The sequence below is a fragment of the Theobroma cacao genome, chromosome 10 (assembly GCF_053813885.1).
Source record: "Theobroma cacao isolate CCN51 chromosome 10, ASM5381388v1, whole genome shotgun sequence".
Classification (NCBI taxonomy): domain Eukaryota; kingdom Viridiplantae; phylum Streptophyta; class Magnoliopsida; order Malvales; family Malvaceae; genus Theobroma; species Theobroma cacao.
This window is the reverse complement of record NC_142648.1, coordinates 21,973,752-22,045,840: the sequence shown is the minus strand read 5'-3', so window position 1 is coordinate 22,045,840 and position 72,089 is coordinate 21,973,752. Positions and strand designations below refer to the sequence as shown.

General features: G+C 32.8%; 1 protein-coding gene and 2 pseudogenes across 1 annotated transcript; 2 read left to right on the top strand and 1 right to left on the bottom strand.

The window, feature by feature from the left end:
* Positions 1-39,239: 39,239 nt before the first annotated feature.
* Positions 39,240-39,485, bottom strand: LOC148760430 (protein transport protein Sec61 subunit beta pseudogene; annotated as a pseudogene).
* A 3,705-nt stretch (positions 39,486-43,190) lies between these two features.
* Positions 43,191-44,954, top strand: LOC18586906 (uncharacterized). Its single transcript, XM_007010490.3, has 2 exons — positions 43,191-43,552; positions 44,281-44,954. Exons 1-2 carry the CDS (start codon positions 43,259-43,261, stop codon positions 44,749-44,751), a joined length of 765 nt encoding a protein of 254 aa, XP_007010552.3. The 5' UTR covers positions 43,191-43,258; the 3' UTR covers positions 44,752-44,954.
* A 1,264-nt stretch (positions 44,955-46,218) lies between these two features.
* Positions 46,219-50,102, top strand: LOC148760429 (uncharacterized; annotated as a pseudogene).
* The last annotated feature ends 21,987 nt before the right edge of the window (positions 50,103-72,089 follow it).

Genomic DNA, 72,089 nt, shown 5'->3' with positions numbered 1-72,089 from the left:
CAACAAGGAGAGATATGCCTAAGGAAGAACATTTTACAGACCATCTAAGATGTATTGATTGTAAAAAGCCAAGACATATCAAGTATGGATGTCCAAGCAAGAAGAACACTTTAAGGAACATCAAGCAAAGGGCAATGATGGCACATGGACTGACAGTGATAACTCTCAAGATAAGGAAAGTGATGCAATCACCAACCTTTGTTTCATGGCAAGAGATGACTACAAAGTATATCACATTCCTCATAATCTTGACTTATGCGCTCATGAAGAGAACGTGTCAAGCCCGACTCTACAATATGTTTATTATGCCATTCCTACATAAGAATGCATGTTTGCTTACTTGGGTACTTCGAAAATCGTTAAAGGACGACTATATACCAAATGGTACAATTAAGTTGAATTAAGCCTCGAACTAGTCCAAATAGAGATTTTAAGACGAAATTAAGAATTTTAAAACCCTAGAATGACTTAAAATGGTGATACGGAGTTCGAAGATCGATTTGGAGTGAAATTGGAATTTTCATGACCTAGGGGCATAATGGTTATTTTGCCATCCGAGGTTAAGATGTGAGTGTCGGATGAAATTTTTGACTAAGATTGATCATTTGGAGTATAATTTGAGTTTGAAAAGTGAAGAATTTTAATTATGGCATTTTTTCGAGGATAAGGGCAAAATAGTCATTTTGCCACCCCAAGGGCAAAATTGTAATTTTACACCACCCAACACATGTCCAGCACATGAATTTCACCCATTATTATTATGGATAATTGAGGAATTTTAAATGGTGGAGAGAGATTGCTTAATGGGTAAGTATAACACATGGGCCAATGGAATGGTGACATGTGTCAAATTTTCATCCACTTATAATTGGCTTTAGAAATCAGCACATAAACCCTCCCAACTCATTTCTCTTGGTCAGCCAAAGGAAAAAAAGGGAAGAAAAGAAGAAGAACAAAACCCTAGCTAAGAAATTCAAGGGAAAATCACTAGATTTCAAGGAATGAAGACACTAAAGGTGAAATTTCTTAACTCTAGCTTGTGATCTATCTTTCCTATGCATTCTTTTGCATTTTCCATGGTTGAATCACAAGATATCATGAAGGATTCATGGCTGACCGAATTTAGAGAGAGAAGATTTGATGATTTATTTGGTTAGATTTTAAGATATTTTAGTGTTTTTAGTTGATTTATCATGTTTGGAACGAAAATAAGTAAGAAAAATCACATATTCTTCATGGATTCTTCATTGGCCGAATTTCATAAAGAAAATATTGAAGATGAATCTTGTGATGTCTTATGTTATTTAGTTAGAATTAATGAATTGTGGTGGTGGAAACCGAAAATGGTAATGTTTAGCATGAAAAACTGTATACCCCTCAAGAACCTCCATGGCCGAATTTTTCCAAGAGAAAATGTGAGGATGATTTTACCATATTTCAAGTTATTTAGTTTGTGTTTGATGATTTGGAGTATTGGCAGAGAAATGGAATTATTTGGAGTTGAATTGGATGTATTAGCTAATTAATCGGGTGATAGATCGAATTAGGCCAATACCATTTTATTTAGGTACATAATTAAATTTATATTGAACACTGTATTTAGATAGTTACCCGAGTATTTCACATCCCATTTCATGCATTAGTATAGAGCTTGAATTGGTTTTATAACGGTTTAATACAAATGTAGCAAATTGCTTATTGTGCATTATGTCTAGGTGGTGAGCATTCTGGCAAGAGTAAATAGGTAGTATCCGAGGATCAAGAATCAGAGTATCCCGAATTCGATTCCCATTACAGTGAGTAACCTTATCATCATCTTGATTATCTAAAGTGAATTTTAATTCGTTTTTGTGATTTTATGAAAAATTAGTTTAAATGGTAAATCTTTATGTTTTATAAGCAAAATGTGATTAAATGAAATGATTTTATAAAATTGTCTTGAAATTGAATAATGGTTTTGAAAATGGAGTAATTGGAGACTACTTGCTGTGTTGTAAATTATGTTTTGAATTGAATGGCTTATGATAATGTGGGTATGAATGGCTAGATGGGTATTTGTGTTGAAAATGTGTAAACTGTTGTTTGCCTTGATAGGCTGGATAATGATAAAATTGCCATGTCATGCTGTTGAATTTTTATTGAATTGGTGGGTTATAGATTGGTCACTGTAGTGGCGGGTTTTGTGGACCAGCTTATTAGAGGGGCATGGAATCCAGGTATATTCTTACCTCGATCGGAGAGGCGCGTAAGGTAACTCCTGAGGTAAAACTTTAGAGTTCACTTCACGCTGAACCACCATGTGAGGGTGAACTCAGCCAAAGCCAAGGAACGGTTATGTTTTCAAAATAAAAACATGATTTATGCGTACATGACTTTTTAACAACCTTGGCGGATTCGGTTGGGATAGCCCCAGGCCAAGGTATCCCTGACAACTAAGTATGAGAATGATTTTGGCATGAGCCAAGTTTTTCAGGAAATCATAAGCCTTGTTGTTTATTTGGGTGAAATGAATCTATTTTATCTGTCTCTATTTACTGAGCTTTAGATATTTTAGATGATATTTGTTTACTCACTTGGATTATATAATCTAACCGCCCTCCTTCCCACCCATTTCAAGCTCAGGATAATCAATAGATAGCTTATTTCGTTGAGGGCTATAGTTGGACTTGCATCCTCAAAAACTGTAGGTTGATAGCCTTCATTACTTTTAGTTATTCGGGGGCCGACATGTCATTGTTAAATGTTTTGAATACCTGGCTGCGTGTGCTACTGTATGTAGGAATTTATTTTACTTTTATGCCGTAAAAATTATTTACGTAGCGTTCTATAAAAATTGTTTTATGAAAAATTGAAATATTTTATTCATTATTTTTATTTTATTCCATTAGCTATAATTGCACTTTAAATGAATGTTTTAGATATCTAAAATTATTTTCGGTTATGAAATGTGTAAATTTCTCCATATATTACATTTTAGCTAGTATCGAAATTTTTGAGAAAAATGACCAAAATACCTTTGTATAGTTGAAATTTCTCTGTGACTGTTTTTGAATTGAAATTGTTTCATATCACTTTAAAACATGATTTTAGTAACTAATACTTACAGGGGAAGCAAGAAAACTAGTGTTAAGCCTTGCGAGGTTTCGATTGACATTTCGGGTAATAAATGTCTATCGGGACATCGTGGCGATTGTCACGAGCTCGATGGGAGTTTCGGGTCGTGGCAATTCAGGTGGTATCAGAGCTTTTGATTTAAAAGTATCAGAGCTTTTGGGTTTAAAGTTATTTTAAAGTTGTTTTAAAATTTACAGTGTCAGTGTTGCCCTAAGTTAAGTTAAGTTAAGTCAAGTTAGGTTGAATAGAATGCATGCGTCTGCATATAGAGCTTGAGGTTGCCTAAACTTGCCTTATTCCTTCTTATAGATTATCATGCCTCCTCAACGTGAACACCCACCTCTCACTAGATCAGCTGGGAGGGGAAAAGGTCGTTCTCAACATCGTCAGCTAGATCCTATAGAGGGGGAATCGGCTGTGTCTACTATTCGGGCAGCACCTGCTGCTGAGCAGACCGAAACTCATCCACATCCTCTATCTCCTCCGTCACCTACTAGTATTCTTGCCATGCCTCTTGAGGCAGTTTAGGCATTGGCAGCCTTCTTTACTGCTATTGCTGGTCAGGCTCAAGCTGGTCAAGCTTTTCCTATAGTTCCTCCAGTTGCTCTTTTAGTACCACCATTCCCACCTCCTGTCCCACCACCAGTGTTGGATGTTTCTATTCCTAAGAAGCTTAAAGAGGCTAGGAAACATGGTTGTGTTTCTTTTATGGGTGAGTTGGATGCAACTGTAGCTAAAGAGGTTGTGCAAATGGCTTTAAGAGCTAAAAAGCTTGCAAATGAAAATAGGAGAATGCAAGCTGAGTTAGCAAAAAAGAGAAATTTGAGAGTATATTCTAGACAGCCACCAAAACGGGGCAAAGACTCATCTGTTTCAGGAAGTACTACTACTGTTTCAATAACATTTTCCCAACCTCCATTTTCACAGACACAGCAGAGACCTCCGAGATTTAACAAATCTACGATGATTATTTTTGGGAAGAGTTTCGGAGGTTCTGATAGATGCAGAAATTGTGGGAGATATCATGTTGGGCCGTGTAGAGGGCCTGTACGATGTTTTCATTGTGGTCAGCTGAATCACATTAGGAAAGATAGCCCACAGTTAAGACGGGCTACGGTAATTGCTCCATCTCCACCAGCTCGTACAGATATGCAGAGGAGAGATTCCTATGGATTACAATTGAGACAGGGATGATTTTGACATACCACCAAGGGTAGATTAAATATGTTGAAATTAGTGTTCTAATAAAGTACATATGATATAAAGCTAGTTTTGTAAATTGTAGTTTTCATGATCCTAAAACTCTTGAACTAATAATAAGATAAGCATAAGATGTTAATTCAAGTGGATTAATTTCATGACTATTTTAAGTTAAAGTGATTAGACTATATGAGTTGTAAGACAAAGAAGACCAGTAGTTGTGAATACTAAGGAATTGTGGAACACTAGAAAACAATGAATAATTATGTGTGTGGTGTCATACATATATGGTGAAGTCACTATACAATACAAAAAGAGTATTCTCAAGTGAGATTTATTGACTGATGATAAGTGATGTGCAATCTGAGATACATGTAGTTATGAATAAATTTGGAGATTTTTGCTTAAGTAAACTTGTACTAAATGTTATGGTAAAGATATATGAATGTTAGTGGCAAACTAAATACGTTAAATCAATGTTCTGATCAAGCACTTGTGATAGAAAGTTAGTCTTGCTAATTGTGGTATAGACTCAGAGGGAAGCCACACGATTGTGAATAATTGAGGTAGTAGCTTTAAAGGTAGAAGAGTTGCTAGGATAAAGTGAATTCAAACAGTTGCAACGCCACAGTACTGACTATCAAACGCTGTCGCTTTAAGAACCCCTAGTGGCTAGAAAGCATGAGCAAACTGTGAGCGGCATAAAGATTGGACTCACGAGTTGGAAAATGGTCATTGGTTTTGATGTCGAGTTTCGTTATTGGGAGTCTTACGTGCATTGGGGGAGTGTTAAGATGAATAATATGTTGACTAAAGTCAAATCTTAAGAAATAAAGTAAACCTTGTAAAAGGTTAAAGAAGAAGTGAGGGAAAGGTTAGATGAATGTATGAGATATTAATAAGAGATGTCAATACCAAGTGATGAGAGTGAGAATGAAGATTTCAAGAATGATATAGCAAATAAGATTATATAGAATATTGTCACGAGAATTTACAAATCTTGTCTTGACTTTGTTAAAAGGAAAGGATTAGTGACAACACAACTACGTGGTATGCTAAAACCCTTGGAGATAAGTTGAAGCATGAGTAGTTAAGCATGCATTTAAATATTTTGGTGAGCAAGTGCATGCCTTTATGGAAATGATATACTTGGAGTATGAAAGAGTAAATAAGTGATCAAATGTTTCAAGAATGTTTAAACACCTTTGAGAAAGAATTATAAATTATACGAGATGATTATAAGATGTGTGATTTTGAAACTTGCTAAGGAGCCAAACGGCTAAGTCACGAGTTAAGTGATCACCTGCTATGAGACATAAGTTTAGGATAGATATCCCCAAAGAAATACTCAAGAGAAGTTCTACCATGGATCTCGTGAAAGCAAGCACTAAGTTATGTGGTTATAAAAAGGAAGCTGTAAGCTGAGAGTGATATTAGTATTAATATTGAAAAGTACTTGAGGAGAATCTAGTTTCAAGTCTTGCAATTTCAAGTACAATTTGTAAATTGGTTAAGGAAGAATGATGTTATATTCGTATGAAATAGTGGAACAAAGGATGATTGAAGTTGACCTTGATAATGAAGTCAGATAATGAAACTTTCCTAATATATTATGGAAATTGGAATTCGAAAATACTTGAGGCATACATGATTCAAATGATTCTGAGTTTTAAGTGACAAATCAATATCGGAATGCAAGAAGGATACAAGGTAATGAAAAGGCATGAAGGATAATCGAGGAAAAAGGATGACTCTTAGGAATTGTGGTATTGCATAAGATGCAATGATCAAGTTAAGATAAATCTTTGAGGCAGTAATGGGATTATAAAGCATACACGCATAATAGATTATAATTCAATGGAGATGACATTGTGATGCAATGATATATAGTACAAGGAAACTTAAGCATATAATTTGAAATGATAAGAAGAGAGTATAAGTATGTAAATGATGTGGAACTATGCACAGGCATGATGAGAATTTGTATGAATTATGAAGATTATTCTATTGAATCTTGGTTATGGATGGGAATGAATAAAGAGAAATTAGTCTGAAGGCATTTGAAAACAAAGACCCGTATACATAATGAGGAATATGGACATTTGAATGTGCGTGTATACGTATGTGTTGAGTTAGTGATGTACCCAACTAAAATGAAGAATGGTTTTAGTGGTTCGAGATTTGAACTCAATATATTTAATGAGTTGTATAGATAATGTAGCTATCAAGAATCTTATCAGAAGTCAATTTATGGCGACCTAAGGAATTTTGGGGAAATAGTTAAGGGAATGTAATCTATAGTGCGATTAGCCATATGAGATGGATTAATAGGATTAAGAAGATTGAAATTTCCTAAATGCAAGATAAACATGAAGTATGTGGAAATAATTGAAGCCATTAATCTTCCCTAACGCTAAGGATATGTACAGGAATGAGTATGGCATGTTAATGATGCCGTAAACTACACAATAGTGTATGAGGATAGGATGAATGAATGAAAGTCGAGAAGTTTAATATGGAATGAAGTAATAAGATAGTGATTGGTATACCTAAATAAGTATAAAATGCGATCAAAATTGGTATGATTGAGATGGAGTTATGGTTCAAGTTTAATGATAGTAATAGAAGCATGCTTGGTGTCTCGATATAAGAGATCATAATTGTGAAGGTTACTGTTGATTTGATTTTAAAGGATAATAATAGACACAAGTGAATTACTCGAGTTGAATTGGAGGTAAATGAGGTGAACAAATCAAAATTCCTTATAAAAAGGAGGACATAAGAAGTCGAGCATTAGATGAGAAAACAATAACCCCACATTTTCTCTGAGTTCAGTAAATGAAATTTTGTGGTCAAAATTTTATTTTAAAGGGGGTAGTGTTGTCTCGCCTAGCTTTACAATATGTTTATTATGCCATTCCTACATAAGAATGCATGTTTGCTTACTTGGGTACCTCAAAAATCGTTAAAGGGCGACAATGTACCAAATAGTACAATTAATTTGAATTAAGCCTCGAACTAGTCCAAATAGAGATTTTAAGATGAAATTGAGAATTTTAAAACCCTAGAATGACTTAAAATGGTGATACGAAATTCGAGGACCGATTTGGAGTCAAATTGGAATTTTCATGACTTAGGGGTAAAATGCTCATTTTGCCATCCGAGGTTAAGATGTGAGTGTCGGATGAAATTTTTGACTAAGATTGATTATTTGGAGTATAATTTGAGTTTGAGAAGTGAAGAATTTTGATTTTGATGTTTTTTCGAGGATAAGGGCAAAATAGTCATTTTGCTACCTCAGGGGCAAAATTGTAATTTTACACCACCCAACACCTATCCAGCACATGAATTTCACCCATTATTATTATGGATAATTAAGGATTTCTAAATGGTAGAGAGAGATTGCTTAATGGGTAAGTATAACACATGGGCCAATGGAATGGTGACATGTGTCAAATTTTCATCCATTTATAATTGGCTTTAGAAATCAGCACATAAACCCTCTCAACTCATTTCTCTTGGTCGGCCAAAGGTAGAAAAGGGAAGAAAAGAAGAGGAACAAAGCCCTAGCTAAGAAATTCAAGGGAAAATCACTAGATTTCAAGGAATCAAGACATCAAAGGTGAAATTTCTTAACTCTAGCTTGTGATCTATCTTTCCTATGCATTCTTTTGCATTTTCCATGGTTGAATCACAAGATATCATGAAGGATTCATGGCTGACCGAATTTAGAGAGAGAAGATTTGATAATTTATTTGGTTAGATTTTGAGATATTTTAGTGTTTTTAGTTGATTTATCATGTTTGGAAGGAAAACAAGTAAGAAAAATCACATATTCTTCATGGATTCTTCATTGGCCGAATTCCATAAAGAAAATATTGAAGATGAATCTTGTGATGTCTTATGTTATTTAGTTAGAATATAATGAATTGTGGTGGTGGAAACCGAAAATGGTAATGTTTAGCATGAAAAATCGTATACCCCTCAAGAACCTCCATGGCCGAATTTTTTCAAGAGAAAATGTGAGGATGATTTTACCATATTTCAAGTTATTTAGTTTGTGTTTGATGATTTGGAGTATTGGCAGAGAAATGAAATTATTTGGAGTTGAATTAGACGTATTGGCCAATTAATCGGGTGATAGATCGAATTAGGCCAATACCATTTTATTTAGGTACATAATTGAATTTATATTGAACACCATATTTAGATAGTTACCGGAGTAGTTCATATCCCATTTCATGCATTAGTATAGAGCCTAAATTTGTTTTACAATGATTTAGCACAAATGTAGCAAATTGCTTATTGTGCATTATGTCTAGGTGGTGAGCATTCTGGCAAGAGTAAAGAGGTAGTATCCGAGGATCAAGAATCAAAGTACCCCGAATTCGATTCCCATTACAGTGAGTAACCTTATCATCATCTTGATTATCTGAAGTGAATTTTAATTTGTTTTTGTGATTTTATGGAAAATGAGTTTAAATGGTAAATCTTTATGTTTTATAAGCAAAATGTGATTAAATGAAATGATTTTATAAAATTGTCTTGAAATTGAATGATGGTTTTGAAAATGGAGTAATTGGAGACTACTTGTTGTGTTGTAAATTATGTTTTGAATTGAATGGCTTATGATAATGTGGGTATGAATGGCTAGATGGGTATTTGTGTTGAAAATGTATAAATTGTTGTTTGCCTTGATAGGCTGGATGATGAGGAAGTTGCCATGTCATGCTATTGAATTTTTATTGAATTGGTGGGTTATAGATTGGTCACTGCAGTGGCGGGTTCTTTGGACCAGCCTATTGAGGGGCATGGAATCTCGGTATATTCTTACCTCAATCGGAGAGGCACGTAGGGTAACTCTTGAGGTAAAACTTTAAAGTTCACTTTACGTTGTACCACCACGTGAGGGTGAACTTAGCCAACGCTAAGGAACGACTATGTTTTCAAAATAAAAACATGATTTATGCATATAGGACTTTTTAATAGCCTTGGCAGATTCGGTTGGGATAGCCCCAGGCCAAGGTATCCCTAACCACTGAGTATGAGAATGATTTTGGCACGAGTCAAGTTTTTCAGTAAATTATAAGCCTCGTTGTTTATTTGGGTGAAATGAATCTATTTTATCTGTCTCCATTCACTCAACTTTAGATATTTTAGATGATACTTGTTTACTAATTAGGATTAGATAATCTCTCCACCCTCATTTCCACCCATTTCAGGCTCAGAATAGTCGGTAGATAGCTCATTTCGTTGAGGGCTACAGTTGGACTTGCATCCTCAAAAACTGTAGGTTCACAGCCTTTATTACTTTTAATCATTTGGGGGCCCACATGTCATTGTTAAATGTTTTGAATTCTTGGCTACGTGTGCTACTGTATGTAGGAATTTATTTTGCTTTTATGCTGTAAAAATTATTTATGTAGCGTTCTATAAAAATTGTTTTATGAAAAATTAGAATATTTTATTCATTATTTTTATTTTATTCCAGTAGCTATAATTTCACTTTAAATGAATGTTTTAGATATCTAAACTTATTTTCGGTTATGAAATGTGTAAATTTCTCTCATATACTACATTTAGCTGGTATCGAAATTTTTGGAAAAAATGACCAATATACCCCTGTGTAGTTGAAATTTCTCTTTGACTGTTTTTGAATTGAAATTGGTTCTTATCACTTTAAAATATGATTTTAGTAACTAATACTCACAGGGGAAGTGAGAAAACTGATGTTAAGCCTTGCGAGGTTTCGATTGGCATTCCGGGTAATGAATGTCTATCGGGACATCGCGGCGATTGTCACGGGCTCGATGGGAGTTCCGGGTCGTGACAGAACGATTATACATTTGACAAGTTACAAGATGCTTATGATGATCTTATGTTTGAATTTGAAGAGAGAATTTTGGAATACAAAAACATCATAAGAAAACTTAAGGTTGGAAATGAGAACCTAGTTAAGGTTAGAATAAAGCTAGAAAACAAAATGAAAGGAATGCATAATGAAATTGACTTGTTGAAAAAGAAAAATGATGATTTGCATGATACATTTTCTAAGTTTCAAGATAGCCAACAAAAATTGAATGACATGTTGGCATTGCAAAGAACTTTCTTTAACAAGGAAGGGTTAGGCTACGATTGTACAGAAAAAGAAATCCATCTTAAGAACTTCTTTGTTAAAAAAATGAAAAATATGATGGTTTCATTAGATGCACTACATGTCTCAAATTTAGACACTCTACTTTATCTTGTTCTTATAGAATTGTTACACAAAAAGCTAAAGCAGGTAGATATGTATGGGTTCCCGAGGACGCCAAACCTCCACAAGATAAGATGGTAGAGATTAACATGGTTAAAAAGACAACCAAGGTCACTAACTGTAAAGGACCTAAGAAAATTTGGGTACTAAAAATAGAAGTTTGAGTTTCTTTTTGTAGGAGGAGCATACATGGTCTAGGTCAATATCACAAGAAAGAGGTAAATTAAATCATTCATTTGTGATGAAGATCATTGAGGTATGGCATGTGCAACATTGATATCAATTCTCATACATTTAACATGATTCCTATCTTATGAAATTAAGAAAGACGCTTGCTAAGGGTACTTAATGATGATATACTCTTGTTGAAGAAATTATTTTTTGAACTATCATTAGAAAACTATTGCAAAATGATTGATTGATAGTGTTTGGACATTTTATGATGAAATTGACAATTAATGCTTGAAAATATCCTAGACATACATTGAAACCAATGTGTATATACTCTTAAAATTATGAGTATTCAAAGCATATATTGAATATTTATTTCAATACTCAAGCCTTACTAGTTCCTTGAACATATGAATATGAGATTGACATGTTGAATATTCTATTTAAATACTCATTTATCATATGATCGTTATTTATCTCCATGTTTATCACATGATCCATCTATGAAAAGGTAAGCTTATGCTTTAATGTGATTAACCATTTAACTTCTTCTCGTTGCAAGCAATTTAATGAATGATTAAAGGGGAGTTGATCATTGACATTGTCCTATGATGATTAAGCACTTGAAATCTTTAACAAATGAGCTCGGTGAGATCTCAACAAATAGTGTTCTACATTATTGGTAACATCTCTCAAATACCATATTAATCTTGTGCTTAATGATGCTACTAATTCTCTCTTAAACAATTGAAACATAGAATCATTATATGTTATTCACTATAGTTATAAAATTTTTTTATATTTGTGATTAGAATAGTTTATTAATCATTTGATTAAATATTCATGTGAATATATTTGTATGCATATATATATATGTGTGTGTTTGTTGATTTCATTCTTTGATTGATTATGTGAATGTATGATAGTACATTTAATTGTGGCACGCTGCATCACACATTGTTCATATCATACATGCATATACTATGCAAGCAAGTCATCCAACATTAGGTCCATCATCTTTTATATATACACTTTCACAAGTTCAAGAATATTATTTTCTATTTTGTTAAAAATATAAGCCTTGATTTGTGACAAATGAATTTTTGAAAATAAACTCTTGAACTAGTTCACATTTCTCCTCAAAATGTTTTCCAAGCTTTCTCACAAAGCCAAAGTTCATTTAAATATGTTTTGAAAACCAAATAAATTTTTCAAAACCAATTCAAAAGACATAGTCGACTACCCTTGTAAATGAGTCCACTAGATTCAACGTTTAAAGTGGTTAGAAATGTGCTTCAAGAAAGACATGGTTGACTATACCCTTAAGATAGTCGACTACCTTAGTGCTTTAAAATGTCAAAATGGTGTTTTTAAGATAGCCATAGTCGACTATAGAATCATATATAGTCAACTATGATCGGTGGAATTTAAATTCCATGAATCTTTCATTCTTCCAAATTCATCCAATCTCTCTCGATTTTATCTTCTCTTCCAAATTCATCTCCCTTATGATTTCAAGGTTCATTAAGCCTATAAAAAACCCCAAAATCCTTTCCACAATAAGTAGGATATTTTGGGTCAATTACAAATCACTCAAAAACCTAAAAATCTAGTTCTACAGTGCAATAGTCGACTTTCCAAGTCTCATACTTGAGTTTAGCTCCTTATAGTCAATTATCCTTCTTTCCTAGTTGATTCTCATATCAAACATCTCCTCATGGCACCACCAAAATAGTATATGCTCACTGCTACAAGGAATCAGGGAAGATCTTCAAATACAACTTGGTTTCAACCATTGAACTTTCTCACCAACAAGGCTTATGAATGCTATAAGAACTCCTTCACCTCAAGGACTATCTACCATGATCGAGTAATCGATTTAAATTTTTTAAAGACTTTGGTTTCTCATATATTGAAAATTTCAGAGTCTTGGGTTTGTACAATTATTTGAGTTTGAATATCCCAGTGTATAAGAATTTGGTCAGAGTTTTTTTATAGAAATGAAAGCACAACTTATAAAGATAAAAGTAATGCAATAAATTCCTATAAAAATGCTTTCACCACCTATATCATGGGTAAACTATTCAAGATAACTACTGAGTTAATTAGGGATGTGTTTGAACTTCATAATGCCCCTGATGTAATGACCAACACTAGTGATAATTTAGTTGTATATGATTTAGAGTGAGAGCTTAATGTGAACAATGTTGGTGCTCTTAACTCAATTACTAGACTGTCCATGATGGATGGAATTCTACACTTAATAGTTAATTGGACTTTAAAGCCTATCCCTAGTAATCATTCAAGGCACAAACTTCGATTGATCTTGCTAGTTTGATCTTTACGAATATGAAGAAAATTGTTGTTGAAACTAGAACAACTCTAATGTATGGTCAAGTCATCACTTGTCTGTTACAAGACATTAATATTGATATATTCTTGGATGATGCAATATCACAACCTAAGATCAGAAATCTGGATAGAGCAACCATTTCAAGAATGGGTTATTATGAGAATGTTGAGATAGGCACTTGGTTTCACAAGAAGGCACACCAAAGAGAGGCTGACAACAATAATGATGACAAGGACATGCCTCAAATAACTCTAGTCGAACCATTTTCAAGTGCTATGCCTTCTTGTTTTGTAGGTAACATGGGTACAGATGCAATACTTGATGCCATGATGGAAATGATTAATGAAAATACTAAACGTCTTGATCTTCTTCAAGATACTATTGAAGACAGATTTACAGAAGTTGATAATTCTATGGCTTCTCATCTTGATGATATTGATCAACATATTTGATGCATTCTCGAGCATCAAGAATCCTTAGAAGCCCACATTCTACAACTTCTTTCCAAAGGAGGACACTAGCTAGGATGACTTGCACTACACTTATTCATGCATTCCATCATCATGTTTATATTTAAGTTTTATGTAATATGGATGCTTAATTATATGTTTGTGTATATGCTTTCCAACTTCATAACTTGAAGGATGTAATGTCCACATCATTTTGCTTATATATATATATATATATATATGCGGCATCCTTGATGTTGACTTATCCAAGATATTGAATCTTGATTGCAATGGTTAAATATATTTCTTCATGCCTTGATTGAAAATCTTGCATAGAATTATATCTTGGTTGAAAATATCTATATGGTTTGATCTTTGGATATGCTAAATGAGTATATTTCCCTATACTTTGCTTGAATATATATTGATTGGAAATATATCTCAATGTTTTGATTTGATGACTAGAGATCATTATTGAACTTAATGCTTAGTTATACTTGATGAGTAGTACTAACCATTATTTCTTGAGTTTAAGTGTTTAAAGCTCTCACTTCTTATTCTTTTTGATATAACAAAAAGGGGAAAAAGGTTTATGAGTGTTTGTTGTATAAACCACACAAATGCACATATCGTAAACAAGAAATAAATATAGTAGAAAGTAGAGTTCGTTCTCATAGAGAATTGATGAAATCTTTTTGCTAAGTACTAAAATTAAAACAAGTCAATTTTATCCAAACGATCGAATTTAAAACTACTAAAAATTAAATAAACTAAAATTAAAACTAAAACTAAAAGCAAAAGTAACAATTTAACTAGAATCAATTAATCAAAAGTCTAGAATCACAATATCCCCTTAATGTTTCATTTAAATTTCTTTTATTCCCTCTTTACTTACTAGATAGGCTTGAGTTGTTAACCTAGAGTTTTAATTTATTTATAAGCCTCCATCTAGTTTCTATAAAAATATCTATCTCAACCAATTTATTATATGTCTATGTAAATTGAAATTAAGAAAGATTCATTAAGAATAGACTTTAATTTTGGCTACATATGACATGTTAGTGTATGTCTACTCTACACACGAATCAAATCAATCATCTCATGCAATTGATACTGAACATATTCTGTTTCATCCATGGCTTACTCTAACTCCCTCTCTTAGTTCCATTTATGTTTCTAAATCAATCTAATTGGTGGCCAATCAATCAGATGCATTAAGAACCGGATTGAAATAAACAACTCAAACATTATCAATCATAAGCAAGAAAAAATATTAAAAACTCTGATTACGCATTACGCTCAATTGTAATTCTAGATTAAAAACTTAGTTCAATGTAATTTATGTAAATATCATCCAAAAAAGAAATTTAACTATCAAAACTAAACAAGAAAGTATAAAGATAACAAGAAAAGAAAGAACTCTAATATTTATCAAGCTTTTGATTCGTAATCTTTCTTTCCTTGCTTCCTTGTTAACTTTAATGCTTATGTTTTTTTTTTTTCAAAAAACTTAACTTAATTCATGCCTTTTCATGCTTCTCAAAGGGGAAATAAATAGAGTTTGATTCCAACGCCAAATAGAAGTCCAACAACTCACAAATTTTTCCTTCTTCATTGGGTGCCGTGATGTTGAGCACTTTTAATGTTCTTTTCAAAGTCTTCCTCTGAGCGTCGCAACGCTAAGTGCTTGGTGGCCACGATGCTGAGTCTCATATACAACTTGAGGCATCCTTCTCAATCGAGGCACCACAGTGATGGTCCCATGGTGGTTGCGGTGCTCAAAGCTCTATAATGCTCATTCAGACTCTACTACACTACTTCAACATTGATATGATTTTGATTACCTTCCAATCTAAATTAAGCGAAGCACCAATAAAAGTTGTAGCAATGTCTCTTATCTTTCCAATGGTTTAAGAATCATATCATTTGGACTTCTATACTAAAAGATATGCTATAAAAACTACAACATGTGCAGTTAAAGCCCGCATCTCAAATGCATCTTCTTCAATCTTCACAAAATAGGCCATCTTTTCAAAGCACACTTACAAAAACAACTAACTAAATTAAATAATAAAATAAAACATCATAAAATAAATTAAAACAATTGAGCCCAATATAATTAAATTAAATTAAATTAATGGCTAAAGACTCTTAATATTTAAATTAACTCTCAAGAACTTATTAGATAAGATATATTGAAAATTAAGATCAAATAATTCTATAAAAAAAGTTATCAATGAGCACATTGAAATGCTCTTATATTAGCTGAATTTTCCTTGAAAACATTTTTGAACTTCATGCATACATTGAGGGGAGAATTTTCAAAGTTCATATTCATTTCCTATACCTATCTCATTTACACTTAAATTTTTTCTACAAGGGCATAGAGATTAATTAAGTTAAGAGGAGGTTTTGAGAAATTTCAAATGCAATATGCTTATATTTTTGTTATGCCAAAAAGTAAGAGACTGTTAGCCTTGAGTATATCATGTTTTGATTTGACAAAAATCACGCGGTTTCTTGAACTTAATGTCAAGCATTTGGAATTGTCTGAAATACAATTTTAATCCCCTAAGGTTACATATTTGTTTGAAAAGCTATGCATCATTAGGAAACACCTTATAAGCTTTCAAATAATGCATATTTAGCTAAGAATGCAAGGGAAAACATGCCTTAAAATGTTATTTAATTGTAGGAACAAGGCAAGGAGGAAACAGCTAGAGAGAAGCACCGAAAAGCTAAAAACTCTCAAAACACAAGCCAAGAGTCAATCCTAGAAAATCTCGAGTCGATCTAAAGGTTGAAAAAGTGCAAAACTTGAAGATTATAAAGCCATAGTCGACCCTGTTCTAGAAAGATCAAGAAAATCAAGTTTTAAATAGACATAGTTGACTTTGGACCAAGCATAGTTGACCCTAACAAGTCAAAAACAAAGGAAAGTCAAAAGCTTGAAAAATGGCATCAACATCAAATTTTCATACTCAATATCATGCTCAAGAAAACCTTTTCAATCAATTTTATAAAGCATAAGAGAAATACCAAGTAAAAGAAATTTGCGCAATTTATATACATATATATCAAACCAATTTCAATCAAAGAGAACAAGAGGCTTTTTAAAAAAATCATTTGACAAAGATTTAATCTCTCTTTTCAAAATATTGCACATGAAACATACAAGGTTTGAGTTAGACATGCTTTGTGCAAAATTTTAAGCTCAATGTCACTCAATTTTGTTTCATTACACTTTAAATGATTTATGAAATGTGTAATGAGTATAATGAATCATATTTATGTATGCCAAGGATAATTTTCAAATATCCAAAAATTATGTACCAAAAATGCCCTTTTGACCATTCAAACTTACAGGCATGCACATCCAATAAGTACAAGTTTGTCACGACCTAAACCTAGGGGCCATGATCGGTGCACGAGCCCAGCAGGCAAGCCCACTAGACCCAAGCAAGCCTCAGAGTTCAAAATCATATTATACATATGCAAAGGGACTTATAATCAAATAGTTATGACAAATTCAAACATAAATACATTATCCCTTGTGTACAATCCATATAAATATTCAAAAGGCCATACATTAGCCATTCAATTTAGGTTCGTACGTAACAACCTTTACATATAAGTTGAAATGGCACATTGTGACTACATACATCGAAGTTAACCATAAGCGAAAGCTCGTGACAGACTCAGCAAAGTGAGCAAAACAAAGGAACTTCTGGATGCCAAAATTGATTTGTCTAGAGATGACCTTTGCTACGCTCCTTCGTGGTTTATTTATCTGCACATGGTACACAAATGGGTGAGTACTATAATACACAGTGAGGGGTGCAGATAACAAAGTCATACATATATTAAACTCACATATAAAATATATGCACCATTCGTGCATCTAGATGTTCTACCAAACTTCTCCAAATGTAGGGCATATCATTATTCCTAAATATCTAATATGAAGGCATATCATCATCTTCAATGTCTCCAAAGATCATCACACATATCGTTAAGCTTATCCTCAAAGCTGATCAAAGTTATTCAAATCGCTTTCCATGGCACACTCTTGTTGCCATGAGTATCACATCAAAATCACATCACATTTATCTAAGTCTTTCATGACAATCTCACGTCAAATGCAGATCAAATCAATGAGTAGTCCTCCCCTGGACATAGTCAGACCATGCTCGGTGGCCAACCGACAAAGAATCAGATCACGTTCAGTGCAAAGTCACTACCGGAGAAACAGATCACGCGCATGTCGAAGCAACGAGAGGACAAATAGATCACGCACAATGCCGGGGCAGCTGACGGAGAAACATATCATTGACTTGTGTAAACTCCCGATGTCGGCATCACTCGAAGTAATCTTCACGGATGTCATCAAAGCACTGCAAGCAGGAATCACAGGTTGGATTAGTGCCACCATTCTTGCTTGCCACAATCCTTGTAAGCACACACATAGTCACAAAGGGATAGAAATCTACTCAACCATAAATCAGATCAACGTCCAAAATTCATCCCTCGAATGGAAACACAAATCGACAAATAAGGTCGTCATGCCTTTCATCAATTCACATTTCCTCAATAAACCACAAGCCACATTCATCGAGCTTTAATCATTTTAAACTCGGTTAGGGTTCTAAGTACCTCTAAGTCTCCAAGGCATCATTCAATCAAATCATTTCAACACATTCACCTAGGGTAATCTACTCCTAGGGGTTCATCATAGCCTCTAGACGTCCTAGTCTAAGCACACACACAACTTAGGTCACCCATGTGGCTCACATCACTGCACACAATCACACACAATGCACATATATACATATACACATACATTATTCTTTAACCTAGGTTCATTCGTCTAGGCATGCATATATCATTTTAATACCTGTGTAGCGCATCTTCCATGCGTCATGCATTTTTATTTAAACCCACTCATAGTGACAATTGGAGGCATTCCCTACCAAGTTTCGTCCTTAGCCTCCAATCATCGTCTATGTTGCCAATGAGTTGATTTAACTCCGTTTTCCCCTTCAAACACACCAAAACATGAAAATGTTAATTATTCTTGGCTTTCGAAAAATGCTAGCTTTTCACACAATTAACTAAATCCTAACAATCCAACTATTCAAGATCAAATCCTTCATTAATGAGCTAAACCCATACCTTAGAAGCTAGATTGCACTAGTCTTAGCTCCAAATTCTTCAATCCAAGGAAATAAGGAAAAATTACCAAATTTGGAGAAAAGTTAGATTCGAAGTTTTTAACCGATTAAATTAAAAAATAATTAGAAAAAATCTTAAATCTTACCTCCAAAATGGCTTCCCAAGCTCCAAATAGCTTTAAATCACTTCAAAAGTCTGTTTTGGGCCTTAGGGTTTCTGGTTTCTAAAGAGAGAAAGGGAGAAAAAGAGTTGAGAGAAAGAGTTGGGGTGAAATGGCCCAGCGCCCTTTTTTATTTTTGCTTTTTCTCTTTGATGTATCGATACATTTGGGTAATGTATAGATACATTTGCCCTAATTTCAAATAAATGTATCAATACCTTTGGGTAATGTATCAATACATTTCCAGTAGAATGCCCCTGTGTGCTCTCTACTTCAAATTTATCGATACATTTGGACAATGTATTGATGCATGTTCATCGTTGGTTAAATCTATCGATACATTCTCAAATGTATTGATAAAATATTCTTTTTGGGGCCTTTGTTGTTCATCCTACCATGGATGTATCGATACATTGGGGTATGTATTGATACCTTCCCTTGTAGGCAATTCTAAGCTTCCCAAGAACTCCAAAAATCCAAGTTCAACACCCCAAAGTCATTCCCTATTAGTATCACACTTCAAATAATTCATTTAAATTAATCCCATACACATAAATCTCCAAACATAACATCAAACTTAGATCAAAACCTCAAATTATAGGATTTATCACATATTTCCTCAAAGTTTTGCCTAAGTGTCAATACATACACTCTCAAACACTAAGCATACATATCATATCATCAAAGTCCTCGAGACTCCACATATTTGTAAGTCATTCTTAGTTTAATTAATGTACATTGAAAATTTGAGGGTGTTGCAAAGTTAATAAATATTTTCATCACAAAACAACATTATTCAATTCATAAATCATGATAAGCTCAAGGATGGAAAGTATTTATGATATAAGTTTGTTTTTGCCTAAAAAAAAACCAATTCAAGTAGTCACAACTTTCAAGTTCATTATCAACCATCTTGAACTATTCAAGCAAGTTCTAGAATGCAAACCAGATTGTTCAAATGGTCAACTTATCTTAGTCACAAGGAAAACAAAAAATTAACTTTGCAAACTCAATTTTCCTTGTTTAGACTACTAGGCAATTATGCAAATCAATCTATTAATCACATTAGCCACTTCACATGCCATCAACATCAAACCTTTTATGCTTAAAGATATGCTCAAAAATCAATTTTCCAAAAAAAATATACGAAATCAATTTCACAAAACATGAGGAAATTATATCAAAACAATTTTTCATAATCAAGCAAAATCAATAAAGCTCAATTTTTTTTTTAAAAAAAGTGATTTCCTCAAAAAAATTAATAACTTTTGGCATAAGCATGAAGATATATTCAAGATCAACCATATGAAGATAAAAAAAAAAAAAAGATCAACCATAAGCACATACTCAATATTTAGGCTGATATTTCCTTCAAGATTATGCAATTTATAGCATGTATCATATCAAATCAAATTGGAAAACCAAAATTTATCAATAAGGCTCAAGGAGAGTAGACAAATAATTATGCCCTTAATATTGAAGCAAGAAAAGGCAATCAAATTTTCAATAAAGAAAAAAAAATAACTTGAGAAATCAAGCTAAGTCAATTCAATCAAAACAAAATAAAAGCAACCAATCAAAGTTCACAATTTGACAAACAGGAGACTTTTGGTATGAAAATCACCCATTTTTCTTTATGTGTCTAGAGAACTTTCAATCTTCAATAATTTGTTTCTCCTTGCTCAAGCACACCTACAAGAGACATTCTCATTTGATTTTTAGTGTCCAAATTTCTTTGGATCTTGGAAAATTGGTCTCATTGCATATAGTTCCTTTTGAAACCCACACTTGTTTAATCTTATAAAATAAATGTTTTCTAATTGGACAAGTGAATGAACAATGACCATAAAATTTACAATAATTGTATTTGGTCATCTTTAAAAATGGGGAATTAATGAGAAATTTTTGCTGTTCATTTGTAAATTCTTCAAGCTTCATTTTTTCATCTAAATTCTCCTTTTCTAAAAATCAATTTTCTTTTGGCAAGCTTCAAAATTAATTTTCAATTTTTCATTTTCTTCTTCCAAATCATCTTTTGCCTTCAATAAAAATTCATTTTCAACACTCAATTTCAAAATTATTTTCTTGTGGTTCAAATTCATTTTCTCAATTCACAAGCTAATTCTTTAAAGGCATTTTGCAATTCACCAAAAAAATATGAAAAGGTTCACAAAGTGATAAGTTTACCTTAAGCTCTTCAAGAGCTATGAGGCATGATATGAATTGGATTGAGGATTGAATTTCACTTGATTCCTCATCTCTAATTGCCTTGCCACATGTTGAGTATTGACCTCAATAAGGCTTTTCTTCAAATTCCTCTTCCTTCTTTGCTTCCCCATACAACTCCTCTAATTTCTCCCAAATCTCTTTAGCGCTTTCACACTTGGAAACTCTATTGTATTTATTATTCCCAAGTGCACAAGGAGAATGTGCATGGCTTTAGCATTGAGTTGTACCATGTTTATGTCATTTGTATCCCACTTTTTTTCTTTCTTGGTTGGCTTCTATGGACCATCAACAATTGTGCTCCAAACATCATAATTGCTGGCTTGAGCAAAAAACTTCATTCTAATCTTCCAATAAATGTAGTTCTCACCATTAAATAGAGGATGGTCTAAAACTGATTGCCCTTCACCAAAAATTGTTGCAATAGAGTTCATGGCCAAGTCTTGGAGCTAAAAAGGATTACTTAAAGGCTGTTAAACCTACAAAATTGAGTCTAAGCTTTTATACCAATTGTTAGAAGTGTTAGCTTTATAATAATGAGAAAAATATCCAAGAGGGGGGTGAATTGGATTTTTAAAAATTATTTTTAACAAATTTAAACTTTTTATGAAGGCAAGTTTGAAAACAAGTTTCTCAAGTTTGTTTTCACTTTAAAACATGCCAAAATTAATTTAAACAAAGTAATGACCAAACAAGTTGAAAATAAATTTTCAAACTCTTTAAGACAAAATGCATGAGTGTAAAATTTTCACAAGCTTCCAATCAAGTCAAGCTATAAATAATTTTCATAAATTTGTTTTTCTATAAAAGTGTGTCAATAATTATTCGAAGAGAAAATTAAGGAATAAACAAGTTAAGAACAAATTTGATAAATTCTTTAATGTAAATGCATAAATTCAAGAAAAGAAAAATAAAAAGAGAAGACACAATATTTTTATAGAGGTTCAGTTTCCTTGCCTACGTCCTCTCCCTTATCTCACTAAATCCACTATGAAAAATACTTTTTAAGGCTCAAGCATAATCTTTACAATGCCTTTCAAGGATCAAGCACAACCTCTCAATACAATGCTTTTTATGGATCAAGCAGAACCTTCATAATGCCTTTAAAGGCTAAAGCACAACCTTTTCTCTCTTACAATTGAATAGCAAGGATACCTCTAGCAAGTGGGTTTTGCTAAGTAAGTACAATGTAGGAAAAGTGTGATGGGTATAAAAATGATTACAAAAGATAGGAATGAAGACAAAGAATTATAGCACAAGAAAGCTTAAAAGCTTGGTGGAAGAATGTGAATGGCTCGCTCTAGCTTGGTTTCGCTCTTTTTTTTTTTCCTTTTTCTTCATATAATTTGATTCTTGATCAAATAATGTTTTTCTCCACTCTTCTAACCTTGTAAATGTGTTGGAGATGTCCTTTTTATAGTTGGAGAAGCTTTGGAGTTGTTGGAGAAGGTTTGGTGAAGAAAATAGTCATTTTTCCTCTGATTTTCTTGTGTAATAGCTCGTTCTAGACCAAATGTATCGATATATTTTGAAATGTATACATATATTAGGAAATGTATCCATACATTCTGGGTAGAACCATTCCATTTTAAATGTATCGATACATTTGACCAAAGTATCAATACTAATAGCTTAAAACATAGAAAATTCTTCTTTTTGAACCCAATTTGTTGCCAAATACTTGGACATTTCAAAATCAAATGCAAGGGAGGTTTAAAACTAATTTAAAGAAGTTTAAAAGCTATTCAATCAAGTTCAAAAATAATTAAAACAATTTTCAAAATTCATTCAAGTAATTTTGAAACTTTTTCACATGAAAACACTTAAGCACTTTCAAACTTATTTAAAAAAGTTTAAAAACTATTCAAACAAGTTCAAAAACTGATTCAAACAACTTTAAAATTATTCAAACAAGTTCAAAGATCATTTAAGCCATTTTGATCATTTTTCACATGGAAACACTTATGCACTTCAAAAGCAAATGTATGAGAGTTCTTAACATTAACAAATTATGTTCAAAAACATTTTCAAACAACTTCAAAAATTATTCAAACAAGTTCAATGATCACTCAAAGATGTTCAAAAGATCATTTAAGCAATTTTGATCACTTTTGTTATTTCAAAACTATAATAATTTTAAATTGGATAAAGCTAACACTTCGAAAAAGCCAAACCACTATAAAATCTTTATGTCTTTTTCATAATTTTTGGCATTATTATTTATTATTTATACTTGCCTAAGGAAAATAGTTTTTGCATTGATTTATTGCTTTATACTTAGGAAAATATTTTTCACTATATTTTTCATAGCTAATATTTAATTTAGGAAAATATTTTTGTTTGGTATATTTTTTGTATGCTTAGTAATTTATTGTTAAAATTTTTTTTTTGACACTAGAAAATATTTTTGAGTGTAAAAGTTTTGATTTTATACTTAGATTTTCAAAGAAATTTTTAAATACTAATTCACCTTTCTCTTGTTATATTTGCTCTTTGAGACTTTTACAATAACACTTGTACATTTGGACTAAGAAGCAAAAAAAGGTTGTGTGAGCTTTGGTGGAATAGTTACAACTTCTAGATGGTATCACCTCTAGCATAGCGAGGTATGTTAATAAGGACGACTACAAATTTTATGGCTTGAAAAGTCATGACTACCATGTTTTTATGCAATGTTTACTCCCAATTGCCTTTCATGATGTGGTTACTAACTTTATTTGGAGTCAATTGCTGAGATTTCACATTTCTTTAGGATTTGTGTGTAATGGAATGACATGTTGATCATTTGAATGCAAGGGAAGGAAAACTTGTCGAAACTATATGCAAACTAGAAAAGATTTTTCCTTCAGGATTTTTTGACTCAATAAAGCATTTGCCAATTCACTTATTGTACGAAGCTAAGGCTGGTTGACTTGTCCAATATCGATGGATGTATATTTTTGAGAGGGATTGTGATTTGAGATGTATACAATTATTTTAGTGTTAACTTGAAATATATTTATCATTTCAATTATAATTAAATTCTATTTTGATCTTTAGGCATTTGCATCATCTTAAAAAAAGTGAAAAATTGAGCATTTGTTACGGGTTTCATATGCGATGCATATAAGCAAGGAAATATCATTGTTTTGCTTGATGTATTTCAAATCCACTATGCCAACAAGAATGAAATGAGTGGCACAGAATGATAATGACGGAGATGTAGATGCATTTGGCTGTCTTTCAATTTTCACCCATCTTGGTCGACCTTTAGATTAACAAGAGAAGTGTTGACTCTTAGAGGAGAATGAGTTCTATGTTGTGAAACTATATGTTAGTGTAGAAGTCTCAAAGAGCAATATACCAAAAGGGGTGAATTGGTATTTAAAAATTTCTTTGCCAATCTAGGTATAAAAATCAAAACTTTTTCACCCAAAAAATATTTTCTAGTATCAAAAGCACATTTTTAGCAATAAATTAGTGAGCACAAAAATAATATACCAAAGTAAAATATTTTCCTAAGTTAATGCTAGCAATAAATAATAAAGTGAATATTTTCCTAAGTGTAAAACAATGAATCAATATAAAACTAATTTCCTAAGGCAAGTGCAATCAATAAATAATAGTGTGGAAAAATAAAAAGAGACACAAAGAATTGATAGTGGCTCGGTTTTTTCGATGCTCACATCCATTCCTTTAGTAACAAAGGAATTTCAATCCATTATCAAGGATTCTTGTTTTTTAACAGGACAAAGTGATATCCCCCACACAATCTACAAGGGATTCTTACTTTTTAACAGGATCAAGCGATAACCCTTACAATAGCTTTTGCATAGGATTAAGCGTTTCCCTTACACAATCCACAAAGGGATAACGAGATGAAGTGGTAACCCACCAACAATGGTTTTTAAAGGCTCAACCACAAACCCTCACAAATTACTTTTCAAGGTTAAGCTAGAACCTTTACAATGGAGTACGAATTTTAGCATGAAAATGCCTCTACAAAAGCTGGGTGTTAAGACTTTAAGCTTGTGTGTAGTGAAAGAAGAAATTTCAGCTTAAATGAAGCAAAAATTCAACTTTGTAAGCTTGATGGAAGACTATAAGGATGCTAGAGAGTGAGGATGAGCATTTAGTAGTCTCTATAGTGTTTGATGCTTTGGCTCAAGCTTTTTCTATCTTCAAAATGGCTTAAATACTTTTATTTATAGCTAGGGCAAAGTTTGGAGCAATTAGACACAAGTTTGAATCAAATTTAACTGTTCTTAAAGCTTAAGGATGGAATACAAATCTCTTAGAGTCAACTATATTTTTCAAAAATTTCAAATTAGGACTCCATAGTCGAATATAACCTTCCTCTACTTGATCTTTTTTCCAAGAACGTGTATTTTGCAAGATTGAATTACTATAGTTGACTATACCTCCTCTATAGTGGACTATGCTTGTGTAATGTTGACTTTTCCTTGCTTTTAACTTGTTAGGGTTGACAATGCTTGGTCATGGGTTGACCATGTTTCGTCAAAACATGATTTTCTTGAGGCTTCTAGTATAGGGTCGACTATAAACTCTTCAAGGTCAACTATGGCTTTATAACTTTCAAGTTTTGCACTTTTTCAGCCTTTCGATCGACTCAAGCTTTTCTAGGATCAACTCTTGGCTTGTTTCTTGAGGTTTCCTTAACTTTTTGGCACTTCTTTCCAACTATTTCCTCTTTCCATTGTTCCTACATTCAAATAACATTTCAAGTCATGTTTGCTTTGCATTCTTAGCTAAATATGCATTGTTTGAAAGCTTATAAGATGTTTTCTAATGATGCATAGCTTTTCAAACAAACATGTAACCTTATGGGATTTAAAAATGTATTTGAGACAATTTTAAATACTTAACATTAAGTTCAAGAAAACATGTGAGTTTTGTCAAATCAAAACATGATGGAACTTAAGGCTAACACTATATGTTTTAATAAACTATGAGGTGATATTACCATACATTAAGTTTAATGTAGAAATTTCATTTTATTTGTAGTTCACTTGTTCCTCCAACAATACGATGTTTGACGAAATGGTGAGAAAAGAACAATGTGGTTTTTTGGACATGGAATTGGAGAAAATACATGGTGCAACATTTCAAAATTGGTTTAAATCATTTGTAAGTTATGGTTTTCAATAGAGTAAATTACCCCTTGACCCATTAGTTTTTATTACAATTCACTTTTAGCTCATTAGTATTAGAAATGGACACTTAACTCCAGAATCCTTAATGCCATTTACAAATTATAAAGGAAAAAAACTAAAATGCCCCTTGAATAAAAAACAGAGAACTGATCATAGTTAACAATTTCTTTCTTCTTTTTCTTATCTCTTTCTCTTTCTCCTTAAAAATTAAAAAGTTTTAGCCAAAAAAAGAAAAGTGTTGTCGACAAGTTAAATTTGAAGCACTTATTGCTATTAACTTTCAAGAAAAAAACACAAAAATTTCCAATAGCATGCAATTACTTTGACTTCTAACAAAAGACAGAGGCTATTGTGGATTGTGTTCTTGCTTTAATAGTTTTGGCTTAAGACATAACCATTTACATGTAAGCGGCGTTTGTCTTTGATGGGCAAGCACTAAAACTACCTTTTTATGTGAATGATGCAGGAGAAAGAAAGTAGATAGATGAAAACTATCTCAACAGATGGAAGTAATGGAACTATTTTGAGTAGAGCTTTGTAGTTAGTTCTTCGATGTATTAGATGAAAAACGATATTTATGGATTGATTAGCGAATCACAAAAAAAAAATGAAAAGGTTTAATAGGCTGAATTGCAGGGGTGATTGTTGTTCGATGTTCTAAAAAAGAGGGTCGTGATCTTTTGTTAGCATTTTGTGTACAAACAAGTTTTCGAGGTGCTGGTTATTCACATGTGATTGTAATTACTACATGGGTGATGATTTTGTTAGTTCTTTTGTATACGGGATGGGATGTTAGTTTCTTCTTCCTGTGAATTTGTTTAGTAGAGGGGAGTGGTGATGATTTTGTTTTTGCACATGGTTATAGGGAATGGTTTCTAGCATTTGCTCTTAATTTCATGTAGGGTGGATGGTTTTTGTTTTGGTCTTTGATTTTTGTATAAGATCTTATGGGATGGGATTTGCAAGAGTCTCATAAGCCTGCAATCTATTATGGTTTTGTGTAAAGGTGGAAAAATTCTTTCCACATCTTTCAATGAAAGTTTCTTAATGATTTAAAAAATATTGTAGGGGTGATTAGGTTCTTATGTTGATGACTAAACTTGAACTAAATTTTGGGAAATATTTTGGATATTTTGCATGTTGACGAGTGGCAATCATGGTTATTCTATGACCAACGGTGGTGGCCACATGTCAGATTTTAGAGAAACTACAAAGAGAAGAGAAAGAAAAGGAAAAGAGAAAATGGGGAAAAAAGAGAAGTAAAAAGGGTAAAATACATATAAAATTCATGCCATATTATCAAATAGATAAAAATTCAAATGGTTGATTAACAGTAGGATCTATGCTTCTAGGAATATATTATTTTGGGACAAACTGTCCATTTTTTATACTAATGGACCAAGAGAAAATTATAGTTAAAACTTAGGGAGATAGGGGTAATTTACCTTTTTTAATAAATCCATTTTATGTGGGAGTCTTTTACATTGGCCCTTACAGATGCTTCAGTAGTTCGGAAGATATGGGAGAAAATATGTAAGGACTGTTTGAAGGATTTGTTAGGGGATGAGCACTTTAATGCGTAAAAAAAACCCAAGGTTTCAAACTCATCCAGACCAAAGGAATATCCAATGCATGGATCACTGCAGATGTTTGGAATGCACTCATCGATAATGCATGGGGCACCGATGAGTAACAGCACTGATCCTAGAAGGTAAAAAAAAAAAACCATCTGATGCAGAAACAAGGTAGCATATCGAAACACAGGCAGTTCCTTACCTTTTGCCATACATGCAAAAAGAATGGTACGTGTCCGTCACTCGCACTAATATATTTGCATATGAATTGTTATGATATGGATGTTGTTGTAATTGTGTTGTTGAAGAATGCTAAAGCAATTGCCATGATTTTGTGTGAGTAAACATGTCGCAATACGTATAAATATATATATGAAAAGGATATTTTGTATATATGTGATGCGTTTGTTGAATCATGTGACTTTTTTGTGATTGTTGTTCTTCTCAATGTGTTGTGACTATGTTGTGATGGAAAGATCATTTGTTGTTGTCGTTCTGTTGTGATAGAAAGCATATATTGTTCAGTTGTTATGTTGTTGTGTTTTGATTGTTGGTATATATAGTTCGGTTGTTGTCATTTTGTTTTTTTGCAATTGCATTGTCATAATTTTTGTGTTGTTATTGTTGTAATGATTGTCTTGTTGCAATTGTAGTCAGAGGCAATGTAGAGACTGATGACATTCTCTAAGCTATTTGATCGCACCCACCAGCGAATGAAAGGTACTTGACAGTTTGTGGGCCACAAGTCCAAGACTGTTAGTGTAAGTAATAAAAATGACCAATTTATATTTCATTATATAATTTTATATGTTTTTGTTATATGTCATTTCAACATTTAATTACTAATTCATTTAATTTTTTAATAGGAAACATATGTTTCTGCATTATCGCAGAAGTACGATCATGAACCATTGTCCCAGTCAGAGTTTGATCCACAAGCATGGTTAGAGGCTACGCATGTCTACAAGCTTGGCACCAGTGTGCCAATTGCATCAATACTTGGTGTAGCTCAAACGTCCAACTCCACTTGTGGTACAACTTTTTTTGTCAATGTTATAACCGCTCCACCATCAAATCCCAAGGAATTGAAGGAACTGGAGGAAAATGTTGCTGAAATAAGGGCTGAGAGGTAGAATATGCAATCGAGAATAAGGCAAATCCTTTAGTACATGAAGCCGACGTCCCACTCTGGACTTCGTCACAAGAGTCAAGCCCTTCTAATAATGAGAAGGCACAAGGGAGAGACGATGACAATAGTTAGATTGTAGGTTTATTTATTTGTGTATTTTTTATAAAAATAATTTTTTTTTATAAATATTAGTATTTTTAGATATTATTATTTATTTCTATTTGTATATTCATTTGAAATGATAAAATGGAATGAACAAAACCAATCAATTTCAATTTTTGCAATAAACAAATTGTTTCATATTTTACTTTATTATTGACAATATTACCAACTAATATAGCAGTTTACATATGGAACTATGAACAACATTACCGACTGAATAAACTTCATCATCGATGGAAATAAAGACATCACTGACAGAAACTACATACATTAGAAACATTGAATTTCATCGACACTTTTGGCGACAATTTTGTTGGTAAAATATCGATAGAATTTGCTCATGAAATGTGATCAATCCTAGCTAATTGTCACTCTAACGAATAGGATGCTTTATCGATTGAGTTTTCGATAGAATATTTCACAAGTAATTTTCTATTTAATATTAGTATGATTACATTTATAATTACTCTTTAATCATCTTTCGTGTAAAATCTTAAATTAGCTACTGAATGTAGGTATATCTATTTGAAGGGAATTCGATTAATGCCTAGGTAGAAACCTAGATAATCAGTTTGCTAATTGTCCAGGAATTTGAGAATTGTTAACATTGAAAGCATGTGATCAAGCGTACCATCATACATGGTAATGATGCATTACGGATATGATATATTATTATCAAGTTGACTTCAAAATCTTTGAGAAAGGGGCATTAAGTTTCGTAGAGGATTGGTGAATGCCAATAATTGGGTGGTTGAGGAGTGGAAAAGGGAAACAGGAATGTGAAAGACAAGGAAATACGAAAAGAAGCAAGCATGAGAAAAGTAAGGTGTTCATGGTTTGATCTAGGCCGAATTTTATTACTACTCTCTTTCAAAAGTCAAGTTTGAAATCAATTTGACTATTTATTTATTATTTTATTATTAAAATTTTATATTATATTTTAATTAAATAAAAATATATGAATTAGTATGTCACAACCCAGAACTCCCCATCGAGCCCGTGACAACCGTCGCGAGGCCTCGATAGACATTCTTCACCCCGAATGCCGATCGAAATCCCGCAAGGCTTAGCATCAACTTCCACATCTCCCCGGTGAGCAACAATTATTAAATCTCGCATTTAAAAAAATTTATAAGTCATTTTCAAATAAGAACAATAAAATATTATTTTCTGGCTCACAAGGGTATTTTCGTAATTTTTCGTCAAAAATCTCAAAACTTGCTAAAAATGTAATAGGTAAGCAGAAAATATATATTTAATGATTTAAAAATAATTAAGTATCTAAAACGTTCATTTGAAAGTAAATTGTTGACAACTAGTACTATTCAAAAAAAACAAATAAAATATTATATTTTCTCATAAAATAAATTTTTATAGAAATATTCATAAATAATTTTTCGTACATGAAAGTAAAGTAAAAAATGTATGAATAGAAATACAGATAACCAAAATATAAGTTTTGATCTGAAATGACACGTGGGCTCCAATTGATCAAGAGGATGTAAGACTATGAACTCTTACTTTCTATAATGCAGTTCCGAGCTTAGTTCTCGTCCTACTCGACTATCTACAAACTGTCCTGAGTCTGAAAAATGTATAGGAAGAAGGGGTGAGATTTTATAATCCCAGTGAGTAAATAGATACCATCTAAAGTATCTAAAGCCGAGTAAAAAGAGACAATTAAAATAAGTAATCGTACTGTAATTTCATTACCTTTCAGTTCATTTCAACCAAATAAAATCAATCCATATAAATCGAGTAATCAACTTGGCTTATGAATTTCTTAAAACTTTGGCTCGTGCTAAAACTCATACTCGGTGATACCTTTCGCAGGGCATCCAACCGAGTCCGCCAAGGCTGTTAAAATTTTGTATACACTTAAAATATATTTTTAGTTTGAGAAAAATACAGTTGTTCCTTGGCATTGGCTGAGTTCCCCTTCACGTGGTGGTTTAGCGTGAAGTGAACCCTAAGCTTTACCCTAGGAGATACCCTACGCGCCTCTTCGTTCGAGGTAATAATATAATGAAGTTTACCGTGCCCCTTTAATAGGCTGGTCCACGGAACCCCCTATGCAGTAAATAATTAATATATACTCCACCAATTTAATAAAATTCATTCTAGCATGACATGGCAATTTATCGCAATCTAGCCTCTCAAGGCTGAATACACAATACAAATAATTCTGACACCAAAATCAATTTAGCCATTCATGCTCATATATTGTCATAAGCCATTCAATTTAAAACCATAAATTTGCAACACAAGTAGGCAGTCTCCAATTACTCTATTTTCAAAACCAGTATTTGATTTTCCAGAAAATTTATAAAATCACAATTTTTCCTAAAACATAGCAATTTACCATTTAAACTCATTTTTCATAAAATCACACAATTGTATAAAACTACTCTAGATAATTAAGATGATAATAAGTTCACTCACAGTATTAGGAGTAGAAATACTCCTATCTTCCGCCCTCAGGTGTAGTCTCTTACCCGAAACAATTGACTCACCACCTATCCATAATCCATGACACAAAATTCAATAAATTGTGTCAATTTATCATAAATTATTTCAGGCTCTTATCCATGCGTATGCACTAGATAGGATTTGAAATGTCTAGACAATCGCTTAATTGCGGTGTCCGACCTAACTCGCTTATACACGGTGTAAATTCCTAAAATCCCCAATTCGACTCCAATTCCATCAATTTCAATTTCAATTATCCAATTATATCCACAATACCTCAATGACTGTGAATTTCGTCCAATTTATCAGTCCGAATTATAAATTACGCTTTTACCCCTAGTGGGTAAAAATTTCAATTTATTGCACCGAAAATTCCCATTTAATTTCCAACCTCATAATTCATCATTTTTCCACCCAATTCTCTTAAAATAAAGTCAACCTCATCCTCACATACCATTGGCTAGATTCGGCTTAGAGAAATTCATGGAGAATATAAATATTTTTCTTGTTGTTTTACTCATAAACATGCTAAACAAACACTAAACACTAACATAGCTTAAAATCAAATTTATCTAACAACTTTCTCTCTCTAAACCCATATGACCAGAATTGAAATCATCCTCAAATCACATGATTCAACCATGAAAAATGATGGGAAATGCATGGGAAAGGTAAAGCTCAAGACAAATTTAAGAAATGTTACCTTTTTTCACTTGATTTTTGAATTTTCACCTATTTTCCCTTTAAATTTCTTGGCTAGGGTTTTATTTTCTCCTTTCTCTCTCTTGTTTCTTGCTTGGCCGAATGTTGAAGAAGAAGAATGGGTTGGCTGATTTTTTTATGCCTTTTTATTGTTTAATGAATAATATTATTTTATTCATATTTTGAATATTTTATTAATTCATTTTTTTTTCTAGCCATCCACTTGTCCTACTTTTTTTTTTTCACCATGCATTCCCTTTGACTTATCCAAGTCTTAAGTGAAATTTTCAGATTTTTTCAAAGTTTTGGTGGAGCAAAATTTTCAAAATTACACTTTTGCCCCTGAACTTTTCAAAAATTACATTTTTACCCCAAAAATTGAAAATTTGCCATAATGCATAATTTTCACTCCTCATACTCATTTCACACTCCAAATAATTAAATTTGATCAAAATCCTTTCAAAAATTAAATTTTCGATTCCGAATGGTAAAATTACCATTTTACCCTTTTACTCCAAATTATACCAAAATTAAAATTTTTCACTTCTAAACTTCAAATCTTACTCCAATAAGTCAAATGGGGCCAAAAATCTTTTCTAAAAATTCTCATTTTGTCCCCAGGTGGCAAATGACCATTTTACCCCTAGATAGCGAAAATTTCGGTTTGACTCCAAATTGTTCCTCGAACTCCGAATTACCATATTAAACCATTCTGGGACATTAAAATTCTTAATTTCCTCGTGAATTCTCTATTTGATCTAGTTCGAGGCTTAAATCAACTTTATTGTACCTCTAGGTACAATACCGACTTTTGTAAATTTTTCGGGATTCTCCTAGCATGCAAACATGCTATCCATCACGTGTATGTCATGACAAATATTTTGATAGAGTCAGGCTTGTCATCTTCTCCCCCACTTGGATCAACCATATGATCCTTCCTCATAACTGATTTCGATATCCGACTAAATATTAATATTTTAATATTATTTTATTAATAAAATATTATTTTATTCTAAAAATTTTATCTTGTCTCCTTGGTACCCAAAATACCTTATTATGCCTCACTTGACTTCCAAATCGCCTTTTATCTCACAAATTCTCCTTCGATAAAATTATTATTATTTTATTATTATTTTTTCACTTACGAAATATTTTATCCTAAACTACTCCTTTCGTCTTTTATCACTTTTAAACATTTTAATTGACCTCAATTTGCATTCGATCAACTTTATTTATCACTATATCAAAGTATGGGATATTTCATAGTATATGACGCACTGAAACATTTGACTCATTAATTGGTGCATGATTCTTTTACCTAGAAAGGTTCGAATCCCTCTTTCTCCAATTAAAAAAAAAAAAAGATTAGGGTCTTAAAACCTGTTCATGCCCAAGTAGGGACGAAGCCAAGGTGGGCACAGCCCCCTTAACTTCGCCAAATTTGCATTCTTACCCACAAGAAATTAATTTCTTTCATTTTCTTACAAACCTTTACTGGGCCCCCAAACAAATACTAAAATGATGATATAACCCATTTAGTTTTGATCTAATTTTTACTTCACCCTTTAATTTTCTCAATTTTTATTTTGCAATTAAGTTTTACAAAAACTGTCCATTTAGTAAATGCAACAATACAAAAACTTTTATATAAATAAACTTTAAGTTAATTTATTTATTTTAAAATATGTAAATAATTAAATAATAAAAAATTATTACTTTTATTCTTCTTAACTTAGGGCACATTTATAATTTATTGAAATTTTTGGGTAATTGAATTTTTTTAATGAGTTTTATAAGCCATATTAAATGCTATTTATTAGAATTTTTTCAACAAAAAAGTATTGAATGATTTAAGTGGATAGGGAGCCACTTATCAATTAACAGAGAATACGCTCCGTCAATTTTGTTTTAAAAAATTTAATTATTGAACTAATATTGTAAAACCCGATCATATAAATACATGTCATGACATACATGCACTGAGTAGTATGTTATTATGCTAGGAAAGCACTTAAGAAAAGACGAAACCCGATATTGTATCTAACGGTACACTTGAGTTGATTTAACCTTGAACTAGTTCAAATAGGAATTGTAGGATGAAATTTAATATTTTATAGTCTAGGAATGACTAAAAATGATTGTTCGGAGTTCGAGGGTTCATTTGGGGTCAAATTGGAAATTTTGATGTTCAAGGGTAAAATCGTCATTTTGCCACATAAGATAATAATTTGATCATAGAGTGAAATTTTTGACCAAGATTAACTATTTGGAGTATAATTTAATGATAGGAAGTGAAAAAGTTTAATTCTGGTGATTTTTGGAGTGTAGGGGTAAAATCGTAATTTTACCACCCGCGGACAAAATTTGAGATTTTGAGAGAATTTAAATCAAATTTGACAAATTGGAGAATGGTATGAGTATAAGGGATGAAAAATATATCTATGGGCAATTTTTCAGTTTTTTGGGCAAAAATATAATTTTTCACTTTTACGGGGGCAAAAGTGTAAATTTCAAAATTTACTCCACCGAGACTTTGGATAAGTCTGAGAATTTTATCTAAGCTATGGATATGTGGGACAAGTGTATGGTGAAAAATTGGAAACAAATGGATGAAATTTTAAAAATGGGCCAATGGGAAAGTGACACGTGGTATCTTTTTAATGAAATAATATTATTTTAATGAAAAGTCAGCCCATTTAAACCCCATTTTAAGTGCTGGCCGGCCATAAGGAAGAACAAGAGAGGAAATAGAGAGGAAAGGAAGAAAAAAAGAAAAACCAAAGAGAAACAAGAAAATTCAAAGGGGAATTCGCGGTTTTCGATCGTTTACGCGTCTAACGGTAAGATTTTTCGATTTTAGCTTGATTTCTACCTTTCCTAGGCCTTTATTTCCATTTAGCATGCTTGAGGAGAGAGATCAAAAAGTGATATCAAGGCCTGGACGAAATTCTAGGGGAGAGAAATTGAAATTTTTAGGTTTTGATTTTTAGTTAAATTGATAGTTTTAGTTAGTTAAATGTGTTTAGAAATTAAATTGGGCAAGAAATCATTAAATTTTCACAATACCCACTCTTGGCTGGATGCTCAATGCTGTACAATGATGATGAATTGATTTTATTCTAAGGGAAATGAAGAGAAAATGATGAAAAAAGAATAAACGTGATAGAAAAACAAAGTAGAAAATTAACCGAGTTAATGTCCCATTTTTGGCCAAATTTTTCAAGGAAGGGAGTGAGCTGATTTTGTTGTTTTTAGAAGGTTATTGGCTGATATTTAATGGTTAGAAATGTTGGAGAGAATGGGATGATTTAGAGCTAAAATAGAGTGCGTTAGCAATTTATCGGGCAAAGTGCCAAAAAAAGGTTAATACCGCGTTTAAGCCGTTTTAGGCTATTGCATTTCATACCATGCATTAGTATAGGATTTAAGTTAATTATATAGTGATTTAGCATCAATGTGATGAATTGTGTAAATTTTTGTAATGTGTCTAGGAGGAGAGCCTTCCAAAAAAGGCAAAGAAGTCGTACCCGACGAGTAGTGATCGGGGCGCTTAGAAAGCATTTAGTTTGTACAAACGGTGAGTAAACTTATTATTATTGTAAATTATCTAGAGTTTATTTTTAAATGCCCTTTATGTATTTTATGAAATGAAAACGAGATTAAAACGGGATTTTTGATGTTTTAGGAATAAATGTGACAAATAAAAATATATTGTATTGATTATGAAATTGAGTAATTCGAGGTTGCAAATTGACTTGAAAAATATATATTTTCCTAGGAATGGTTTATGAGAAATGAGTATATGTGGCTATATTTTGTGAGTGCATTGGGAAATTTATGTAAGTTGTTTTTACTATGCAGGCTGGATAAATAAATAAAAGCCACGTTATACTGTCGAAATTTTATTAAAATTGGTGGGTTAGTCACTGCAGTGACGGGTTTTCGTGGACTGCCTATTAGAGGGGCACGATAAACCCAGTTATATAGTTACTCTGGTTGTAGAGGCGAGGAGGGTAACTCTCGGGGTAGTATTAGAGCTCACTTCACGTCGAACCCCCATGTGAATGTGTAACTCGGCCAACACCAAGGGACGGCTTGTTTTAAAAATAAAAATGTGTTTCACGTGTGAATATTTTAACACCCTTGGCGGACTCGGTTAGATACCTCGGCCAAGGTATTCCCGATGATTAGTTTTGGCTTGAGCCTTGTTTTAATAAAAGACATAAGCCTTAACAACTGTTTTGGTAAATTACAAATATTTTATGGTTTAAGAAATAAATTGAAAACATTATGAAATGGGTTGAAATTTGTTGTTTAAACTTGCCTCCATTTTACTCGCCTTTAGATATTTATGATAATGTCTGTTTACTCATTGGGATTTTATAATCTCACCACCCTCCTTTCCACCCATTTCAGGTTCAGTATAGACTGTAGATAGTTGATCTCATCGAGGACTACCATTGGATCTGCATTTTCCAAACCGTAGGTTCACAGTCTTTTTTACTTTTGTTTATTCGGGGGCCCTCTTGTTATTGTAAATTAAATTAAATATTTTGGCTTACTGTATTTCAGTATGTATAAATTTATTTAGCTTTTACACTATAAAATTTATTCACGTATAACTCTATAAATATTGTTTTATAAGAAAATAGAATATTTCCCTTAATATTTCTTTTATTTTCTTATTATATTCAAATAATCGTAATTTCGTTTTAAATGAAGATTTTAGACTTTGAAACTCATTTTGAATATGAATTATGTATTTTGTACTTGTATATTACATTTTAGCCAGTTTCAAAATTTTTGAGAAAAAAATGACCAAAATACCCCTGTGTGGCGAAAATTTTATTTTGATTTTTTTTGATCTAAAATAGTGTATATTCTCTAAAAACTCGATATTTAACAACGATTGCTCACAGAAAAGGAAAAAAAATTGATATGTAAGCCTTGCGGGGTTTCGGTTGGCATTCCGAATAATGAGTGTCAATCGAGACGTCGCGGCGATTGTCATGGGCCTAAGGGAGGTTCCGGGTCGTGACAAATATTATCCTTATAAATAATTGGGTAAACCCCACATACTTCTTGTATTTACTTTTGTTCCCAAAGGGAACCAAAAGGGTAACAGTGTTGAATTTTCAATTAGTTTTTTTGTAAAAGATAACAAGAATCTTCTTTTGTAATTCTTTTGTTTTTTGTTTGCTTAATTAAAGAAAAAATATTTTTGTATTTTGGGGTTTCTTTTATGATTTTTCTCTCACTTTCTCACTCTTGTTTGTGGGTCACCATTCTTTGCTTCTATATGACATTTTTCACTTCCAAAAATCTTTGATAAAAAAATATTTTTTATTCATAAAAATCTTGAATGTAATACAAAATAACTAAGGTCAATTAAGGAAAAAAATTTTCACTTATGGAAATTTTCTTTTCTTTTTTAATTTCTAATTTATGATTTATTGACTTAATAAACTAAACCTATAATAAAATGATCAAAAATATATATAAGTAAATATTATTTATATATTATATTTTTAATATTAAAAAAAATTGGATGTATTCCACAATTGATGAGTGTTAATATTTTTATGATGTTATAGTAGAAAATTATTGAAAATAGATTTACAAAGAGCAGGGCCAACAAGCTTTAAACAGTTTACTAAAAAGAAGAGGAAATTGTTAGAAATGGTCTTCCTTATAAGCCCATTTCAGAAAGAGCCTTTAATATAAAGTTAATTGTTTTTACCCAATTTTAACCAAAAGATGACAAAAATACCCTTAAAACCATTTGAAAAAAAAATTAAATGCTCTCAATTTTTCTCTCCAACCTTTCTTTTGTTGTGCTCCTCATTCTACTGTACTCCCCATTTTCTTTCTTGTCATCTAGCTCTCTCTAATTTTACCACTATCATTATCTCTCTCTAGCTCTAGTCATCTTGCTATATCGCATCGATTTATAGATCAAAAAGCATAACATGGAAGGTAATAACATATTTTTGGATTTATTAGTTTATATTCACAAAACCCTTTATCGTCGATCTATAAACAAAAAACATGGTATGGTGAGTAACAACAGGTTCTTGAGTTTATTGGTGTTGAGTTTTTTAGTGATCCAAGTTTGGTAGAACATGCCTTGGCGTGTAACAAAGTGATTCATGCCTTGGAATGTAACATCAGTAGGAAGAAGGAAGCTTTGGCGTGTAACATCTGGTGCTGAAACTTTGGCCTTGGTGTGTAACATCTGGAGCTAAAACTTTGGTGTGTAACATCTTCTGCTTTAGCTTTGACGTGTAACATCTAGCATTAAAGCTTTGACTTTAGCATGTAACATCTGGTATTGAAGCTTTGACCTTAATGTATAACATCTGCCATTGAGGTTTTAGTGTGTAACATCTTTTGCTGAAGTGTGCAATATTTGCTTAGGCTTGTAGTATCATTTTGTTTTTCTTTTATATTATTAAACATGGCGTGTAACTTGCTCCTTTGCATTTTATTATAACATAAACTTTTGGAGTTAAAATGTGTAACAACTTTTTTTAAACTGTAATAATATTTTTTTAAACATAACATGTAATAACAATATTTTTAAAACGTAATGTGTAACTTGTTATCTATCTTTGTATTTTACCGAGACATAGACTCTTGGAGTTAAACACTTTTACGATAGAGCTAAAAGTTTAAAATCAAAAAGGAATTTGACATGAAAATGGATATGTATTGAAAAATTATTTGATGTCAACGTTACTGTTAGGATGAAATGGATTTGGACAAAAAGATATATCTAAAATCCTTTAATTTGGATAATTAGCTTTTGGATTATTTTAGTTGCTTTTTTTAGCAAAAGAAAATTAAAATGTACTGGTATTATAAAAAAAAGAGTGAGGAATTGAATCCATCAAAGCAAAATTGAAAATCAACAAATTGGAACTCAATGTTACTAACGTTAACACACTTTTCAAGCCTCCCTACAAACAAAGTACAATTTGCCCATGACATGGAGAATGGCAACCAAAGCAATGAAACCAATACTCATGACAAGCATGACATTTATGGAGATCTTGAGCCTTGGTGTATCATCTGTGTAAAACTGAAGCATAGTCCCGGCAACCCCTCCCGAGGCCATACTGCTTGTCGTTCTTCTCCTCTTCATGCTTGCAGTTACTACTGCACTTCTTCTTGGTGGAGCTATTCTAGTTGCCATTTTTGTATTGACTCAAATTTCAGATTGTGTAACTTGAATATCGAGAGATTTCATTTGGAGTAATTTTGTTCAAAAATATTTTCTTTTGACTAAAAACAGTTAAAATTAAAAAAAATTATTTTAAAAAATAATTTATTTTTTAGAGATAAAAAAAATCATCTCTAAAAAGAACTGAGTAAGTAATAAAAAATGCAGAATCTCAAACCACATCAATCGATTGATGAGTTTCTGCCTGTAAATAATATAATGATATGATGCAATATGTGATTGCTATAAAAAAAAGATATAGAAACCGAGAATGGAAATGAGGTTAGGTGAGTCTCTCTCTCTCTCGATGAGTGGAAGCCACCTAATTGGGCAAATGGTATTGAGGAGAACAAAGCCACAGATGGACACAATGTTAAGAGAACCATCATGGTTTAAAGTGTCTAAAATATGTTTTTTATCCCTAAAAATTCATTTCAACTTGAACAAAAGTATCAAAGTGAGAGAAAAGTCTTAAAAGAGGTCTAGAAAAGCTCAATTTTTTAAAAATAATTAAATTGTAAAATAAAAAATTTTGTCTTTTTATTAAAGATTCTTATTGTCTTTTTATAAGAAATTAATTGAAAATTTAACACTTTTAACTTTACGGTAGTAGAAATAAAATACAAAATTTTATATGAGAAAATAACATAATGTAAGAGATGTATGTAGAGTTTATCTTAAATAATTTAGGTGTTCTAGATAGTTTTATTCTCTTCTTTTGTCTAGCAAATTCTATCGAAACACCAAAACCTTTTGTGGCAAGTTGATTGGGATGTTAGTCACGCAATCTTAAAAGCTAGGATTTTACTTTTGAATTCCTTCGCTTCTCATCAATTTCTTTTTTTTTTTTTGTTATTTTTATTCATATATAACTTAAGGTTATACAATTGTGATAAAAATATAAATTTAGTGAGTGTTGTGGACACTATTTTTATTCGAGACAATTTAATTATATAGTCTAATTTGATTTTAATTTTTTATCTTGAATTAAATGTAATTTTTAAATTTGTTTAAAGCAACTAAATTCCCGAACTCACATGTTACAGCATGACTATTTGGATTGCAAGAAAATAGAACTACCTGTTAGAATCTCTTGTGCTTAGATGTGAAATGGGTTTTGCCTTTAAAATGAAAGAAATCGGGCAAAGGGGAAAGGAGGCGTGAAAGCAAGGGAGAACAGAGCAGTAGGCAGGCCTAAGTCTATCTCCAACGTTTGTCGCCTACGCATCTGCAGCGAAAAGAATTTCCGTGTAGGAGAAGTATTAACACTCGAATTTTTTAATTTCACATGTAGGATTAATTATAGTTAAAATAATATTCTAGAAAATGTCTTTTATGTTTCTTGTAATGCGCTATTCTCTGTAAAATCAAGAGGAGATACTACTTTTAAAAAAATTAATTATACATTAGCATGAAAAATTTTAAACCTTACACATTAGAGCGTTACCACGTCTCATTAAGATGCATTAATAAAAAATTAACAAACAAATTAATTATGAAATAGACATATGATAATTAGTTAATCGCTAATTAATATTTTTTGTCAGAAAATAATAATCAATACTTTGTAATTTTAATTGGTACCTTTATTCATTAATTGAGTTTAAAAATAGAGGAAAAAAGGAGGTTAAGGGGACTCAGATACGGAAGATATGTATAACCAGCTAAGAATCCCTAAAAATTTGATATATGTGGGTTCACATTTAATTCTGTTGTTGGGTGGGTCAAATACTTTACTACATTATGTTCAATCTCGTCTGTTTTCAGCCATGGGAACAGCTAGCATGACTGCATGAAGTCCCCCATTCAGATTAAGCCTTCCATTTTCACACGTAACATTAACGTGCCATACATATACGATTGCAGATGTGTATAAATATAGCTGAGAATATATCTTCAGCTAATCAGATTGATAGGCAAAGGAAAAACTGTTGGGGAAAGGGAATTTGAGGGAAGAAGGGGAGCTGTATAGCTATGTATAATCAGATTGATATGCCCAGCGGCGTAGAAGATATTTTTTTGTGATGAAGTGTCTATTTTGAAAACTAATGAATCCGTTTAAAATTTCGACTAAAACTTAAAGGGTGGAGATATTTTACCCCAGTCACTTTCGAACTTTCATAAGGTTTAGAAAATGACATTCTAGCTACTTTGAATGTTTGTTCGTGTGGCAAAAATATTAAAGTGTTTGAATTAAAATACTTCCTGTATTCCACTTAGAATATCTTATATATATATATATATATATATCAACGCTCCAATTTTTTCTTTGATTTCACATGTAGGATTAATTATAGTTAATATACTATTTTAGAAAAGGTTTTTTTTTTTGTAAGGCACTATTCTCCGTAAAATCAAGAAGAGATACTATTTTAGGGAAAATTAACTATACATTAGAGGACAGGAATTTTAAACTTTACAAATGAAATTATAGAGTTAACACACGTCTCATTAGGATGCATTATTATAAATTAATAAATACATTAATTATAAAATAGATATATGATAATTATTTAACCGTTATTTTTTTACCAAAATAGTAATCGATACTTTGATTACAAAACATTTTGCAAAAATATTACTAGTCGCGACAATAAATATCAATTAACATTCTCCTAAAATATTATTTCTTAAAACTATATTTCCTTATACAACTTTAATCAGTACCTTCATACATTAATTGAGTTTAAAAATTAAAAAAAAAAAGGTTAAGACTTCAAGATATGCATAACCAGCTAAGAATGCCTAAAAATTTAATATTTGTGGGCTCACATTTAATTATGTTGTTGGGTGGATCAAATACTTTACAATAAAAACAGTGTAAGATATTGTTTTTTATTTAGAGAAAGAGATTCGAAGTATTTTTTTTGAGAGATTATTCATTAATCTATGAGCCAAATCTTCATATATAAATATTATAAGATATTCAATATTCTTGTCTGTTTTCAGCAACGTGGACAGCTAGCCTGAGGTCCCCCACTCAGATTTAGCCTTCCATTTTCACACATAACAATTGCTGAAATATATATGTCTTTAGCTCATCAGATTGTTAGGAAAAAGGAAAGGGAGTTTGAGGAGAGAAGCTGAGCTATGACCATGTTGCTGCAAATTGTTTTTCCACCTACTTTGCTCCATACTGCAGCATCAGTATTTACTCTAATATTGATGGCAATCCTTGGGTTGTTAGAAAAATTTTAAACCTTACACATTAGAGCGTTACCACGTCTCATTAAGATTCATTAATAAAAAATTAACAAACAAATTAATTATGAAATAGACATGATAATTAGTTAATCGCTAATTAATATTTTTTTGTCCAAAAATAATAATCAATACTTTGTAATTTTAATTGGTACCTTTATTCATTAATTGAGTTTAAAAATAGAGGAAAAAAGGAGCTTAAGGGGACTCAGATACGGAAGATATGTATAACCAGCTAAGAGTCCCTAAAAATTTGATATATGTGGGTTCACATTTAATTCTGTTGTTGGGTGGGTCAAATACTTTACTACATTATGTTCAATCTCGTCTGTTTTCAGCCATGGGAACAGCTAGCATGACTGCATGAAGTCCCCCATTCAGATTAAGCCTTCCATTTTCACACGTAACATTAACGTGCCATACATATACGATCGCAGATGTGTATAAATATAGCTGAGAATATATCTTCAGCTAATCAGATTGATAGGCAAAGGAAAAACTGTTGGGGAAAGGGAATTTGAGGGAAGAAGGGGAGCTGTATAGCTATGTTGCTGCAAATTGTTTTTCCACCTACATTGCTCCATACTGCAGCATCAGTATTTACTCTAATATCAATGGCAATCCTTGGGCTATTAGAAACAGGAGGGATACACTTGCAGTATTCCAAATTCTCCAATACAACTAGGATTAATGTTCCCAGTAGAGTTGGTATGTTCCTGATCTACGCTCCAGCCTTCCTCGCCGGTCTTGCTTCCTTTTGGCTTTTCCCACATGGGGACGTTAGATTTCTTTTCCTCAAATCTGCTATTACCATCCATTTCTTCAAGAGAATTTTGGAGGTACTTACTCTCTCTTTCTCACACACTGCATTTTACAGGATTTTAAGATCATGTCTTGCCCTCCAAACAAAACTATTCTTCCTGTGTATAATAGTTGGATCTTTCCTCTCACTCAATTTAATATGGTAATTAATTTTGAAATATTGAGTTTTATTACAAAGTTACTTAATATAATTCGCTTAAATATTTAAGATAATCGATTATTTTTTTTAAAATTGGAGAATAAGGATTCGAACATTACTCTTTAGATCGAGGATCATATATCAATTAATGAACCAAATATTCAAGTGTAACTAACCACTTAATTTAACATGCTATACAATTTGAGATATCTGAGTTCTTTTTTTTCTCTAGTGTTTTCTTACCCATTCTATGTGAAAGCCAAAATTAGAATTATAATCAAATAACTATTAATAAATATTATGTAATAATTCATCATCAAAGAAATATTCAATAAACAAATCAAATAATACCAACTTAAAATTAGATTAAAATCATATATGATGAAATTAAAAAAAATCATGTACGATGAGATTTAAATCGAGAGTAAAAAATTTTGAAACTTTCTTTCAATGGTTGAAACAATATATTTTTCTTTAATGGTTTTTTTTTTGTCAACTTGCACTATTCTTCTAGACTTGTTCACGTGCAATCCGATGGCTTTTATCTGAGGGTTGTGTTAGAATATAAATAATGGAATAATATAATAGTTGAACTATATATTGCAGGTGCTTTTTGTTCACAAATACAGTGGAGTGATGGGTCTTGAGTCAACGATAGTTATACTTGGTACTTACTTTACACTCAGTTCGATCATGATTTACGCACAACAACTCACACAAGGACTTCCAGAGCCATCGATTGATTTGAAGTATCCTGGAATTGTGTTATTCCTAATAGGAATAAGTGGTAATTTCTACCATCATTACCTTCTCTCCAAACTAAGGGCAAAGGGCTCCAAAGATTACAAGATCCCCAGAGGTGGTTTATTTGAGTTGGTGATTTGCCCTCACTATCTTTTTGAGATCTTAGGCTTCTTGGGAATGAGCTTAATTTCTCAGACGTTATATTCTTTTTCTGTCAGTCTAGGCTCTGCTATGTACTTGACATGTAGGAGTTATGTCTCCAGGAGATGGTACCTCTCTAAATTTGAAGATTTTCCAAAACAAGTCAAGGCCCTTATTCCATATGTCTTCTAGATATATTAATGAAGGCTCAAACAGAAATTGGTCCATCACAATGTTATGCAAAGGAGACTCGAACTTGTTTGTACCAAAGAAATCCCTTAAATACTGTTCTCTTATTAAACACCTTTATCTCGGTTTTTGTTTTATTTAACACTCCCAAACTTGTTTTTAGACTGTATCTTAACTATAATCAAATACTTGATTCGTTATTTAAATTTTGGAAATTTATATTTAAATATTCAAATTTTATTTCCATTCGTTAATTTGCATATGAAATTAACACTGTCAGTCAAATGAATGATGCATCCAATTAAAAACATTAAATAGAATTATGAGAAGTAACATCTTGAAACACGTGCTATGTTGTTCGAGTAACACTTTGAACCATTAATGACTTTCCTACATATTGTATATTCTCTGAGGTGAAGCAGTTATGGATGTTGATCCTGTCCTTGTTGTATGGAACATGAGAAGAGTTTCATTTTGGAGTAGGGGAAGAAGCCTTGTTTTTGGGATTGTCATCGATAATTTTAGCCCATTGATCATCCTTTTTGTCGACAAAAAGATAGATTTAAAAAACGTGTTGAACGGGACTCTCCAATTCCTTGCTTATCCAGTAAAGAGATCTTGCAATGGTTGGATTCAATCCTTAATATCACATGACGGACAAATGTTGGAGACCAGAAGCTTCCTAGTTTCGATCAAGCTCATAATTGTGTGAAAAAGAGTACTCTTTTGGACTCACCATATTAGCATATGAATCTCATTCGTCACAATTTGGATGTAATGCATACTAAGTGTAATGGGTTTAGAAAAATATTCAATAAAATAATGGATGTTAAAGGGAAGAAAAAAGACAATGTTAAGGCTAATCAAGATTTCGAGGTGTGCTATAGGCGACCCAAATTGAATTTGATTGCGAATAATGGTAAAATTTATAAACTGAAAGCCTTGTTGTTAGCCTTAAGTTACATCATATTTTGATTTGGTAAAAATCACATGTTTTCTTGAACTTAATGTTAAGCATTTGAAATTGTCTCAAATACATTTTTAATCCCCTAAGGTTACATATTTGTTTGAAAAGCTATGCATAATTAGAAAACACTTTATAAGCTTTCGAATAATGCATATTCAGCTAAGAATGCAAGAGCAAACATGCCTTGAAATGTTATTTAGTTGTAAGAACAAGGTAAGGAGAAAATAGCTAGAGAGAAGCACTGAAAAGCTAAGGAGACTTTAAGACACAAGCCAAGAGTCGATCCTAGATAAGCTCGAGTCAATCCAAAGGCTAAAAGAGTGCAAAACATGAAGATTATAAAGCCATAGTCAACCTTGTTCTAGAAAGCTCAAAAAAATCAAGTTTTGAACAAACCTAGTCAACCTTAGACCAAACATAGTCGACCTTGACAAGTCAAAAGTAAGGAAAAGTCAACATTACACAAACATAGTTGACTATGGAGGAGTGATACTCCAATATCAATGGCAATCCTTGGGTTGTTAGAAACAAGAGGGATACACTTCCAATATTCCAAATTCTTTAATCCCAAGTCTGCACCAACTAGGGTTCATGTTCCCAGTAGAGTTGGTATGTTCCTGCTCTATGCACCAGCCTTTCTCACCGGTCTTGCTACCTTTTGGCTTTTCCCACACGGTGACCTTGGATTTCGTTTCCTCAAATCTGCTATTACCATCCATTTCTTTAAGAGAATTTTGGAGGTAATTAGTCTCTCTTTCTCTTACACTGTTCCCATCCTATGCTCTCGACACACTGCATATTACCTGATTTTAAGTTCATGTTTTGCCCTCCAAAAATAGCTATTCTTCCTATATATAATAGATGGATCTTTCCTCTCACTCAATTTAATATGGTAATTAATTTTGAAATATTTAGTTTTAATACAAAGTTATCTAATATAATTGGCTTAAATAATTAAGATAATCAATCACTTAATTTAACATGTTATTAAATTTGTGATATCATGTTTTTCTTCTTTTCTAGCGTCTTTTTACTTAGTCTATGTGAGATAAAATTATAATTAGAGCCAAATAATTTTTATTAAAAAATTATTATATAATAATATTTTTTTAAAAAAAAAAGATTGTTACCTATCCTTGGAGGATAGGATAAAATTATTATATAATAATACATCATCAAAGAAATAATCAATAAACAAATCAAATAGTACCAACTTAAAATTAGATTAAAATCATATATAATTTAAGGTTTAAATGAGAGTAAAAAGTTTCAAACTTTCTTTCAATGGTTGAGACAATGTCTTTTTAATCTGTTTTTGGGACTTGCACCTATAAGTGAATTGGCTTTTGTTAGAATTTAAATAATGGAATAATATTAATAGTAGAACCATATATTGCTGGTGCTTTTTGAGGATAATTATACTTGCTACTTACTTTACATTCAGTTCGATCATGATTTACGCACAACAACTCACACAGGGACTTCTAGAGCCATCAATTGATTTGAAGTATCCTGGAATTGTGTTTCCTAATACGAATAAATGGTCATTTCTACCATCAGTACCTTCTCTCCAAACTAAGAGCAAAGGGCTCCAAAGATTACAAGATCCCCAGAGGTGATTTATTTGAGTTGGTGATTTGCCATCGCTATGTTTTTGAAATCTTAGGTGTAGTACCCTGTATTTTAATACAGTGGCTAATAAAGTTTACGGATACCAATTGAGGTTGATTACTGAGTTAAAAGGGTAATTTAGAAGTGAACTCGTGAAATCTCGACCTCTATAAGCAGGCAACTAGAAGTAGAAGCGATAATGCAGATCAAGGGTAATTTCGTAATTTCTCTTGGTGAGCTCCTACGAGTGGGGTTTTTGATGCTATTAAGGTTTAAATAGGCCTAATTAATGAATAAATGATGTGTAATGATGAAAACACGAAGAAAACTAGAAGTGACAATAATTTTCACAACAGGGGCAAAATGGTCATTTTGCACCTCGAGTCAAAATTTTTAAGTTTTTGTAAACCCGAGTAGTTTAGATCATTGTGGACCTTATCCCAGTGTCAAAAGAGTAAAAAGATTGCACCAAGGATTGAATGAGAATAAGTTAATGTGCTAAGGGCATTTTCGTAATTTCAAGTGGAATGGATAAGCTTGAGCTATAAATATCTTTTTCTTCCAGAAGCTTCTTCATTCTCCAGCAGCTTCTTCTCCTTCTTCTTCTTCCATCTCATGTTGCTTCCATCCTCCATGGAAGCTTGCTTTGCAACTTCCATAACTTTCTCTCTCTAGCTCTAAATTTCATGCTTTTGCCCACTCTTTCATACGATTTTTCATGCTCTTCCACTTTTACACCTTAAAACCCTCAAAAAGTCTTTGTTCATCACTTTCTCTCACTAGTTGAAAGTTTTAGAGAGAGAAAGAGAGACTTGCCATAGTAGCTTGGAAGCTTTTGAAAAAGAATTCAACTACAAAAAAAAAAAAGAAACCACCAAGGTGAGAAATGAGTTAGAATTTGATTTTAAGGTGTTAGAGATGGCTAAAAATTTGATTTATGGGCTGTTATATTTTTTATAGTTATATTGTGGGTGATAGGTTCCAACAAGGCCTTACATGTCCGTTTGAAGTAATAATCGAAGTTAGAGTTGATTAGAGGTTCAACAATCCCGGTGAGTGAACTTGCATTAAAAAGGTTTTGGGATGTGTATACAAGTATGTTTGATTGAATTCCTAAAGTGTTTTATTTGTTTTATCTTCAAAACTGGTGCCTTGGGAACAAGCCTTTGAATAAATTGTTTCTATATGTGACATGTGGCTGTTATGGATTGTTGTACTACTACGTTATATTGATATATATATATATATATATATATATATATATATACGAATAATGTTGTGTAATGATATTGACTCGGTTATGTGCGAGTAGGAGTGCGCATAAGCTGTTGCTGACTCGGCTATGTGTGAGTGGGAGTGCGCATAAGCCGTTGTTAACCCGACTATGTGCGAGTAGGAGTGCACATAAGCCGTTGCATATGAACTGATGATGATGGGAGGGTGTGCATGATGATTGATATATTTATATATACATATATGGTATATGGCTGTAATGCATGTGAAATTTTGGCATGTTGAAATTGGCATGATGAATCTTGAGAATGTCCCATTTTCTTGCAAATTGAGTTTATTGTAGCAGCAAATGGATTTTTAGTGCAAAAGAGGCCCATTTTTCACTTTGGTGCCCTGCTTCTCATTGCAGCGAGAAACATTCTGTTTTGGTAGCCAGAAACTCGCTGCAGCGAGAAACTCTTAGGTTCTGATGCAGTTCCTTTACTTTGATGAAGATTTTGACCATCTTCCCTTCCGAATTAGGAAAAGTGGTAAACATCAAAGTTGTATCCCTACCTCTTATCTTTCTAATGGTTAAAAAATCAGGTCAATTGAACTTCTGTAACGGAATATATGCAAGAAAAACTGAAATACATGCAAACTGATACTGTTTCTCGCTGCAGCGAGAATGTACTTTGTTGCAGCGAGAAACATTCTGTTCTGCATGCTACCCTATTTGATTTTTGACATAGTTTTCACCCATTTAATTTCATGGATTGATCATGGGTTTGTGAAACACTATGAGGGTATTAATTAAAGTTTGAAATGAGGGGTTTTTAGTAAGAAATTAAATCAATTGCATTGTTTTTTAAACAAGTGCATCATGATTTTCAAATTCTTCCTATTGATTGCTTGTTCCCTTCTTATGTTCACTCACTGAGTTTTATACTCATGTTTTTAAACTTCATGTTTTCAGATTTGAAGGCAGTTGGAACCTTGATTGAGTTGTTCACGTATGCTCATCTTCTTGATAGGTACTATGGCATCTCAATAGTTGTATCTTCACCTAGAGTCACTTCGCTGACAAACAAGAGTTTTATGCTTGTGTACATGTACAAGTAATGAAGACCAATAAGATTCATGTTAAAAATCAAATATGTATATTTGATTACTGATGCCACTGTAAGGTGGCAAATGAGTGATACTATGTTAGCATAATACAAATGTGAATAGTGGATTGCTATAAAACGTTACTGAAATGTTTATAATTGAGAGTTGAAATATGTGGTTTTAGAATGATGATCAGGTTTGCATAAAAAAGCTTGCTTGGGCTTAGTGGGCTATGCTCATTGGGCCCATGTTCCGATCATGGCTTTGTATTTGGGCTGTGACACTAGGCTTCTTGGGAATCAACTTAATTTCTCAAATGTTGTATTCCTTTTCTGTCAATCTAGGTTCTGCTATGTACTTGGCAAGCCAGAGTTATGTCACTAGGAGATGATACCTCTCTAAATTTGAAGATTTTCCTAAGCAAGTCAAGGCCCTTATTCCATATGTGTTTTAGATATATTAACCAAGGCTCAAAAGAAAGTTTGGTCGACCACAATGTTATGCAAGGAAGACTTGACCTTGTTTGTACTAAATATATTCCTTAAAATTTATTCTCTTATTAAGTACTTTTATCTCTATTTCTTTTATTCGATACTTCCACACACACCGATCTTTCGTGCTTTAATTATAGCAAAAGAGTTCATAATTAGTTCACATTTAAACAATGCAGATACTAAAGTCCATAAAATCACTAATTAGTAGTCAATTTCATAATATTAGTTAAGGCATTAAGAGAGATTTCAAGCTTAAGGTTTGCTTCAGCAATGTCGTCAATGTTGAAGTCAAGAGGATTAGGATTTTCTGAGTTTATGGTTGTGAGCACTTCCAAACAGGAGCAAAGTTAGAGTATTTTTGAAGGAGGAGCCAAATCGAATAAGACACTAAACAATCAAAAAGAGCTTTATATATAATTCAATTCTCACTCATTTAAAAATTAAAAAAAAAATTAAAAAAATTAGACATAAGAAAAAATGTAATGCTTTGAATTAAATAAAATTCAAATAAAATTTAATGCTCCTTTAGGCGTTGCGGCCTCGAATCCTTCGAGGTCGCAACATTGTTTCCTTGTGTTGCCTTGGTGTAAAAACTACTGCAATACCTCATCTTGTAACGTGATTTTCCCTTACCTCAATGCTGATCTGAGAAAAATGGTAAGCATGAATGTTGTAGGTCTGCCTTTTAGCTTTTCAATGGTCGAAGAATCACATTGATTGAATCTCTGTAGCTCGAGTTATGCTAGAATTGTTGACTCCATATGTTTTTTATGATAACAAAACATTCCTCATTCATTAATGTCTAATCTTGTTACTTAAGTGTGCAAGATTTAGTTTAATTCCCCTAACAAAATTAGTAATTAAAGGCAAGTCAAGAACCTTGCTGAATTTAAAGAAAAGTTAATCAGTTAAAAAAGGAAAGACCCAACAATGAACAAACACAACACCTTAGTAATTGATTAACAAAGGACCTTAATCAGTTAAGGCATGGCTGTGTGAGAAGCTGAAACAAAACAGAGATATGATAATCGACTAAGAGATCTGATCAATCAGTTAGAGCTCAAGGTCCTAGTATATTCAAGCACCGAAAACAAGTTTGAAAATACAATTAGTCATTGAAGGGAGCTAAATGAGAGAAGTTCAAAATTCGAAGAATTTCTAGTTGATTAAAGTTTATTTTAATTGGTTATGGTTGAAGGAAGTATAGCTTCAATCAGTTAAGGGAAGAGCTAACTAATTAGAAGAAGACTATTGTGTAAAGAAAAATGAAAATAGAAAGTTTGTAATTGTTTAGAGTCTCTTATAATCGGTTAGAATAGAGAACTCAACAATAAGACAATGCAAGGTAGAAAAGCTATAATCGATAAGGGTTGCTTGTAACCGATTAGGTGAAGTCTATCTCCCTTTTTGAATTTAAACACTAAAGGACAAAATAACAGCTAGAAGTGCATCAGAGTTGTTTCTAACGGCTATAAATTGTCTCCAATAGACAAATTTGACTCCCTAAGTATAAAAGGAAGCTTCAATAGTCAAAAAATGCAGATTTGAAGAGAAAATAGCTACTTTGAGCAAAAAGCCAAATATTCTTCACCAAAAACACTAGTTCTTCATTCCAAATCCAAAAAAAGTGTTTGAGTTTGATTGTAATTTGTCCAAACTTGTTAAGGTACTTAGTTGTATTTCTATTTCTTCTCTTTCTGTGGAAATTAGAGTGTGGAAAGCACTCTAAAGCTTGTTGTAAGGGATTAAAGCTTAGGTTAGAAGCTCACCTTGTTAAAGCTTGGTGGAAGCTATTAATTCCACTAGTTTAGTGAAGTTGGATTCAAAATCCTTAATTGGAAGATCAAGGTAGTGGATGTAGATCAAGGGGACTGAACCACTATAAATAGCTTTGCATTGTCCACTTCTCTTTACCCTTCCTTACTTGGTGTCTTTTAGCCACTAAAAGCTTTATACTCATTTTCCTCTACTCAGTTATAAGCTTTATCTTTCAAAAAGGGCTGAGCTTAAAATATTTAGTGCTATTCATCCCCCCTCTAGCACTCCATTGGGACCAGGAAGAATTACCGTAACATATTTAATGGAAATTTGCACTTAGTCTCCATTGCACAGTTCATCACCATTTAACTTTATGCATTTGAAAACCTATAAGGACAAGAACTAAATCAGTAATGGCTTAAATTAAGACTTTCAACAAGAAAATGAACTAGAATTACTTGAATTGAAACAAGTTTACCTACTTTAAACTAATAAACTAGAAGCATAAAAACTATCTAAAATCGATTTAAAACAAAAAGACTTAGCTATTTTAACATCCAAAATGTAGAAAAATGACTCTATGTAATAGAGTTATCACATTTCCAAACTTAATGCTTTGCTAGTCCTCGAGCAAAATTAAAAATAAAAATGATATAGCATAGTTGAAAACATCAAACTAGGAGAATGCACCAATCCATTGATCACCTTTAATTTCCTAATAACTTGTCTTGTTTTCCCAACACAAAGCTAACCATAAATATTGTTTAAGTTTACATTCCATTCCAATGCAAGCTCATTTTTTGGATGAATTTTCTGAGTGTGTGTGAAATCTCTTACAATGAATATCATGCACTTCGGATAAGTTTATACTCATACAAGCTTCAAACCAGCTTAGAATTTCATAAGTTTGCTTTTCACCTATCTCTCCACTAATGTAGGCTAACACTTAACCATGGATCTTTAGGACTTTATTTAGCTTGTAATACATAGCTAGAGTAAAAGTAGGATAAAGGGTAGAATAAAGCTCAAATCACCCTAAGCATATAATTATTTTAAGACCTATATAGCCTTACATCTCTTCACCAAGTATACTTTTTTCTTTCTCTTCACTTTTCATTCTTCAAGCATTTTTCTCTCTTTTTTTTTTTTGAATTCTCAAATCAACACCCTTAAACTTGTTTCTTTGAATGATAGTGGGATGAATGTTATGCATTGAATTTCAAATTTTTCTCCACTTCATCTTTTCCATCTTTTCATTGAATAATGCAAAATATAGTTCTTAAAACAATGTACATGCTTAGGAGTGAGGTTTGTAGAATTGGAAAATTATTTAGAAGCTAAGCTAACTTATATATGGTTGACAAAGAAAAAGGGAAAAATTTTATTGTTCAAAAGGGGTGTACTAAGGATAAATTTTAATTGGGTTAGCTCAAAAGGCTCAATCGATCCAAAGTGGCCTAAGTAATTTTCTTAACTAAGTGTAGCCTAAGATTTCACCTCAAGAAAGGATTAAACAAATTTTAGAACTCTAAACATAGTCTAAAAATTTGCATTCACATAATCATTCTCTAAATGTATACAATGACTAAATATAAGAGATAAAGTGCTCAATTGTGGAATTTTCATCCTACAATAGTGCTAAACATAAAAATCCACATGACATTCAAACAATATTCATGTTTACTATGAGCAAAAGATTAACAAGTTAATTGGTTATCATCATTGGGTAGGTAAATCAAATTCATTGGTGCAACTAACTCTAGCTTAAATTCTTCAAAAACATGTTGAAAATTTAACTAAAATTGAAAATATATGGCAAAAATGCAAAAAAAATTAATGACGTTTAAAAACGTAAACTCCTTCCCAAACTTAAGACTAACATTGTCCTCAATGCTATAAAAGAAAAGAAGAAAAGTAAATCATACTCCCCTGGTGCGTGGAGATACTCTAATCTTCCTTTTCGGCTTCATCATTATCCTCTAAGCTAGTAAGAGGATCCGGTAAAATGATAAAAAGCTAAATAAGAAAAAGGATAAAAACAAATTAATGAGAAAGTCTAAATAAATAAAAAGATAACTTCAAAGAAATAGAGTTTTGAAAGCTTGAGTTGCTTCCCAAAAAGCGCTTCTTTATAGTTACTAGCTTGACTATTTCACCCTTTCCTTTACTTCTTTACCCACAAAGTAAGGTTTGAAGTTTTGCCCATTGACCGTGCTTGCTTTAGTATCCTTATTATAAATCTTTATTATACCACACGGATAGGCATTAGTCACTATGAAGGGAACCAGCCACTTTGATTTCTATTTCCATGGAAAAAGATTGATGAGCGACTTATGAAAGGAAGGTAGTAGAATATGCTCCTCATGCCACTGCTTGGTTGTAAGATGTGGAAATGATAACTCTGACTCCAATGTTGGCACTTACTTCATTGAAGGTAATGGATTGGACTTTTTTTCATTCACATCAACTACTTTCATTTTATAGTAAGTATTTGTAAGGGAAGGATAATTTGTTGGATTGAGTAGATAAGAGATTCCTTCCTCTTTTGGCTCAACTTCATCAGCTTGAGCTTGCATTTTAGCTTTTTTAGCAACTATTTCTAGTTGAAGAAAGGGTAATGGTAGTTTTCCTTTGCCTCCTTCTCTTGAGTTTGTTTATCAGGCGTCTTAACCACTGTTACCTTCTCAATAGGCTTTACTTGAGTTTAAGCTTGTTTGTTATTACTTGCTACCTCATTTCCACTTGTAAGGATGATTGCTAAACAAGATTTCTTACCTTTTCTCTTATGATTAGCTTCAATTTCACTAGGCAAGGTTCCTTGAGGCATATTGTTGATATAATTCACAAGTTGACCCACTTGAGTTTCAAGGTTTCTCAATGAAGCTACTTGATTATGAATGAAAGAATCAGTCCTTGCCATGAATTGAATGAACATCTCTTCCACAGATGGCTTTTCACAATCATGGGAGCCTTTTCTTGAGGTAAAAATCCTGTAAGCATATTAAGCTTTAGAGTTGATGAAGATCTCTAATTGTTGCTCTAAGAAAAGTTCGAATGATTCTACTATCTAAAATTATAAGTGTTGGCATACAGGTTGTTCTATTGCCAATTAAGATTCTCCATAAATTGACTTGATTCCCAACAATGGTTACTTGAATGCCTTTTTTCGCAAAACTCATATGTCACGAATGGTGTCTAAACAACCTGAACTCCTAGAGTTTCAAACCTTTTGGACAAAGCAGCCACTTGAGTAGTCAAAGCAATCAAAGCATCCATTGTGTGGAGGTACCTAAAGAAAGAAAAAATAAACAAAAACTTGAACTAAGATAATTTTGTTTAATTTAATATTAGCAAAATAAATAGAAAATACAAATTCTCAAACAACGACATCAAAAACTTGTTATTGATTTTGTACATGCAAGTCTAGGTATCGCTCAAGTAATATAGAGGTAAGTCAAGTATCATGTCCCACAGAGGTTTGGCCCTAAACCTCGATTTTGAATACTTAATTGATGTAAAATTTATTATTGAAACTAAAGTAAGGATATGAATTTAATTTTACTAAAGAGGCTATTACTTTAAAAACCGAGGATCATGGTGTTTCTTAATATGTCATTTGAATTTAATCTTTTCCTTTAAACTTAGATTAATAAGGTGAATGGTTAACCTAGAATCCTATTTTATGTACATGACACTGTTGAGATTCTTACACACATACTTTTCAAAATTAATTCTATATGTCTATGCAAATTAGTTAAGAAAAGCTCATTAAGTTTATGTTCTAATTTGGCTACCTATGATATTTTGGTATATGTCTATCCTAAATATGAATCTATCAGTTAACCTCGAAGTGAATTGAACATAAGCTATTCAAATTAGTGATCTAATCTAAACTCCCTTCATTAAGTTGCATTTAGAGACATTAATCATTTCAATTGGTGATCAAGCAGTAAAAAACATTAAACATAGATTTGAATAAACCATAGAATACCAATTACTACTAAGCAATGAAAAATCATATATTCAAACTACATATTAAAAAAAACCATAATCCTAGAAAAAGAATTTAGTTCATTATCATTTCTTCAACAAACATCACAATTTCAAGAGAATAAATCATTTCTACAGCAAAAGAATAAGAGAGAAATGAAAAACTAGAATGAAGAACAAGGTTGTTGTCAATTCTCGATCTTCAATGGTCTTCGTTTTCTTCTTGTTTCCTCCTTTGTAGAACCTTTTTCTTTCTCTCTAAACTGATGTTTGTTTCCCTTTGAGACGTCCTTTTTGTGATTGCAAAAAATCACATATTTATAGCCACTAAAAAATCGTAAAAAATAAATTATGAATAGTTGTATTTTAGTAAAACACATCAAAGCACCGCAGCCTTCCTCCTTGAGCATCGCAATGTTTTACACTTCTTTCTTCGCTAACTTCCAACCATCACCGTGGCCCCCTTCCATGGTTGTTGTGACGCCTATGGCTCGGGAATTTGTATGGGAACAATGCTGCTCTTTTAGGCATTGTGGCCTTGAATCTTTTAAGGCCGTGGACCTACTTCCTTATGCTGCTTTGGTGCAAAAATTATTACAGCATCTCATCTTGCAACATGATTTTCTCTTACCTCGAAGCTAATCTAGGAAAAATGGTGAACATGAATGTTATAGGTCTACCTCATAGCTTTTCAATAGTATAAGAATCATGTTGATTGAATCTCTATAGCTCGATTTATGGCAAAATTACCACAGCATATTTAGTGGTTATCAGCACTTAGTCTCCATATAATTCATAACCATTTAACTTTATGCACTTGAAACCCTACAAAAATAAGGACTAAATCAGTATTGGCTTAAATTAAGAATTTCAACATGAAAATGAACTAGAATTACTTGAATTGAAACAAGTTAACATGCTTTAAGCTAATAAACTAAAAACATAAAAACTATCTAAAATCGACTTAAAACAAAAGGACTTAGCTATTTTAACATCTAAAATGTGGCTAAATAACTCTATATAATAGAGTTATGATGAATTAAAAGAGTAAGGTCCTACCAAAGCCATAATAATCCTTCAATATCATATTGCAAATTCCATTATGAATTTTTCCTTTTATTTAGAGGAAAAATATTCTAAACTTATTTTTTTAAAAAATATATAATTAAATCAAATATTCGAATATGTGTATATGTGTATGTATATATTATCTTTTTAACTACGATCAAGTGCAAATCTTTGTTTAATATATACCACCACTATTACATTATTCAATTCTCTGTAATTAAGGTTATTCAAATAATATAGTCCATATATAATAGATATATGTGGTTTTTTTCTGACATGTCCTATCGATAGGTCAATATTTTGAATTTTTTAAAACAAGTAACATATCAATTCAAGTAATTAATATGACATAAACCCTTAACCAAGATAATATAGACTGGATTTTGTTTTTCTTAATATCATCATTAGTATTTTTGACTTTTGTTTGAGTTTAGTCCTTTTTAAAATATTTAATGATGCACTCTTTTAAATTGCCTAATACAGCAAAAAATTTACCCCATAAATGTTTTTTCGAAGAATCAGACTCTAATTGATAAAGAAAAAGAACTTTTTTTCATACGAACTAAAATAACCCATGTAGGTGGATTTTATTGCTACTCGGCCAAGAAGAAGCGTCATCATAATCAAAGTTGAAATGGTGGGTTTATACCTTTAAGCTAAATATTCACTCCTTAATTTCTTATATACTTATCACATCCTATTTTTGGGGACATGCCTAGTGTAAGGAGTTACGTGGGTATGACCCACTACGCCTAAGCAAGCCTTTTACTCATCGTAGATATACTATTCATTTATATCATGCATTCACATAATCATATGATAAATTACTCATGCTTTCTTGTGTGCCATCACAATATTATGGAATTCTACATCATAACATGTGGAAACATTATAAATCAGGCAAATCAATGTCTACATAGCAGAACTCATGCAATTTTCATAATTACAAAGCATAGGCACTCTCTATAGTGCTCAACTAGGCCTTCAAGCCATTTGTCACACCCAAACCCAGAGCCATGACCAGTGCATGGGCCCAATAAGCATAGCCCACTAGACCCAAGCAAGCCTCTCTTTCTTTAAGATCTCACCTCATAATCTCTAATAAGAATTCTTTCGAAATTAGATCGTGAAAACCCAATATATGTATATATATATATATATATATAGCGTTCTCAAAATAGGGTTATCTTTGATCAACCCTAAACGACGTGGTTAATCAAACCAACATACAGAGTGCACAACAATCTTACAATTTACATTTAAGCAACTATATACACATGCAAAAGACCTTGACTATCAGCGGAGTGACTCTGGGCGTGGGTACCACTATTGGATGCCATGGTACCTACCAAGTGGCGAATACAAATGGACACTTCAATCTAGATCCCAACTACCTCCGAATCTGAGAATATGAAGTTAAAAAGAGTGAGTATAAACCCAGTGAATGAACATAGGAAGGGAACAAGCAAACGATAAGGAAAGTTTAGAAATCATGATGCACTTATGTTAAAAACAATGCAATTTAGTTTAATTCCTCATAAAACCCTTAAATTCGACCTTTGATTATTTAACCCTTTTTTGTTGAAGGATCCATGATCCATAATGAAATCGAAAAGTGAAAACCACAGTAAATATCCGAGCAAGACAAGCAAGACAGAGAGTTTTTCGTTGCAATGAAAATCAATTTAGAAACAATTAATAATTTCAACATTCAACAATCATTGCAATCACATAATATTTTCTCTAACATTTCCATGATATGTGTAAACATGTATACAACCATCGGCTCATCAGCTCATGCGCACTCCCACATCGCACATAGCTGAAATCATTATCCAACGGTCATCAACTCATGTGCACTCCCACACCGCACATAGCTGGAATCATCACCCACCAGTCATCAGCTCATGTGCACTCCCACACCGCACATAGCTAGAATCATCACTCACCGATCATCAGCTCATGTGCACTCCCACACCACACATAGTTGGAATCATCCCGTCATCACTGGCATGTGCACTCCCACACCGCACACGTGCAGTTGCAAGTATCACACAATATTATCATTCAAAGCATAACCTACATATCGCATAATATAAGAACACATGAGTTAATCACATTACACAATTTCACAACGTAAAGACATTTCATAAAGGGCTTGTTCCTAGGCACATTTTAAAGCAAAAGAAAATAAAGTTTTCAAATGATTCATTCGAACACATGTGCATTTATCCCAAAACATTTTTAAATGCAAGTTCACTCACCGAAACAATGCCACCTAACAAGACTAGCACCCACAAGATCTTAATCCAGGTAGTCCCGAAATACCATTAAAACCTATAATTGGCAATAAACAATAATAGCTTCAAATATATCATAAACTTAAACTTAATAATTCTAATAAGCATACCCTAGAATTCTAGTCTAATTCTCAAACCCATCATATCAACTATTCCAATTTAAGGGTTCTTTATCTTGGCGAGCTTGGAGGCATAAAGATCAACAAAAACCTAATATTTCCAAAAAGAAGAATTTGAAGAAATTAAAAAATATAACCCATAAATTCATAAATTCCAAGAGTTGAAAATATATACCTTTTAGCCTCAAAATGGAGATTTAAGGTTGAAAATTCAAGTGTTGTTGATGGTGGAGTAAAAATAGAAAATAAAGGAAAGAAAGAGAGATTTTTTCTTCTCTCTCTTAGGGTTTGGTTGTACTGAAAAATGATGTTAGAAGCTACCGGTTTGGTGCCCAGGAAGTTAGGAGAAGAAAGAAAAGAAAGGAAAGGAAAAGAAAACAAAGAAAGAAAATGAAAGAAAATTGATTTTTCATGGTGGAGGGAGAAAATGGCATTAGGTGGGGGAGGAAGAAGAAAAAAATATCTTTTGGTGAAGATAAAAATCGGTTATGGCTGAAAAAGAAAAGAGTCAAAGCTTCCTTTGACCAAGCTAATGGTAAAATTACCATTTTGCCCTCGAAGGTTTTCACCCTTTTTAATTAAGTCCTCCCAAAATCTTAATTTCAATTTCTTCCTATTTTTCTTCCTTAACACTTGTACTAATAAAATATCAAGTTTATACTTCAACGCGATATCATCATAATATTTAAATATTTACTTACCCGCGTTAGATTTATTTAATAAAGACACGCGAGCCCCATGAACGTCATTTTTCTCTAAAATTTCCTCGTTCTTCTTCTCCCCCACTTAGATTGGCTATATACTCATTCTTCATGAAAAATTTTGACACTAAATAAAATATTAATATTTTAATATTATTTTATTAATAAAATAATATTTTATTTTAAAAATTTTTCACTTGTCTCCTTGGCACCCAAAATGTCTTATTATGCCCCAATTCACTTCTAAATCACTTTTTATATTGTTAATTCATCTCAATAAAAATATTATTATTTAATTATTATTTTTTCACGTGCGAAATATTTTACTTTAGAATATTCCTTTCACCTTTCATCACTTTCAAATATTCTAATTAACCTCAATTGACATCTGATAAGCTTTATTAGCCACCATGTCAAAGTACGAGTATTATAATCTGCCCCACTTAAATAGAATTTGTCCTCGAATTCACGTCGGTGTCAGGTTATTAATCTCACTCTATGATCTTATTCCATTCCTTACTTTATAGGGAATTTTGATTTATCCATCTCATTTACCTCCAGTTTAACTAGAATACTTCACTTAGGTCTATTATCATCTTTCAAAATCAAATCAGTGGTACCCTTCACATTCATTATCTCTTATATTAAAACGCCGAGTATGTCATTATCACCATCATTAAATTTGAACCATAACTCCATCTCAATCATATCTATTTCGATCACATATTATGTTTACTTATGTGTACCTAATCACCATCTTATTGCCTCATTCCTTGTCGAACTTCTCGACATTCATTCATTCATTCATCTTATCCCCATGCACTATTACGTAGCTTACAGCATTGTAAACATGCCATATTCCTATACGTATTCTCAACGTTGGGAGGGAGGTAATGCCTTCAATTATTCCCACATACATCATGTTTATCTTGCATTTATGCAACTTCAATCTTCTTAATCATATTGGTCCATCTTGTATGGCTTAACCACGCTATAGATTACATTTCCTTGATATCATTCCTTTGACTATTTCTCCAAAATTTCTTATATCATCATAGCTCAACTTCTAATGATATTTCTTATTGTTGTACTATCTATACAACTCATCAAATACAAGAGTTCAAATCTCGAATCACTAAGAAGAATTCTTCACTTTAGTTGGGCACATCACTAACTCCACACATATGTATGTATACGCACATTTAAATATCAACATTCCTTATTATGTGTGGGACTCCTTGTATTCAAATGCCTTTAGACTAAATTTCCCTTTATCCATTCCCATCTATAACCAAGATTCAATATAATAATCCTCATAGTGCATGTCAACACTCTCATATTTAATCTACAAACATTGAGGCATAATCAATTTCAGATTTCCCTTTTTAGTTGTTTATATTACCATCCAATTTATGTCTTACCACAAGTTATCTTTTACATAATTCATATGAATTCTCATTATGCCTATGCATAACTTCATATCATTTATATCATTTTCAATGATATGCTTAAGTTTTATCGTACTATATATCCTTGCATCACAATGTCGTTAACCACATCTCACTTGTCAATTGTCATTTTCATTAAATTGCAATCCAGCCTCCGTATGTGCTTTATAATCTCATTGATCATTCAAAAATTCATCTTTATTGGATCATTGCATCTTACACAATACCATAATTCCTAAAAGTCATCCCTATCTCTCAATTATCTTTCATGCCTCTAACATATACATTATATCCTTATTGCATTTCGATATTAATTAGTCACTTAAGACTTAGACTCATTTGAATCATGCATGCCTCACGCATTTTCGAATTCCAATCATACATTAGGAGGTTTTCATTATCTGACTTCATTATCAAGATTATCTTCAATCATCTTTTGCTCTATTTTTTCATACTAATATAACATCATTCTCCCTTAGCCAATTTACAATTTGTACTTGAAATTGCAAGACTTGAGACAAGGTTCTTCTCAAGTACCTCTCAATGTCAATGTGAGTATCACTTTCAACTTACGACTTCCCTTTTGTAACAACATAACTTAATGCTTGCATCCGCAAGATCCATAACAGAACTCCTCTTGAGTATTTCCTTGTGGATACCTATCTTAAACTTATGTCTCACCGCATATGATCACTTAATTCGTGGGTTAGTCGTTAGGCTCCTTAGCAATTTTCAAAATCACACATATTATACTGGTCGCGTATGATTAGTAATTCCTTCTCAAGGATGTTCATGCATTCCTGAAACACTTAATCACTTATTTGCTCTTTAACATCCTGAGCATATCGTTCCAAAGACATGCACTTATTCTTCAAGATATATAAATGCATACTCATTTATTCAATCCTCAGTTTATATTCATAGGTTTCTAGTATGCCACATAATTGGCCTTGTGTTGTTACCAATCCCTTTCATTCAACTAAGTCAAGACAAGATTTGTAAATCCTCATAGCAATACTTAATATTAACTCATTTGCCTTGCCACTCTTATAATCCTTCCTTCACAATTTCATCACTTGGTATTGACATCCCTTGTCAATGTCTCATACATTCATCTAACTTTTCACTTACTTTTTCCTTAGCCTTTGACAAGGCTTAATCTCTTGTCTTTTTTATTTCTTAGGATTTAACTTTAGTCAACATATTATTCATCTTAATACTTCAAACGGTAATTTATCTTAATGTAGCCATCTCAAGAATTCTCTAACTTCTCTTTTACTTACATGCCAATATATATAAGGCAATAAAGAAATTTCTCAATTCACTCGTATAAACACTTTTCCAATGCATTTAAAACTCCAAATAAAAACGCTCAACATCAAGAGTAATGAACATAATTCGGCTTGTAAATGTATCATCATGCCACTTACAATTCACTCATGCTTTTTAGCCATGGAATGTTCTTAGTGTTGCAGAGTTGGGCAATCAGCGCTGCGGCACTGTGACTATTGGAAATTTCCTCATCAAAGCTATTTGTCTGCATTCAAGGTCACTACATCAATCATTCTCAACCATTTGGTTTCTCCTCTAGGCATATATCACAATTCCCATAAGCATGTGTATCTTCTTTTTGCTTATCATATGTATTAGGCCAAATCAATACTTTCAACTCATTTTATCCTTTAACACTTACATCAATCATTAAGTCCCACCTTAGGGCATCTTTTCCATATTGTGTAATGACTTCACAATATACATAACACAACACACACAATTATTCACTATTTATGGCATCCCACAATTCTTATCATCCATAATTAATTGTCTTTCTTGTCCTGTAACTCAAATAATTTATTGACTTTTAATACAAAAACTATGAAAATAGTTCATCTTTCTCCACACTTTTATTCACAATCCTTATTAAATCAAGAATTCATCTTTCCCAAGTTCCTTGATTTACCTCCAATGGTCTATATTTGTGTCAAATTATCATTTTATAATGTCATGGCACCATGTGCCTCTATTCTTACCATCAATCGTACTTCATAAGAAACAATTAAAAGACTTACATACTTTTTTTCTTCTTTTGTGCATTGCACAACTCTTTAGGACCTACGTATACACTATAGACACTTGACCAATGACTTATCTTTTTTAACCCTTTTCCTGTTTATCCAGTGTATACCCCTTAACATTTCTTATCCACAAGAAAATCGAGTTACAATTCCCTCAATACTTAAGGTTACAATCTTCGACATTAAGCACATTAACCATTCAAAGTGTCATCTATAGTCTCATTAATTTCTCTCATATCCTTCGAATTGTAACTGCAATTGAAATTTCAAATTTCACATTTCCACAATTAATCGATAATCGTTTGTCAGGTCTTGTAGTTGCTTATACCATTAATGACTTTCTACGTCGACTTGTAATAATTATCTAAGGCGACCAACCACACCACTAAGGTGAATATCCTTCCTCAATAATTATATTGCTAGTCCACCTCTGTCATACCAAAAGATTCCCATATGCACCAAGTCATTTAAATAGCTAGTTCATAATCTATTTAAGTCATACGAAAATAAAAGCCAAACTCTTAAATCCTTTGTACAGATAATTACTGCTACTTCATTTACACCACGTCAGCCTAGACTTAAAGTAATATGAAATTCAATGAAAATATTAAACGTCATTAGGATCATCGTCACCCTGATCCGAACACATCGATGGATCCTCTTTCGGGTCTTCTTCCATCTCCTGAAGTTTTCCCATTTTATCCTTAATCCCAGCTTGCTATATTCTCATCCATTCCTCCCTACTCACAGGTGCAGCACGTCTCCCACAACCAGGAGGAAAGTCTCGGACACCTGACACCTTGCTTGGATGATAACCCTTTGCCATTGCCTTATTCATCTTTTCCTCAGACATTTCCAAAAAGAAACTTTTTATGCTTTCCCAAATCTTAGTGCTTACCTCACTTTCAGAGCTCTCACTACTTTCGAGGCTTTCCCTACTCGAAAATAGTATTTCCAAATCCGGTGGGATTGGCCATTTTCCTGACTCCCTGGATTAGGGTGCCATTGGCTCCTAGCAATGGAATCTAACGATCCCTCACTAATACTATAAAGGGTATCTGGACTACAGTTGCTTCTAGACATGGTGCGTGTAACAGGCACACCTCCAAACCTATATGCAACCAACCATCAATTACTTAGTCATTTATGCATCATAGGAATAGGTAGGTTTCGAATGAATTAGGGGCCTATGTAGCCTCCTGTCCTTGACTTGTGTTGCGCACCCACAATCTAAGGACAAGACTTTACACGGACTCCAACAACTCGACTGAGAGACACAAGAATCCATAAAACTCAATCAAACCTAGACCTTTGATACCAACTTTGTCATAGCCCAAACCCCGGCCATGACCGACGCATGGGCCCAATAGGCATAGCCCACCAGACTCAAGCAAGCCTCTCTTTCTTTAAGATCTCAACTCATAATCTCTAATAAGAATTCTTTTGAAATTAGATCGTGAAAACCCAGTATATGTATATATATATATATATAGCATTCTCAAAATAGGGTTATCGTTGGTCAACCCTAAATGACGTGGTTAATCAAACCAACATACAGAGTGCACAACAATCTCACAATTTACATTTAAGCAATGATATACACATGCAAAAGACCTTGACTATCAGCGGAGGGACTCTGGCGTGGGTATCACTACTAGATGCCATGGTACCTACCAAATGGCAAATACAAATGGACACTTCAATCTAGGTCCAACTACCTCCGAATCTAAAAACATGAAGTTAAAAAGAGTGAGTATAAACCCAATAAGTGAACATAAGAAGGGAACAAGCAAACGATAAGGAAAGTTTAGAAGTCATGATGCACTTATGTTTAAAATAATGCAATTTAGTTTAATTCCTTGTAAAACCCTTCAATTCGACCTTTGATTATTTAACCCCTTAGTGTTGAAGGATCCATGATCCACAATGAAATCAAAAAGTGAAAACCACAGTAAATATCCGAGCAAGACAAGTAAACAAAGAGTTTTTTGTTGCATTGACAATCAATTTGGAAACAATTAATAATTTCAACATTCAACAATCATTGCAATCACATAATATTTTCTCTAACATTTCTATGATATGTGTAAACATGTATACAACCACCGGCTCATCTGCTTATGTGCACTCTCACACTGCACATAGCTAGAATCATCATCCACCGATCATCAGCTCATGTACACTTTGACAATTATAGGTTTTAATGGTATTTTGAGACTACCTGGATTAAGATCTTATGGGTGCTAGTCTTGTTAGGTGGCATTGTTAAGGTAAGTGAACTTGCATTTAAAAATGTTTTGGGATAAATGCACATGTGTTCGAATGAATCATTTGAAAACTTTATTTGCTTTTGCTTTAAAATGTGCTTGGGAACAAGCCTTTTATGAAATGTCTTTACGTTGTGAAATTGTGCAATTTGCTTAACTCATGTATTTCTATATTATGCGATATGTAGGTTATGCTTTGAATGATAATATTGTGTCATACTTGTAACTGCGCGTGTGCGGTGTGGGAGTGCACATGTTGGTGATGACGGGTGATTCTAGCTATGTGCGGTGTGGCAGTGCACATGAACTGATGATTGGTGGGTGATGATTCTAGCTATGTGCGGTAAGTTATGACTTTGTCGTGCTACATCAACACGTCACTTGAACCAACACGTGAAACACCATAGTAAACCGTATACCTACCTACACCTTACGATAAGTTAAGTACGAGAGTTGAAGTAAGACAACTCTTGAGCTTTGCAAAGCTCTACTCAAATGCCTTGTTCCATTAGAACTTCTCATTCTTTTAAGTCAATCTAGTCATAGGTGTTATGAGTCTAGAAAAATCCATGACAAACCATCTACAATATCTGACCAAACCTAGACAGCTACAAATCTCCATCATAGAGGTTGGTCATGGCCATTTCTTTACGACATTTATCTTCTTTGAGTCTACCACAACACCTTTTTAGAAACTGCATGACCCAAGAAACTAACTATATCAAGCTAAAACTCGCACTAGGAAAACTTGGCGTACAGTTGGTGATCTCTCAACACCTGAAGCAAAATTCTAAGATGTCATTTGTATTCCTCATTACTCCTTGAGCAAATTAAAATGTCATCAATAAATAGCACCATAAATTGTATGGTAAGACAAAAAGACAACCAAAAATTCATAGTGTTCGTACCTAGTCTAGAATATAGTCTTGGGCACATCTTCTTGCCTAATTCTGAGTTGGTGGTAACTAGAGCAAATATCAATCTTGGATAAACATTGTGCTCCTTGTAACTGATCAAATAAGTCACCAATATGAGGAAGAGGTTATTTTTTTTTATCATTGCGTTATTAAGCTGTCAGTAATTGATACATAACCTGAGTGACCCATCATTCTTCCTCACAAACAACACTAGTCCATCCCACATTGACACACTAAGGCATATGAAACCTTTATCCAACAAACCCTCTAATTGATCCTTGAGCTACTTAAGCTTTGCTAATGCCATATGGTATGGTGGAATGGATATTGGTCGGATATCTTGTACCAAATATATATAAAACTCAATCTTCTTCTTTGGTGGTTAACCTGATAAATCTTCTAGAAACACATTAGAAAATCCTTTAATGAGGGCACATTGGCCACATTCTCAACCTTCACCTATGTACCTCTAACGACTACCAAAAATTCTCGACATCCATGTCTCAACGATCTCTTCACTATCATGATGGATACAACATTGGTTAGAGCAATACTATGATGCCTTTAAATGCTAATGGATGGCTTTCTCAGGTAGTCAAATCTCACTAACTTGTGATGGTAGTCCACAGTAGCATAATTAAGAGATAGCCAATCCATGCCTAAAATCACATCAAAATCTAGCATACCAAGCAATATCAAAGTGGCTTGTGTGTCTTTATCCCTTATTCAGACCACACACGGCTTATATTCAAACTGAGCCATAAACACTTCCTTTAATGAAGTAGTCACAACCAAACCAAATTCCACCAAAGTACGACCGACACCCAATTTCAAAGCAAAATGTGGAGACACAAAAGAATGAATGGATCTAATATCATACAAAAAAATGTGCATCAACACCACAAATAAGAAGAATACTTGTAACCACAACATTAAATGTTTGAGCGCCTTAAGGTCTCAAAGCATAAATCCTGGCCCGTCCTCTACGAGTTACTCCCTAGTGTACATACTCAAATGTTCTACCTTGTGAAAAACTACCAGCACCTCTGCCCCTAGCTTTTGTAGCTCTTCTAACAAGCTAGGCAATGATTAGAGGTGGTGGCAGTGCAGCTTGGGATGTATGTGTCTAGACTGTCCATGCTCAAAACAAAGTCCAGTAGCTTATAGCACACTTTTCCATGAGTCTTCCCACAACTGAGGCATTGTGATATTAATCAAGCATTTGACCCAACTGCTGCCTAGGTGTGGTATATGCCTTCGTATCATGGCACAAACCCAAATTGGATGAACTGCCCTCTGTTAGGAATTATGGGAATGAGAACCTCTCTATTGGCCTTGATGGCTTATGAATGATCCAAGTTTAGGACTAGCATCCCTTTGGCCTTGATGGCCTTCAATCTTAACCCTCTTGGCTCTATCTCAAGTCGCTCGACTCTCCATGGTCCTCAACTCAATCCTTTAGGCATAATCAATTACTGAGGCATAAGTATTAAATGACTACAATGCAACAGATTTAAATAGTGACTCACTAACCCATCCATAAAGTTTTTAATCCTTATCTCCTCAATAGCAACAACATGTGAGGCACACTAGGATAGCTACGTAAACTAGACGTCATACTCAGACATTGTCATACCAGGTGTTTGGACGAATGGCTCAATCTCACTTGCCCTAATGGCTCGTGCACTATCTGGCAAGAATTGATGCAAGAAAACAATGTTGAAGTTCTCCTATGTCAATGGATCAACACTAACTAGTTTGTCTCTTCGCAAAGATTGACACCATAAATGGGCCATGTCTTTCAGCTTAAAGCCAACTAACTCCACTGATTAGACACTTGAGTATCCCACAGTAGTAAAAATCTTCTCCATCTCATCTAAGAACATCTGAGGATCCTTTATCACATCAGATCCAGAAAATAATGGTGGTTTCAACTTAAGAAAGTTTGGGACTGAAACCTCAATAAATCTTCTAACAGTCTTGGACTGTTGATGGTCATCTGACCTTGAGAGATATAAGTAGTAAGCATAGGCTGTCACCCCTCTACTTGTCACTGGAGATCATCTATGCGAGTGGCCATTACTTCCATGACCTTATTTACCCTTTGCAGATTAGCTACCACATCTGCCAAGGTCAACTTATCAATAGGCATCTCATCCTTAACCTCTTGAGACTGAGCATCAATGGGTTCCGCTATAAATGGCTCAACACCAATTGTTATTGGTGGCTAAATACTAGCAAATCTAGCAGTCCTATCTCGCCTAGTACTCTCCCTAACAGTGGATGTTTGTGGCCTCATAGACGTATCAACAAGAACTTTCTGCTTTACTATGCCCTTGGTTGGCTCATGCCCGAGGTGGCATTTGGACCTGGACAAAAGCAACACTAACTCATCTTAATGAAATAAAGGAAAGTTTATATAAAATTAGGGAATCAATGTAATCTCTCATTCGCAGGTTGTGCTAAAATTCACAAATCGAAAAAACAAGACATACAAACCCAATACTCCACTAACTCAAACATGTATGCCTAAGACTTAACAACCTAAGGCTCTAATACCAACTTTGTTACGATCCAAACTCAAGGGTTCATGACAGGTGCAAGGGTCTAATGTGAAGGTCGACTTAACCCAAAGAAGCCTCAAAACAAATAAATCAAAACAAATCATCAATTTCCTCATAGGACACATCACCATTGAATAATATCTAACATTGTTCAACTATCGGAGTATGACTCAAAAGTGAGGGTTGATGCCTATCAAACGTTTTATCGAAGACTTACCAAATCAATTGTAATAGCTCTTCACAAAGGACAACAAGCCAAAAAGCCTACTGATTTGCAAACAAAAATGTGGGAAACTAATTGGTAAGTCACAAAGACCCCATGAGCAGACACGAGGAAGGGGAACAAGCTAAAATGAAAAAGTGTTTTTTTTTATATACTCACTTTGAAATCCAATGCTATGATTTAGTTTCCAACATTTTACAAAGTATTTCAAATGTAATCAAAGCCTTTACAAAGTATACTAAACATTACGAAGCTGAAAATGTTTCGAAATTCCTTTTCTTTACCTTACTAGTTTCATTTTCACTTTAAAATGAGCTGCAACTTCATCTTGAATTTTTCTTTCATTTTTAGTATTTGCCAGGCCAGTATCATTTTTAGGATCAGATGCATGAGCTTCAAACTACTCTGTGGCAATTCTCTCACTTGAAGGACTTACAGCTTTAGTTAAGTTTTTAGTTGCAAAAGATCTTGTTTCCTTTTCTTTAGGAATGAAGTTCTTAATATGATGCAATATCTCTTCCATTTTACTAATCATCTCATTATGCTCAATCAATTTTCTATCAATTCTCAAAAACAAATTAAACATCATCTCATTTTAAACAAGAGCCTGGCTTAATCTATAGTTAAGAGTAAAGGGAGTTTCATTACTTGGAGGAATTGGGTGCTTTTGAGTGTTTTGATACACTCATTTCGTTCAAGTTTATATCCCATTTTTGTAAGCTTCCAAGAAATCTACCTTGACCCTTACTCTTGGTCTAATTAACTTGGTACCTAAGATTCTAGATTCTTTTCTCCTTAACTAAGAAGGAGATTATGTTTCCATATGGGAGGTTGGTCTTATCTCTTATGCAAATTCATCTTATTCTCTTTATCATATACTGTGATACATTCAAGAGAATTTTATTCACAGTAGATTCCATCAACCATATGTCCTAAGACCAAACATAACTAATACTGCTGCTCCTTCCATGCAATGTAGATGCTAGAAAATAATGAAAGGTCCTCTATTGAGTATTTTTTATATCACTTGCATAGCTTTTTAAGAGAAACTTTTGCTTTCTTCTTGTAATTATCTCCCACATGGATGAAGGATCATAGTTTGAGGGAATTGAAGATTTTCCCACTTCATACTCTGTTTTCAACAGTTTACCAATATTAGCAACTGTGATGTTAAATTATTTTCCATACAAGAACATATTTAGTCCATTCACAACAAAATCATTAAGGTTTACCAGCCCATCTTTTTCCAAGGTAATGCTAGAGTAAAACTCCCTAACTAAGGTAGGGCTATAATACCTATCTCCAAAGATGCTTAGACCTTTAGTTTTAAGTTCACCAAAGAACCTAGATAAATCAACCTTAACCGAAGGGGCTTCATCAAAGCTTCCCCAATCCATAAATTTTCCACATGATATCATAGCATTCAAAATTTTCTTGTGCCTATTAGCATGCAGTTGGTTCTTAAATCGAAAGGTTGAAGCCTTACCTTTATCAATAAAGATGCCTTTCATTAGCGTAGTTCCTTTCGTCTTTGGCCTCATTTTATTTTGACTCTTTCTTTCTGTTTCAGTTGGTAAATCTAACACTATTTTTCCTTTTTTCTTTATTGGTAAAATAGAAGAATCCTCAATTGGCCTCTTCTCTTAACTCTTGTTAATAACTTTGCTAGTGAAAGAGGTTTTAGCCATTGATTTTGCTAAAGTTTGTGACTTAAGGTTTCTCAATTTATCTTAAAACTAGACGGAGGAAAGATAGATTTTGGAGAGATCTAAGTGTTTGGGGTTTCAATTTTTTGGAATGGGTTTTTAAGAAGCTTAAGAGTTTAAGAAGTGGTTTTGTAACCAGTTAACCCACATTTTGAGTGGGTGGTTTCCCATATCTTCCACTCTTCATTTTTTTTATTTCACAGAATTTCCCACGCATTAGTTTTCCCGTCATTTAAAGTGCTTTAATCAATTAAAACAAGCCTTAACCGATTAAAGTGTTACTAACTTAGAACCCTTATAATGACCAAAACTACATTAATTGGTTAAGGGAGTTTTTAACTGATTAACACCTTACTGAGTTATGCTTATCACCTTAACACAGAATTATTCTAATTGATTAAAGAGATCCTTAATTGATTAATGTAAATCTTATCTTCTTTCTAAGGTCTCTTTAACTAATTAGAACATTTTATAATCAATTAAAACAAAATATAAAAACAACCATCATATTATATATCATCAAAAACATGTTCAATTCAGCTCAGTCAAACTTCATTAACATTAAGCATTCCTAATTCTCTCATAATTCTACAAAATTGGTCTTCATACAATAGTTTTGTGAAACTATCCGCCAATTGATGCAAGGTATCTACAAATTCTAATTTAATATCTTCCTTAAGCACATGATCTCAAATGAAATGATGTCTAATTTAAATGTGCTTAGTTCTAGAGTGTTGAACAGGATTTTTGGAGATATTTATGGCACTCATGTTGTCACAATAAATAAGAATGTTATGCATTGGCATCCTAA

Excerpts from the sequence above, each read along its gene's own strand:
- LOC18586906 (XM_007010490.3), top strand. The coding sequence starts at position 43,259 with ATGTTGCTGCAAATTGTTTTTCCACCTACATTGCTCCATACTGCAGCA. Across the intron at positions 43,553-44,280 it reads TCTTCAAGAGAATTTTGGAG|GTGCTTTTTGTTCACAAATA; the intron begins GTACTTACTCTC and ends TATATATTGCAG.